The sequence below is a fragment of the Amborella trichopoda genome, chromosome 13 (assembly GCF_054954075.1).
Source record: "Amborella trichopoda isolate Santa Cruz 75 chromosome 13, AtrichopodaSantaCruz75HAP2 v2.0, whole genome shotgun sequence".
NCBI lineage: Eukaryota > Viridiplantae > Streptophyta > Magnoliopsida > Amborellales > Amborellaceae > Amborella > Amborella trichopoda.
Window position 1 is genome coordinate 44,647,333 of NC_142348.1, and position 72,089 is coordinate 44,719,421.

At 34.0% G+C, this 72,089-nt stretch overlaps 2 protein-coding genes across 14 annotated transcripts; one reads left to right on the forward strand and one right to left on the reverse strand.

Annotated features, from left to right (window-relative positions):
* The first annotated feature begins 26,218 nt into the window (after nucleotides 1-26,218).
* CRCK3 (calmodulin-binding receptor-like cytoplasmic kinase 3) lies at nucleotides 26,219-40,046 on the forward strand. 4 transcript variants are annotated; one of them, XR_016047551.1, is made up of 7 exons: nucleotides 26,219-26,823; nucleotides 31,587-31,835; nucleotides 35,229-35,488; nucleotides 36,433-36,598; nucleotides 36,682-36,771; nucleotides 38,252-38,593; nucleotides 39,477-40,046. XR_016047551.1 is itself a non-coding variant. In XM_006852809.4 (7 exons), exons 1-7 carry the CDS (start codon nucleotides 26,517-26,519, stop codon nucleotides 39,696-39,698), a joined length of 1,593 nt encoding a protein of 530 aa, XP_006852871.2. In that variant the 5' UTR covers nucleotides 26,219-26,516; the 3' UTR covers nucleotides 39,699-40,046. The 4 variants fall into 4 exon arrangements, 3 of the variants coding, with proteins under 3 accessions (XP_006852871.2, XP_088711947.1, XP_088711948.1); XM_006852809.4 differs by having other exon boundaries at nucleotides 38,295-38,593; XM_088855821.1 differs by lacking the exon at nucleotides 38,252-38,593.
* Nucleotides 40,047-42,722: 2,676 nt separating this feature from the next.
* LOC18442595 (putative chloride channel-like protein CLC-g) lies at nucleotides 42,723-52,412 on the reverse strand. 10 transcript variants are annotated; one of them, XM_088855825.1, is made up of 9 exons: nucleotides 52,115-52,398; nucleotides 51,684-52,035; nucleotides 50,122-50,336; nucleotides 49,770-49,970; nucleotides 49,283-49,460; nucleotides 47,281-47,543; nucleotides 45,883-46,152; nucleotides 44,110-45,238; nucleotides 42,723-43,146 (listed from the first exon to the last, which is right to left on the reverse strand). In XM_088855825.1, exons 3-9 carry the CDS (start codon nucleotides 50,181-50,183, stop codon nucleotides 42,997-42,999), a joined length of 2,253 nt encoding a protein of 750 aa, XP_088711951.1. In that variant the 5' UTR covers nucleotides 50,184-50,336; nucleotides 51,684-52,035; nucleotides 52,115-52,398; the 3' UTR covers nucleotides 42,723-42,996. The 10 variants fall into 10 exon arrangements, with proteins under 10 accessions (XP_088711951.1, XP_088711950.1, XP_088711949.1 ...); XM_088855824.1 differs by lacking the exon at nucleotides 50,122-50,336 and having other exon boundaries at nucleotides 52,364-52,412; XM_088855823.1 differs by lacking the exon at nucleotides 50,122-50,336 and having other exon boundaries at nucleotides 52,166-52,398.
* Nucleotides 52,413-72,089: the final 19,677 nt, after the last annotated feature.

Below are 72,089 nucleotides of genomic sequence, written 5' to 3' on the forward strand. Positions count from 1 at the left end.
GTGTTGCGGCCAACCTTCTGCTACTCCTTGGCAATGGGTTCACATTCGTAACGATATCGAACTGTCCCTCCAAGGTAGGGAGGTTCATTTTGTCCACATCTACTAGGAGCGGAATGGAGATGCTGATGCTCTAACCAAAGGTGTTGCTCTTTGACTTTTGGGTGGCTTTCCCCCTTCATTTTTACATTATCTCTTTCTTTTTCTGCTTTTTTTATTTTGTCTTTTGCTGTAACTCTTTTCTTTCATCAATGAAAATCACTGGTAATTGTTCAAAGGAATATTTTATTTATTTACTAAAATAGATTAAAATAACAGCTATCTTGTTGTATTAATTGATTAACTCATGGGATGTTTTAAATAGAAAAATAAGTGGGATGCTAAATTTTGTGCTTTTTGATATATTTTTTAATTTTTTTTATAACATTGAAGTTTTATTTTAGAAATAAAGTTATTATTTTATAAACTATCTATTTTATTTAGATAGTATAGATTATCTTGAAAAACATATTAGAAAATACAACAAGTTTGTGCTATCCAATTAAAATGAACAGTACAAGATGTTTTATAACTGAGATTACCACCTTCTTTAAATAATATCCTTTTTCAAAATAATTTTTTTTGTATAACATTGCAACCCTATATTGTAGAAGTGAGATGACTTAAAAAATCCTATAGAAAAGAGCGTAATGAAATTAGAAAACCTTCCAATGGATCATCTTGACGTCAAGATGTATTCATATAAACAAAAAAAAAATTGAAGTTCAACATTAGTGCATCTTGTAACAAGTTATTTAGACCGCGTATTTTTCATATTTTCAAGTGTTTATAGATTTGCTTGATTTGTACTAATTTTGAAATTTTCAATTTTATAATTAAAGTTGAGCATAGATTTTCAAGCCATCATAAGGTTTTTGACACTAGAACTACATATTTCGGTAGAATTTAAAGGTGCACTTTACTGGTATAATATAAGGTACGCACTTTATACAAACCTGATCCTCTCCCAAATAATATTAGAGCCAATGAAATTTCACGTGAAAAAATAAAAGGCCGTTAAAGGAAAATGGTTTGATAGGGTTGCATCCCTATCAAAATAAGTAACGCCTCACCTCATAACTCATCAAACGTTGCAATTCAAGTGTTGAAAAACCTTTAAATCGAATGTCTCGGCTTGAACATTATGATTGTGAAAAAAAAATAGGATTTCATGTTCTAAAAATAGTGATATTGCAACAAATCATCTAGATCATCCATTTCACCCTAAAAATAAGTGTTAACAGATCCGCAAGATCTGTACGATTTTTTTATTGTCGTGTTGAAAATTGAATTTGAAGCTATCGTGAATATTTTTGATGCCCAAAGCTATCGTGAATATTTTTGATGCCCAAAGTGGTTTCCAAGTGAGGCTTTAAGGTGAGGCTTTATTTTGTTTTCACAAAGCCTAGGCCCTATAGAAACTTCATCCTTTAACCTTTGGAGTCCACACATTGCTTAGACGAGTACAAAAGGTTGGAGTGCCATAATTTGTGTTGATTTGGAGTATAAATAATTCATTGTCCCTTGTGTAATACCTTGGGCAATGATTCGTGGCCCATCAACACAATCCTCAATGAGAGAAGGCCATGTGTAAAAGGATGGTTTGGTATTGTTTAAAGGACACGGTTCATTTTTTGAGATTTATTTTTTCTAAGTATATATAATCATCATTAATATGTAAAAAAATAAATTTGATAAATAAATAATAATATTTTTTTAAAAAAAATTAAACCATTATGTCTTTTGTCTTTTTTAAAGATACCACCACTCCTTAAAAAGCAGCACAATTTTGAAATTTTGAGATTGGCCATTAAATTTTGAGATTGGGTGTAGTTGAAATAGGGTACATCTTCAAATTGTGCCCGAAGATACAATTTTGATGTTGGAAACTTTTGTGATTACCTGAAAATCCGTTTTACCCTTAATTATGAAATTTATAATTTAAAAAATAATGTAAATTGCCTTTTTTACAAACACTTGAAAATCTTTAAAATAAACTGTTTTAAGAATTAAAATATATATTTTTTTATATATATTTTTTAAGGTCAAGTTGATCAATCAAAGAATTTTCTAACATCATAACAATCTTTTCCATTTGGTTTTTGAATTGCGCATTATTTTTACAATATAAGGTTGATATATTATATAGACTTTTTTTTCTTTTTTGGTAGTTCAATGGGAAAAAAGTCCCCTACTTATTTAGAAATGGAACATAAGATATCGTGCTGTAGCACCCACCACTTTAACCACCTATGCCTTGAATTAATATCTCATATAAACTTTTTTTGTTGATTCAAAGGGGAAAATTTATATGTTGCTCCCTCTTTGAGGATAGTTACTTCCTCATACTCTCTCCTTAACCAAGAGAAGTTGTTTTGTTGGGGTTGCTAGAATTGGCGATTTGGCTCTGGAATCGTTTGTTCAAATTTTGATGTGGAGTGTAGGCAATCTGGATCCCTCCTTTCCCCCTTAGTTTACTTTGGGAAAATATCATTCAAAATATTGAAAACCCATGTAAATTTATTAAAGGGGTCAAATGATTTCTATTAACATTTGAGGGGTTACCTTTATCTTTCATTTCACTGAGGTAATGCTCCAAAAATTCAGTTTGTGAACGGGAGTATTTTCAAAATTTTCTAAAAAATATGAAAAATTGTAAAGTATTCATGGCCAAAATTGATCGAAAACATAAAAATTGTTTCATGCTGGCTGGACTACATTTCTACAATATGCGGTCCAAAGGTATAGAGCATCCATTTTAAAGATGGATGCAAATAGGTGGTCCATCTAAAAACAAGTGTAACTAACGGTCCAAATGTTTTCTTAATGTAAATATTATTTCTAGTTTTCAATTTTTTTATTTTATTTTTCATATTCATGTTCTCCACGTTAAAGATTATATATTCTCTAAAAATTGAGATTAAATTATATTTAAAAAATATATTTTTTTGCTGTCAAGCCCGCATTTCTACAATATGTAGGCCGACCACATAAAAACAGTATCCAAAAGACATATTAACAAATATTTTTCTTTTTCTTTTTTGGGTTTTTTTATAAAATTGTGAATTTTTTAATATCCCCAATTTGGAACCCCAACTCGAGACAACTCAGACGAGTCCGAGCTAACTCAGCCGATTCAAACACTGCTTTTGTGAGATATTTTGGACTTTTGACGTGTTTTCCTTGGTCCAATCAGTTTGATGAGCAGTCAAATAATTAAAAGAGTTGGGTTTTAATAACACGGGAAAAAAGCTATTAAAACCAGGTGATAGGAGTAAACGGTAAAACTAGTGGAACAGTCCGAAAATAGTAAAAATAGAGAAAACAAAGGGCTTTATTAAGGGTCGTATCTCTTGTACGGCAATAAGTCATCATATCTTTTATCATTACATCCAACTATGTTTTTTTAGGCATACTCGTAGTATTTTTTTTAGCCTTTCACTTAAACTAGCTCACACTTTTTAGCATGTGTTGTATCACCTATTGGTAACACACCTAATTTTTTCCAAAATCTTATCTTGCGAGTCATCCATTACAACACCCAACATTCCGCCCCATAGAGCAAAGTTGGTCTTTCAAAATAACAACCAATATTTTCTTGTTAGTTTTTCATTCTATTATTGAACCAATATTTTTTTTGTTAGTTTTTCATTCTTTTATTGAACCAATATTTTTTTTTGTTAGTTTTTCATTCAATTATTGTTTTCTTTTTTTCACGCTTTCAAAATAACAACCAATATTTTTTGTTAGTTTTCATTCTATTATTGTTTTCTTTTTTTTTGGTAGTTCAACGGAAAGAATCAAACTCAAGATGCAGCATTATTTGACGTGCTAGCCACTCAAGCCCAAGCCCAATTCCTATCATATTGGTAATAGATATATATTCTACTATAGTCATAACTAGAATAGCAGTGACATTATTGGGGGGACGCGGTTTTCATGCGGCTAGCCAGCATGTTGTAGAAATGCGGGATTGACAATAAATATATATTTTAAATATAATTTGATTCAAATTTTTAGAGAAAATATAATCTTTAACATAGAGATCATGAAAATGAAAAACAAAAAAAAATAAATTGAAAACTAAAAGGAATAATTATATCAAGAAAGCACTTGGACCGTTAGTTACAATAGCTTTTAGATGGAGCACCTATTTGTGTCCATCTATAAACTGGATACCCGCATATTGTAGAAATGCGGTCCACCCCACTTGAAACAATTTTCCTTATAGGAGAGCAGGGCTTTTGAAAACAATTTTATCATAAATAAATTTTTTATATTTCTCAAGATTATGATATTAATCCACCATATACTTTCACAAAATGAAGGAATTGCATTTTTGTTGTATGTTTCTTCTTTTAGTTAGGGGAAACTTGCCTTTTCCTTGTACTGTTGAATAATATCACAAAAACTGAAGTAATGAAGCAAAAACAGTTGGGTCAAGAGAATGGTCATATTCATACTCTTTTTGAAAAGCCAAGTCACAAAGAAGAAAGGTAATCAATCACAGGAGAGCCTTTTAGAAAAGTAAGGGGTGGCTATGGACCCTGACCCGGGGTATGGGTCCAAAAATTGGACTCGGCTGGTAGGGTCTGGGTCCAAATATTGGATCCGAACACTATTCAGATCTGGGTCCATGTGGATCCAGACTCAACTATTTAAATAATATTTAATATATAATATTTGAATAATATTTAAATAAATATAAATATATATTTTTAGTTATAACATTTAAATAATACATGTATATATTTAACATAATATTTAATTTAATTATTTGTTTTATGCTTTTGGGTCTAGTCCAATTGCGTCCGGTCGGGTCTAGGTCTAAGTCCAGGTCCAGGTCCAGTCAGGTCTGGTCGGGTCTGGGTCTGTGTCTGATGACTTTAGGTCCAGTCAAATTTGGGTTCGGGTCCTATAATTTTTTTTGGGTCCGGGTCGGTTGCCACCCCTACCCAAAACTGGGTTTTGGGTCCTGCCTAGAGTTTGAGTGGGTCCTTGTGCTATCACAAAACTTTCCAGTATTGAAATCATATTTGGCGACAGTATTTGAAGGTGGGCTCTAATTTGATTGTTTAGAGCCTTGGCTCTACATAAACCGTGGCTCTACATAAACCGCACCCTTATTGGTAGACTGATGGATTTGATTCAGACCTTTCAACTCTAAAACATTGCGAACACTTGTGCAAAAAAAACCAAACAGCTTTGTCTTTTACCTCGAGTGTTTGTTGGGCAGACCATTCGCATGAAAACGACCTTTTCCTTATCCGGGGGAAAAGTTCATTCTGCGTCAGCCGGTTTCGGCAAATTCTGTTATTACTTTTTAGGTTTGAAAAATGATATGAGTATTTCAGATAAGGGAAAGGACTATATACTTTTTCTACAACATGGAAGATCTATGCTTCCCTTATCATCCAGCCGTCCAATTTTGATCAAGAGAGCCACTCACCGTTTGATCTTAGATCAGACGTCTCAAAGTATTTTATTTTTAGTTTTTTATACAAATTGTATGAATATAAAATTTAGTATGTGTCATCTTCTCATTGGGGCGTACCTATAAAAAATATTAAAAATAAGTTTTTTATAAAATATAATTACCAAAATACCCCTTGAAACTTTCAAAGGTATTTTGGTCATCTTGTTTTATTGGAAATATTTTTTTAATATTTTTCGCTAGTGCAAGTTTAATAGAGGTGTGGACATCCAAAATTTGGTGTTAAAATAGTTTATAGAACAAAAAATTAAAAATAAAATAGTGTAGAGATGTAACATTGTGATTAGGGCAATCTTAGCCCTCCGGACGGTTGGATAAGGGGAAATATATAAGTTTTACGCTGCAGCAGGGGAAGCATAAAAGGCTTGCCCTTCAGATAATATACTTTTAAGTATTTTTTTCTTAAGTTTCTAATAAATAGAGAGAGAGATTAGTCTCATGTATATGGGAGCAATCCTATGCTTTTTATTCATAAAACAAACGAGATAGTGTGGAGGTATAGCACATTAAAACTTGTGCTTACTGAGTTGTATCGGTAAAAGGGCAAAATACAGTAAAAAAAATCTGTCACCAATATTTATATTTTGATAGAAACCCATCCATGGCCCCCCATTCCACCCATCCTATTTTCAACAGATTCATGATATGAACACATCCTAAATTACTGTAAATATATTTTTATTTTATTTTGATTTTTCAGCTCAAAAAATACTTCAATTCTAATGACTTGTGAATAATTAAAACACATGATTAAAGAAAATAAAATCGAAGTTTACTATTTTGGGGATTTTAAATTCATTTCTTTTGAATCTATGAATTATTAGTGATCCAGATTGTGGACTCGCGAGAATTTGATCCAAAATCAATCTCGAAATTGGACAACAGAAGGCAGACGCACCAAAACCCCACTCCTTATCTCAAACGACTGGAAGGGCTTCTTCCTGTTGAGTATTGAGTACATGTAGGCTTGGCATTATCTCATCTCTTGGACAGTGACTAATAATCTTGTCTGGAATTAACCCTTGATCTTTTGTACTTCCACATGTTACTAGCCATGTCCTAATCCATGTAGGGTACTGTCAGGATCCTAGCTGCTTGTGTGTGCGCTGGTCGAGGGACGGATCAGAAAATCTCTCTTGATGCATTGCCCAACCAGCCTGCTAGTCTCTCGTCCTATCCTGGTGCGCCTGCTAGCCTCACGCACCATCCTGAGGCACCTATGCTACTTTGCCACGAACAACTTGCATCATTGGTGCTTGGGTGCATGAGCCTGAGCACCACATAGGGGCACAACTCAATGGTGGGCTAAGCAAGTGACCAAGGCACCTAGGCTGGGCAGGCGCCAAGTTCAAATTCAAATTTGAATTGAACAAGGGATGTGATGTGGGTGCAATAGCCATAACGTCGGCCTTTAGAATGGGGAGACGGTTAAGGTACTTGATCATGCTGACCGGCCAAGTGGCTTCACCTCAGGTCGTGGCTTGAAGGTGGCCACCTCGTGGGTAATCGCTTAGGGGTGTGGACAGCTGGCTAGTTGCAGGTGCCCTTGACCAGGCCATGCGCACTGGTTGGTCACCACATGTAGTATAATTGAACTTGAGTTGGTTGTAACTCAGGGTCTATATAAACCCTTGGCCTAGACCCTATTTTTGGTAGGCAACTGTGGCAGTACATAGCGTAACTGTACAACATGGATAAAAGTGGGTTACGACCCTTTGACCCATTGTCTTGCTTTGTGTGTGAGTGTGGTGCGTGTGTCCTTACCTGGTGCACATAGAGACAAGCTGAACTTGACCCCTAGCAGCTGAGTTAAGTCAAGCCCACACAGTGCTAAGTGAAACAATTGGCCCCATGACAGGTACCATATTCAGGTTTTATTTTTCTTCTTATTTCATTAAGATACGACCAAAACATCTATTGACTAGGCCAATTTTGGTTATAAAAAAAAAAAGAAAAAAAGAAGGGAGATCCTTTGAGGCCCCTAACTTTGGGTTGAAAAAAGTTGGAAAGCAAACAAAGTGTAAGACCACAAGAGAAAATTAGTGCAAGAAATTACAAGCCAGAAGTAGAGGATCATCATATTTTTCCAGAAAACAGTCAAGTTACTAATGGATCCAACTCGAATACACGTTTACACTTCAAACATCATTTTATCAGTCATACACTATACCTATGTTTAAAGACCAGATTGTACATCAAATTCTAGTAAGTTTGGCTGAATGAATAGACCTAGCATTTGAATCAATGTTATCAAAACCGGACTAGACAGTGAATCAGAAGATGTATGGTCCTATTCAATCAGTGGTTCAACAGGTCATTAAACTAGTTGGACCTGCAATATATTTAAAACTTCACAAACTTACATGTGCTTTCAAGATCTGGTTTTCTATGGGATCAATTCATTTTGGGATCCTTTCAACAGCTCCACCAGCTGAACCGAAGTATCCAGTCTGGTTTGCATAAATCTGATTAGAACCATTAAAAAACGAGTTACAACAGCATACTAATTGTGAGCTAACACAGTCTACAATAGCTCCTAGTTTTTGCCCCTTTTGACCTGTATAGAGTGGACGTTTCTACCACTTATTAGCCATTCTCGAGTTTTTTCATTTCATACAATGTGTAAAAAACTGGCGATTTGGATTAGAATTGGCCGATCTGGATCGGGAACTAGTGGAGCCAATCTAGCCCCACCTTTTATTTTTAAAATTTTTGTTTCAATTTCTATTTGTCCTTGGACGATTTTTTTTTTTATTGGCCACTCCCCTTGGCCGGATCGCCCATGTGGATCATTGATTTGCCGATCCATACGGTTCTCCGGATAGGTGATCCATGACCCAATCTACTTTTTTCAAACCTTGGTTTAATACCAATATGTCAATTCCAAATGATTGTCTTGCATTATTTAATTAGAATAAGTTTGTTGCTCTATATCTATTATCAAGGGATTGTCAAGCATTATTCGATTAGATTAGGAGTCAATTGTGCGAGGGGACTTATGGCAGATGCACCAGAGAGAGACTTTAGGGTAGGGCACTTGGAAAGTTTTGGATATGTCATATAGGAAACCTCATGGCAGGGACGCGGCCTTAATTCTCAATTTAAATGTGAATCCAAAATTCACAATTAAATCAGTTTATAGACTACTCTATGCTAATCGTTGCGGATTTTTTAACCTAAATCTCTCTAAATTATGAAGGTTGCATGTCCCATCAAAGATATTCTCTGGGTTGCTTGCCAAAATAAACTGGCTACAGTAGATAATATCAGGAAAAGGGGACCATTATAACAAGGAAAAATGTTTCATGCAAGCTGGACCGCATTTCTACATATGCAGTCTTGAAAGTGTAAAGCATCCAATGGATGCAAGTAAGTGTTCGATCTAAAAACAATAGAAACTAACGGTCCAAATATTTGTTTACTAAAATTATTATTTCTAATTTTAAACTTTATTTATTTTTCATATTCGTGATCTCCATGTTAGAGGTTACATGTCCTCAAAATTTAGATCTTAAAATCCATCTCAAAAATAGATTTATTAAGTGGTTTGCATTTCTACATATGTGGGCTTGGCCGCATAGAAACCGGGTCATTAAAACAAATGTTTTGTGGATTGTGCATGGGAGATAATGGAACTATGGACCATATACTTTTACGTTGTCCCTTCGTGAAGAAGCTTTGGAAATGATCAAGCTGCAAATCTTTATACCCCAAAGTATGTTAGTGGTCTTACAGCAGTGCATGTACCCAAGTGCCTCAAAGGTAGGGACAATATTATGGAGATCAATTTGGGTTAGTATCATGTTGAATAAATGGAGAGAACCCAACATGAGGACTTTTGAAGGAATAAGTGTTGAAATGAATATTCTTATGTCTAACATCCTTGCTATTGCTGCTGCATGGTTGTCGATGAATTAAGATTGCAAATTTATGCCAAAAAACTAGGTTATTGAGAATCCATATGAAGTAGCCAACCTCTCGATACATACCCACAGTAGGCAAGCAACTTGGTCCCCTCCATCACTGGATTGTTTTAAGTTAAATTTTGATGGTAGTTCTTTTAAGAACTCTGTCTGCGATGGTTATAGTTAACTCATTAGATATTACAATGGCAATTTAAGCATCTGTTATTAAGGTCCATGTGGTAAAACTGCAATTAATGAGGCAGAGACCAGGGGATTGTTAGAAGGACTGAAGTTGCTATCAAGGTTGATTGGGAATAACATAGGGGAAGGAGACTCCAGCAGTGTCATAGCATGGTCTAAAGGGAAAGCCAAGCCTCAGTGGAAATTGCTAAATTTGTTTGATGAAATTTTTTTTGTTTTTTCCAATAGGTCTTTTTGAGTTCACCATTGTTTTGGATAGTCTCCAAAGTAGATTCTCTTGGGAATGGTGGTGTACATCAATCATCATTGATGGTTACATCTTTCACTTAATCTTGCTTCCATTTTTATCCTTTGATGTAATTTTCTTTAGTTAATGAAATTCATAATTAATATTAAAAAAAGAAGAAGTAATTATCTCATTATCGAAACATATGGGAAGATAGAGATAATAAGTTTATAATTTTTTATTGAGTAATGATCCTTTGAGACCTTCTCACACCCACGTGTAAGATCCCAAAGGATCACAATTAAATTTGGCACAGATCTCTAAAAAAATTATCATATAGGTGTGGGACTTGACTTTTTTAGAGATCTATGCCAAATTTAATAGTGATCTTTTGGGATCCTACACACATAGGTGTGGGAGGGTCTCGTAGGATCATTACTCTTTTTTATTTTATGCCCTTATGGGATGTAAATTTTTCGAATATTTAACAAATATTATAACATGCTCATTTTTTGATCTTTTTTTTTTTATCTTGCATGTTGCATGTATATGCATTAATAACATCTGGTATTAAATTGATAGATCAAGCTATTTGTCCAATGGTAAGTGCAGTTTTTTATTGATGTTGATAGTATGTGTAGTTATCCACTCTGTTATTTAATGTGTTGATTGAAGTCTCTTAGATAAGATGTTAGGGTGAGCCCATAGGCTCATGGAACAGTGTAAGCCCAACTATCCAGATTGAATCTCGGCCGATCTGACGGCCAGGATTATATATTGGTAATATAATTTTAATATTTTTATGTAAATTCAAATAGCATGAACTTTGGAGCAAAAATTCTTCTCATCAAGGCGCACTTATTAAAAATATTAAAAACTTAATTCACATAAAATAAATTGATCAAAATACCCCCATAACTTTTCAAGGGTATTTGGGTCACGTTAATTTATGCGAATTATTTTTTTGATATTTTTATTAGATTTGTGGATTCTTGAAAAATAGACATTTCAAATTTCAAGTAATTTGGAATTGTAAAAAAAAAAAAAATTAAAATTCAATTGCGAAATACAATTGTGACCATTGGATCGGTCCAGATTCTTTCAGGGCCATTGAGCTTACACTGTTCCATGAGCTCATGGGCTCACAACAGCTTTTTCCTTAACTTAGTACATCAAGTAATTACTAGTATGTTCTATCAACTAGCCAACTATCGGTAAAGAAAATTGACTTATTGAATGTACAAAGAGAATAAATAGTAATGCCTTTTGTATAATTTCAAATTATTAATAAATATTTATTTGTACATTCCCTAATTTTCACTTTATGGATTATTCTTATATTTTGTAGGATACCTGGGTGTTAATGAAAGTAGCAAATTTTTTACTTTTATAATAAATTTCTAAATTTTACATATTAAAATTTAAAATGCTCAATAGAAATCATGCTCACTTTTTTTTAAAACAAAAAATAAGGAATATGAAAGAACAAATCTTCTCTTTTTATTACTTAAATAATTTTGTATTTTAAAATAAATTTGTCGCTTTTTAAAAATTATTGGTCATAAATTTTAAAGGCAAAAATGTTATTTATTAATCTTTAGAATAAAATATTGTAATATTTCTACTAAGAAGGAGCCAATTTTCAAATTTTTTATATTTTAAAATTTTGAAACTTTCAAGGTCTTTAATTACATTATGACTAACGTTTCTATTTTTAAAGAAGTGATAAAGTCTTGCACAAAAAAATATTGTTATCGTTTCATTCAAATTACATCCTTCAATTTTGGTTTGTGAGAAATATTTGGACTTTTATAAATTATTGAGTTCCTAAAATATTATGCTTACTTTTTAAAAAAAAACTTATAGTGCAACTAATATAGTGAACAATTGTAAAGTACTTAATAACTATTTTTATTTTAAAATATAATTTTTCCTTATTTTAAAGTTTGCGTCTAACTCTATTAATTTTTCCTTATTTTAAAAGTTTGTCTAACTCAATTAATTTTTCCTTATTTTAAAAGTTTATGTCTAACTCATTTGTGATGATTGGGGTGTATTTTGTACCCTTTTATGCCTGGTTGGTTCACAAATTTTTCCATTTAAAGATGCGAACTTTCACTTCCAAATATGTTACAAGATACAAACAATATATTTATTGAGAGATGGGGACTATAATTTATGGAGAAGGTGGAGCACGTAGTATGTCTTTTTGCCATACATTACTAGTATGGATTTAACTATATTTAGGCCCAGTTTGGATGTAAAAGAAAAAAAAATTTACATTGAAAAAAAATACAATTTTTTTTCTAATCAATTGAGAAACATTATCGTTTTATTTTATTAAGTTGGTAGACTGTTTGGATGTCTATTAAAATATGAGAAAAAAAATTTATTGGCCAGGTATCTCTGTTTGCATGCGTTGCAAGAAATCGATAAGAAATTCCAAACCCAATTTACACAATTTCAGAATTTAATTATACTGATTCTTCTCTCTAGATCTTCTATAAATTTAAGAGACAGAAAGAATGAGAAGACCCCAAAAAGCAAGAGCAAGGAGAAGTTCAATAATATTATTAGAGGGAGAGTAAAACATCTATCTTTGCATAAAACCACTTCATTAAATTTAGATAGAGAAACTCTATGTTACAGAAAAAAAAACTCTATAGAACTGAAGAATCAAGGGTTCAAAGAGATATTGAGCAAAATATAAATTTCTAGAAACTCTATGTTACAGAAAACAACTCTACAGAACTAAAGAATCACGGGTTCATAGAGATATCGAGCAAAACATAAATTTCTAGAGAGAGTAAGTGAAGGAAGCAACCCCGTGTTTTGACATCTCCCCTTGCATAAAACTACTCCATTAAATTTTGATAGAGAAACTCTACGTTATAGAGAAAAGCTTCATTATCAAGAACCGAAGAATCACGGTTCCTAAAGATATCGAACAAAACCCTGAATTTCTAAAGAGAGTTAGAGAATGAAATCTCCAGCAAACCAATCGAAATGCCAATCTAAAGAGAGTAAGAGAATTAAATCTCCAACAACCCCATCGAAATGCTAAGGAGAGCTCTTTGGGCACAGTTTTCGAGAGAAAAAAAGATGGAAAGGTTCATTTTTTAGAGAGAGAAAATTCAATAGAGAGATAAAAAGGTTTATTTTTAGAGAGAGAAAAAAGCGAACGATAGTGAAAGATGCGATCTGCATAGTTGAAGATGAGAGAAGGAAAGAGCTGTGAGACCTATTTGAGAGCAAACCGTTGAAATGATAAGGAAAGCTCTATGAAATTAGGAGCACAATTTTCGGAGAGAAAGATGGAAATGTTCATTTTTTTTAGAGAGAGATAAAATCAAACTAGTAGTGAGAGATGAGATCTGCATTGTTGAAGATGAGATCTGCATAGTTGAAGATGAGAGAAGAAAAGAGCTACTATTTGAGAGTGGGAGAGAGGCTTTTATAAGTGCGACTCAAAGCGAGAAGGTTGAGAATGGGAGAGGGGCTTTTGTAAGTGCGACTCAAAGCAGGAAGGTTTGGGTGAAAGAGGCGAAGGGAGAAGCTACAAATAAATTTGCATAGTTGAAGATGAGAGTGCATAGTTGAAGATGAGAGAAGGAAAGGTCTTTGACACCTGCTTGAGAGTGGGAGAGAGGTAAGTGTGACTCAGAGCCGGAAGGTTTGAGGGACAGGCCTCAAGAGGGAAATGAAAAAAAATTTGAGACAAAAACATTTGAGTTTAATTTTGGGCAAATTTGGTTAGTGTCATAATATGTTTGGTTGGGGAATAAAATCTAATAGGGTTATCCAAACCGTTCCGAGTTGCTATTTCAATTTTTTTTTTTTTTGTTGTGATTTTAAAATATTACAATTTTGGATATGTCCAAACTAGCCCTTACCTTTGTAAAATATGTGGTGGCCAAAAGATGAATCAGTACCAAAATAATTAGCTAATGAAGGGAAAATGAAAGAATACTGGATTGATTTGGCATGGGCTGCAATGCTTATGGTGTTGACTATTGCAATATACCTTGAGTTCAAATCCTACTTGCCAACTACGCAAGGAAGAAAAGGGGGAGTTTTGTAATGGAGAGAAGATTACTCACAATTTAAAAAAAGGGCTTGCTCTCCAAGAAAGCTCCAAATCTATTGTTATACCTAAAGATGTGGGCCATCCATTTCGAATGGATGGTGAATATAAGAGATTAGAGATGGTTTTGGAGTTCCAAATGAAACCCCATTTTGAGGATTTGATTTGGAAAATATTTAGGTTAGTTTTTTTTTTTTTTTTTTTTCACATCGCCCCCCTATTTTGGTCTCTTACCCAATTTAAAAGTTTGTTTTTAGGTGGGGGAGCATCAAGTCCGGTAGTATTTGAAATCCAGATCTGAGGTAGATTATCCAACCCACAGATTTGTGTAAGATCACCAGATAATCAATCTAAACTACTCCGAATAGGTGATCCAGAAAAATATAAAACACTAAAAGAACGAAATAGTAAAATAGGGGAAAATATATAAGGAAAATAGTAAAATAGGGGAAAATATATAAGGAAAATAGTAAAATAGGGGAAAATATATAAGGATTGTATACAATGAGATTATTTATCATTAGAACAAGGAAGTCACAATGCTTATAACCATCCAATGTAAAATATGATAGCTTGGGTGTGTCACAAAGTTCGAAAAAATTTCTTTTGAACTTTGACTTTAATCAATGAAATAAATGCAGCCACAAATTTCGTATCCAATGGTCAAGATTAATTGTGACTACCTTGTACCTGTTAGCGAATATATATATGTATCTATACAGATAGATATATGTATGGGTGTTATAGATACATATATGTATGGATGTATGGGGATACATCTCTTGGGTACATTACATATGTATTGTGTATATCAATATACAACATTACGAATACCTATAGGTATAAGTGTCTAGTAAGTAATTATCTGTATAGGTTAGTTAGTAATTATTTGATATCTATCCAAAACTGATATTAATCGTATATTTATACAAGTGTTATACATTCTTAATTATTATTTATCAAAATTATAAACTCCTCAGCTCAATGAGCTAGCCAACCTCAGATTTGAGATTGAGAAAGCTCATATTCATTTTGAAAATTTCATATGCATCCTCCTCTCTCTTTCAAAGCCCGAAGTATCTTTCTCTGCTAACAAATCTGGTTTTGTCTCTCTTACTGATCGCTCTCTCTGCTGACAAATCTGATTTTCTCACTCTTACGTATCGCCATCTGGTTTTCTCTTACTTACTGATTGCCCCTTTCCATGTCCAAAGTTTCTCCCTTTTTCTCCCTACAGCGCTCTCAATTTATGGGCAGGCTTTCCCTTCTCTCTGTCTCCAAATTCCATACCTTTGCCAAAAGTGAAGTCCCCAAAAAGCAGCAGCTCAGCAAAACCCAATTCTCAGAGAGACCATTTATGATGATCTTCTCACTCTCCCAGATCCATCTTTTTCAAAGCCACAGGGCTAACATTCAGTATTTCCTCACTCGTATTGGAGCTTGGTATGTGTTTGTGTCGCAACTAGATGTGAAATTCTTGTTCTACCTATGTGCAATTCACCCCTCGGATGCTCACGCAACCATTGAAATCTGTCCCGCCTGCCTTTGAAATCAACCCTCTAAAACCTGTATTTGAAACCTTCAAATCTGAGATCACCGCTTTGCCTCTAAAAACTGTCTTTAGAAACCATCAGATCTGAGACACCCGGAACCACTAGATCTGAAATCAACCGGCCTCTGAAAAATCCTCCTGAAACCTGATTTGAATCTCTGATTTTCTTCATCTGATTCTAAAACCACATCCGGATCTGAAACCACCTCTGCTTTGAAATCCCTAAAATTACCACCTCTACTTTGAAATCCTTAAAATTGCCACCCTACAAAACTCTGCCATCAGTTGGATCTACTGTGTCATATGCGCCTGAAAGAACATCTGCATCTCTTCTATTTTTCTTCTCTATTACTTTTGTTGTGGGTCGTATCTTCCCAAATCTGACCTGTTTTCTCCTCTACCTATTTTCTTTTCCTTGTTTTTCTTTCTACTATTGGTTTTGCCTATCTTTTGGCTCTCTCAACTCCGTCGGGGTTTGGAAGAATTTTAAAAAAGAGTGAGAGAAATTTGGAGGGAAGAATTTTAAAAAAGAGGGAGAGAAATTTAGAGGTAATATATCTAGTAAAGAGATGAAAAAGTTTAGAATGAGTATCTTTTTTTTATATTTGTTAGAGTTATAAAATAATTAAAAAAAATTATATTTATTAGGACTAAAAAATAATTAAAAATTAATAAAATTAGTCCCAGGTTAAAAGATATAATATTTTAAATTTTTAGATCGATTTCGATATAAAAACCAAAAATAAAAAATACAAAGTTATTTCTCAAAAAAGAAAAAAAAAAGTGAAAAAGGTTGTTTTAGGGGATTACCGCCAACTTCGTGGAACTATCCGAGCCGTAGCTTACAAAAATTCACAAAAACCCACTCGAAATTTTTCTCTCTTTTTTTAAACAACTTAGTAACGAATGAGAATTTAACAGTTCCACCACCATTTTCACTCTTTTTTGAAACAACTTAGTAACGAATGAGAATTTATCAGTTCCACCACCATTTTCACTCTTTTTTTAAAGAACTTAGTAACGAATGAGAATTTAACAGTTCCACCACCATCTTCAGAATCCACTGATGGTAATGTCGTAAGGATAATCTTGGGACAACGCTTAAATTCTCAAAATTGTGAGCACAATAAATAAAAGTACAAGCGTGAATATTATGGTCATGTGGGATCATAATATTGTAACAATTCTAAAATTTCAAAAAAAAAAAAAAAAGGGGAGAAAATATGCTTTTAAATAAGTGATGTTCTGTTTGAATATGATGGTCCTTGAGGACCATCACTATTTTCAAAAGATTTTGCCTTTGCCTTTACTTTTCTTTTGCCTGCTTTTGCCTCCTGCTGCTTGCAGCTGGCAACATCCTTTAGCGGACGTGGTTTTCGTACGATAAAAGCAGACTTTTAATGTGACACCTCAGGTATGAGGTAGAGGGTAATAAAACAATATAATAATACGTTATAAGAATTTAAATGGGGATGTGAGCACTCCCACCCTAAAACAAAATTTTGAGATCTCTCTCTCTCTGGTCGAAACACAGTGAACTCCTCTCTCGAACCGAATTTTTTTATCGGAAGCTTCCTCTCAAACATTTGTGGGTAAGTGACATCGTCCTTCTGAAAAATAGTCTATTTTTAATAAATAGTGATATTTCCGTCTAGGATCTTTATTTTATCAGTTTTGTGTGTAAGTGACCTCATTGTCTTGAAAAATAATCCATTTTTTTAAAAAATAAAATGAAATAATTATTTCTGCTTATTATCATGAATTTTAGGCGCGAAAAATTTTATGCGCACGTGACCTCATTATCTAAAAAAATATTCTTTTTAATAAAAATTGTGATATTTTATCTATGTTAGAAATTTTGAATGCTGTAAATTAGAAAAATAAATTTATTTATTTTTCTTGTCTATTGTTAGAAATAAATGTGATATTTCTGCTTTTAATAAAATTGTGATATTTCTTTCTACTGTTTTGAATATTTAGACATTTTTTTTTCATGTGCAAATGACTGCCTTATTATAAAAAAACAAAAAAAAAAAAATTGACATTTTTGCAATTGATTATAGTATTGTTGTGAAATGTTTATTTGTGGATTGATATCCCATAAATTGTGATAATTCCGTATTCTTGAATTTTTATAAGAGTTTTTCTATACATATTAAATTGGCAATTATGCTAGAATGCCTTTACAAACTGCTACCTTTCTAAATTTGAGCCCAAAATATTTGATTGGTTATTTTTGAAATGTTATAGAGAGTGACTGTTATTATTGGTTTAAGTGAAATTCATATTAATGATTTTAGTGATATGTTGAGTACATGATATTACTGCTTTCGAATGTTTAAAGAGATTTAGAAATAATTTAAGTATGCAAGTGGACTCATCCGGTTCGCCGGTGAGGTATAAGTGGACCTATCTGGGACGCCGGTAGGGATTAAGTGGACTCATCCGGTACGCCGGTGAGGTATAAGTGGACCTGCAGGGATTAAGTGGACCTATCTGGGACGCCGATAGGGATTAAGTGGACCCATCAGGACGCTGATGGGGTATATAGGTGACCTACTTGGGACGCCAGTAGGGTATTTTGTGAAATCCTTTGAATTATGTACTGCCGTTAAAAGTGTTATAAGCATTTCAATTACTCGGATTATACTTAATTATGCATTTATTGAAAGTGAAACTGTTGATGCATTTCTGTTAATAGATCTCATTTTGGAAAATATTGATATCTTTCGATCATGATTATTTTAGGATTATGATGATCACTTACTGAGTAGCCAAACTCATCAAACTATGGTAAACATTTTTTCAGGATAACTACGGATTCATTTTGAGTGCTAGTCAAGATCAACCTTGGAAGATACTGTTGTTGTGCTAGCTTTCTTTATTTACTATGTAAGACCTCGCCACTGTAAATTTGTCCTATCAATAGATGTATATATGTTTTGTCCGTCACATCTCAGGAATAATAGTGTTATAAATTCTTGGGGTGTGACAAATATACATTTGCTCCCTCGGTCAGAAGACCTAATTGAGAGTTTTTTTCTATCCAAAAACCACCAAACAATTACTAGATGATTATTATAAAAAAGAGAACAGTTGGATTTTGAGTTTTTTAATGCTTATATTTCATTGTTTGGATATTGGACAACTTCTATTCAATCTTGAGATATTATTTATTTCAAAGTATATAGAGGGTGAAATTAGGAAGTATTATTACTTTTATTTAAGTTAGTCTGCGGGTTGACGATGTTACCGCCTCAAAATTTGGGTTAGCATGCAGCCAAGCCCGCACATGTAGAAATGCAGGGCCCTTAAAAATTTTATTTTTGAAAAAGAATTCGATCTAATTTTTAGAAAATATATAATATTTAACATGGAGATCATGAATCTGAAAAATAAATAAATTTAAAAAATTAAAAATAATAATTATGTTAAGAAAACATTCAGACCGATAGTTTCAATTGGTTTTAGACATCCATCTTTACAATGGATGTTTTATACATCCGGACCATATTTTGTACAAATGAAGTCCAACCCATATGAAACAATTGTTCTAAAATTAATCCTATATGAGGTCTTACTTGAGGGGAGTAAATGCAAATATACTTCTGCAGGAGCATAATATCTTTTGGCTTTAAAGCATTCCTATTAATAAAGACTGGGCACCTACCAAAATAGAAATCAGATGAACTGATGGACCCAACAAAAATTAACTCATGGGTTTTATTTATTTATTTATTTGTCGACGAGTAAGGAGTTTTTATGTACCAAAGTACATGAGACCTCCAAAACTAGCACTTTCAAGGCTAGTATATCTTGGATTTAGGCTTTGTTTTATTATAGTCATGGATTATGGTAGTATGTGAAATGTCAAAAGGAACTTAAATGAAGCCTTCAAAAATATAATTAACAACCCATGCATTATACTCCTGACCGAATATTCTTAAAATGCAGATAGAATTGGTATTGGTTTCTTTTATTTTTTCACAAAATTACCAGTCAATCAAACTTTTCAACTATTAAATTTTAGGATTCATAGGACACCTATTCATGGCCTCGTACCTGCAAAGTCAGCTCTGAAACGACCCCTTTTGATTTGTCAATTAGAAGTTGTAAGTAAATATATAAAAATATTTTAATACGGATGATCTAGCAGAACAGGCGACTTTGGCCTAGTGCCTCCCTCTTTTTCTATCTCTTTCCCCTTCTTTGTTATCTGATTTTTTTTTTTTTTTTTTTTTCTACAAATGTAATCTTTTTATTATCTCAATGAAGCTTTTGTCACGTTTCAAAATAAAACAAACATAAAAGCATTTCAATATGATAATTTTTTTATAAGTTGAGAATAATAATTGTATGAGAAGAGTCTTCTCTCTCTCTCTCAATTGGTTATATTAATCAAATATATGCAATAAGCAAGAAACTCTTGTTTTGTGTTTGATTTATGAATAGGAACCACCGAAAAAGAAAAAAGAAAAAAGAAAAAAAAGACATTAACGTGGTGGAAAATTTCTTTTAATTATTATGTTACTTTCAGTTGGGGTGGTTAAAGATCATTTTTGTCTTTATCTAATCCGAATTATTGTAGACTAATCAACCATTTTATCATTAAAAATAGACATTTCCTAATGCTTAGCTAATTAACCAATGGCATACATTCTAGAGACTCTGACCAAACAAAACAACTCATTAATTTATTGGAAAGCAAAGGGAGAAAATTTCATAACCGACCTCATGTAGAAGGCTTGACCATAATAAGGTGTTTTGAGAGAAAGGTGGTGACCGTTGAAACTTGAGATGTTAGAAGATTATAATACTTAAGAAAGACTTGGGTTGTTTAATATTACGAGTCAATCCTCTCTATAATATATAAAGGGTGATAGTATAGTCATCATCGTTTTAGTTATGGAAAGTGGTTTTATAGGGCAGCAGTGCTGTCAAAATAAATAAAATCTCACCTCAAAACCCATAAAATTGTTATGGAAAATGGTTTTATAGGGCAGCAGTGCTGTCAAAATAAATAAAATATCATCTCAAAACCTACAAAATTGTTATGGAAAATGGTGCTGTCAAAATAAATAAAATCTCACCTCAAAACCCACAAAATTCGGTAATTTTTGTGTTAGAAAACCTTCAAATGGATCATCTCAACCTTCTTCATTCATCATCATATCCTTTTCCCAACTATTTGATGTCAGCTGCACAAATTTTGATCCGCCATGCTGCTCTATTAAAGACTATGCACCCAATGAGGCCATAAGTCCCGTATATTTTTTTATAACCTCCAACTATGTTTTTTTGGGCCTACTCCTTGTTATTTTTAGTCTTTTATTAGAACCAACTCACATCTTCTAATAAGTAATGGGTTTGTGTTGCATATGGCCAACCTATCTAAATCTACTTTCTCACATTTTATCGCATATTGAAGCCGCATGTAAGTTTTCCATAATGTATTTTATTTCGAATTGTATATCTTCTTGTCTCGGCCTTTCCCATTACGGTTGTGAAAAAAAAATTAGGATTTCAAGACTTTAAAAAGTATATATTGTAACAAATTATCTAGAGCATCTATTTCACCCTAAAAATAAGTGTTACGGATCTGTAAGATTCTATACCATTTTGTGGGTTTCAAATTTCGTAATGATTGTTGGAAATTGATTTTAGTGACATCATAGAGATTTCTAATGCCCAAAGTACTTTTAACAAAAATTCGACTATGTTTTCATAAAGCGCATGCTATAGAAAGAAACCTGCATCCTTTAGTTATTGCATTCATAATAGGAGCAATTGAGCTTGATTGAAAAAAAACCTCTACCATATCCAATATAACGGCCGTTATGTTCCAAATCTGTATTGACCATTTCATCCGCTAAGAATCGTTTACCTTTTAAGAAATAACCAATATCCAGGAAATGAAAAAATAGCGCGCCCGTTGTATGCCTTATAATTCCTGTTATGTGTGTTATTTTTAAAAAAATTTCAATGCACTGTTATTTTTAAAAAAGATTTAAATTTATTTTATTTTCAATGCACCGTTATTTTAAAAAAAGATTTAAATTTATTTTATTTTGCTGATTTCAGCAATGTTCAAGATACTGGCATTAAGGTTTGGATTGGCTAAGCCCAAACAGATATTGTAATGATTTCAGCCAGTTAACAGAGCTTAAAGTGGGAAAATAATTTCATGACATCATTTTTCAAATCATGATGGTTAGCTGGAGATATCCTCAGAGATGATATAACGGTGGTGCCATCTTGTCCGTCAAATTTAAATCAGATGGTTGTAAATATATTATATTTAATTTGACAACTAATGGTTATGAGTGATTGTGACTTCCTATAATAGCAAATGGTCTCATAATATGCAATCATTTTAAAAGACTATTATTTGATTTAAAAAAAATTTAAAATCAGGTGTAACGCATTTATATCAACTCCTTGTTTAGTATTCTTAAAAAGCAATGTATCGGCCTTTATCGTATCTATAAAAGCTGCTATAAGCATTGATGTCACCAATATTTGGCGTCAAAACATAGACTTCATGATGTATTATTATTATCATTATTTATAATATTATTACGAAATATTATCAATATTAATATCATTTTATTACATTATTATTATTATCGTATAAATATCATCAATATTAGTATTATTATATTTTAATTTAATAATATTATACTTCCAAAATCTGGTTTTACATTTAGATAAATCAAACAGGGTGTTTGTTAGTTAATCTTGACGTTACCAAACAATATTATTCCTAAAACCATATTTTACAAATATTAGAATTTGTACGTTTAGGATTTGATGCATAACCAAATTTTGCAAATACCACCTTCAAATGACTCATTTGGATGCCTCTTGCGTAAATATATCTCTCTCTTTCATGTGCACATTTGGGTCTACACTGTAGTACTTTGCGTGTTGCCATAGTTATAGTTTAGAGAGAGATTTAGACTCTAAAGAAAGAATAGTAAGCAAGGTTGGTGGGCATCTTCTCTCTCTAGAGTCAGAAGTCATGACAACTAAGTTGGAGAGAGAGAGAGAGAGAGAGAGCAGCTTCCCAACATTTTCACATGCAGTTCCCAAAAAGGAGTTTAGATTCCTCATTTTGGGGCCATATGGACATAGAAACAATTTTCTTATTTTTTCAAAAAAAAAGAAAAGAAAATGGTTTGATATGATCAAAACCCTGTCAAAATAAATAAAACTTCACTTCATAATTCATCGAAAATTATAATTCAAGCATTGAAAAACCTTTACATCAATAATCTTGGCTTAAACATTATGGCGGTAAAAAAAAAAAAGGATTTCAAGCTTTAAATATAATTATTGTAATCCATTTTGCCCTAAAAATCAATGTTTATAGATCTGCAAGATCTATACTACTTTTTGAGTTTCGAATTTCATTGAAAATCGATTTAGAGTCATGGAGATTTCCATTGCGAAAGTGCTTTTTTGGACAAGGATTTGATGTGAGGCTTTATTTTGTTTCATAAAGCCCATCATTGTAGAAACTTCATCATTTAAATTAAACCCAAACTAATGCAACATTCCTAAGGGGAGCTTTATTATGTGACCTAATTAATCTCCACAGCCTCAAATGACAAATCTACCCATACTGTTATAGGAATTAACCAACCAACATCTCATATTTTATACAATTATAGATAAAAACAATGGGCCAGCAATGCCACTCATTTTTCTCAAGAATAATACTCTCCCCCTCTCTCTAAGGTGCAAAGGGACAAATTATAAAAGCAAAATTTGGAAGGGAGGAGGAGGAGGAGACAAAAGGGAGGGATCGTCCGCTTCTCATTTGGACAGTTAAAGCCGTGGGGCGAGGGCCAAATCAATATGTGGGCCAGGGAAAACCGACACCAGTCCAAATCTGGGTCGGTCCGGGTCTTGCTTCTACACCCTGATGGATTGGGTCTGGTCCAGAAGCATGCCCTTATTGTGAATTAGGTTGGGTCCCAATCTAGGTCGACCAACCCGAACCCTTTTACGTATAAATTTATACAAATTAATAAAATCACATTTAACTTAAGAGTAATGATCCTATAGAACCCTTCCCCCCCATATGTGTAGTACTTCAAAAGATCACCATTAAATTTGGTACGAATTTCTAAAAAAGTTATCACATGGGTGTGAGATTTGAATTTTTTCGAGATCTGTGCTAAATTTAATGGTGATCTTTTAGGGTCCTACCCATATGGGTGGGAGAGGGTCTTGTAGGATCATTTCTCTTAACTTAATCGCCCAAGAAACTTAAACAAAAACATCCACTTAAAATTAACTATTTAATGTCAATTATTTCTATTCATTTCTAAGTAAAAAAATAAATCAATGTAACTAACAAATTTAAATTTTCAAAATCCAAGCTCTTACCATTGTGGATGACAATTGGGTCAAACTCAGGTTGGGTTGACATGTCCTGACCTAAGTTCTGGAGTCGTGTTCTCGCCCCTAGAACCCCATCTAGTCCAAGTTTGTGCAGAGTGGTCTGGTCACAGTCGCCCCTGGGTTCGAATATAGGTTCACTCTATATATTGTCAAGTTTGGCACAACCCAGACCTTACTAGACCCATTCCCAGCCCTACAAGTGACCTAGATAAGTGCCGATGGCTCTAATTGTGAAAGGAAAGTATATATTGTGTATATATTGTCTACTAGGTTAATATGAAAGGTATATATTGTAATCAGTATATATAGAAATGGTAGATATATCTTATATTTTTATGTTAAATCTGGGCATAATATAGTATTTGTGATTTATTTATATTATTGTCATATGTATTTGTCTATATAAGACAGCCTCGTATATTCATATTGATTAATAGACACTGAGTTTTTTCAAAGGAACTCGAGACTCTTCACACTAATAAGAACAACTATGCCTTTGGTGGACAACATCTCACTACAAATCTCTCTGTCTCATAATAAATATCTCTCTCTTTTGTCTCTTTTATCTATCTATTTATTTCTTTCTTTGTTTATTTTTGTTGGTTAGTACAAATTTAGTAAATCACACATGAGTTTTGAACTATTTAAAATCTTGCTCTTTCCACTAGTCTTTTGATCAAATTTCAAATAGGCTGTTAAATGCATATTAAAATGAGTTTTGAAATTCATCAAAAGCACCTAGAGAAGTGTTAAATAGTTCAAATATTAAATGTATTTTGATAATTTTTTATAAATATTAATTTGAGAGCTACTGAAATGGAACTCCTGACGTCTCATCGTGGCACTAGCCACTATAACTACCCCTGACTAGAGCCCATTCTCCTTGGACCCAATGGCTCTCTCAATCTAAGATCTTAAAATTTCTAATATCAACTATATTATAACAAAGACACGGTTTTTATGCGGCCGGCTCGCATATTGTAGAAATGCGGGTTTGGCAATAAATATATTTTTAAATTATAATTTGATCATTAAGTTTTAGAGAATGTATAATCTTTAACATAGAGATCATAAATATGAAAAAAAAAAAAAAAATGAAAACTACTCCATGTACAAAACAAAACAAGGGTATGTAAAGTTCGAATAGCATCGACCAAACATTGTTAAGATAATTCTACAATAAAGTTTTATTGAAAACGTTAAGAAACATAAGGAAAATAATAAATATTTATTGGTTTTAACATTGCGACATAGAAGGAATAGGAAATGGACATATAGAAAGATTTTAAAACGTATAAGCAGGTTTGGTCTACAAATCTATTCCAACTATCAACGAATTCCTAGGATTTTAAGTGGAATGAGGATCGTAACTCTTTCTACTTTTCGAGGTATAACGACAGATGGAGAGGCTCAACAAGAAGGAATTTGAAAAAAAATCAAAATTATTGAATATAATGAAAAATTACCCTAAAATATGATCACCCATACATAACCCTTTAATTTAATATACGAAAGATATTTATGATAATTTTATGGTAGTAAAACCCAAAGGGCATCGAACAAAGCATGAAATTTCTTCAAACTTGCATGCTCAAAAGAGCACTCAAAACTTTTGGAAAATCCAAACCGCAAATCGCGCACTCAAAATCTCAGCTGTTCATCACTATCAAGGGGGCCCACAATCAACGGGTCAAACACGTGTGTACAAGTGTGAAAGCATGCAGACTCGTTTTTCCTTGGTCGGTAATCGCACGAGAAGGAAACCGGCAATAGCCGGTGGCTTCCCGGGCCCGGCTTTGACCGTACACAAAGGCCGCCGGTCACCAGTCAGTTTCTCCCCCTTAGTATTTCACTGTCTCTGCTTTTAAACCCTAAATTTGCAGAAGCCATTTGTTTCCGCTGATTGATTTCAGAGAGTTTATCAATTTTTTTATGTTTACTTGTCACTTTTTCTTTGTTGGGTCTTAGAATTTGCGTTCAAATTCGGCTGGTAAAAAGTATAGCAAGTTCCAAAGATTGCATTTTTTGAATATTTTCAGAGAATTTTGCATCAATTTACTTCTCTATCTTGTATTTTGGGGTTTCTTCTCTCTCATTGTTGGAGTTGTGGATTGGTTTCATGGTGAAGTGGGTTCTGGGTTCTTGTTGGTGGATAATTTTCAGCCATTTGGGCTTTCCTATCACAGTTTATGTGGATATAATGAGGAAGAAAAGAGCATTTTCCAGGAATGATCAGAATTAATGGGTGATTAATCTGGTTCTTTTGTTACTTACAGAGTCGGGTTTGCTTTGTTTTGTTGGTATTCAAATGCTTAGTTGTTTTGTGGAGCTCTTAGGTGTCATTATCTGAGTTTTTTCCTCCATTTTTCTTTTTAGTTCTTCCAATTCTCGCTGGTTTAAGCTTTCGGGTATCGGGTAATGGTTCTCTGTAACTTGGGGTTTTTGGGTATCAGATGGAAAAGTGGGTTTTCTTCTTCCATTTTGAGCCCGTTTGGGACTTTGGTTTTCCATGTAAGTACTTGACTTGTATTATCCTGGAGAGCTCAATGCATAGGGAAATGAAAAATTGAAGAAGCAGGATTGAATCCAGAAATTTAAGACTCGTATCAATGGCTACCTTACTTCTGCATCTACTTGTCCTATTGCAATTTCCTGGCATTTTGATTCCAGTGGGTGCTATCAAGTCCAGGGATTGTGAAAGTGGCCAATTTTCAAATATAGGTTCTTTGGGTTGTGGATCATTTCAATATGATCGAGAATTTTTAGAGCATGGACATCTTTGTGAGGCACTGGAGTTTGCAATCCTTCATGGGTGTTTCTGCAAATATGGGCTTGAACAATGGAGCAGAATTGGAAAAGAGTGTTGCAATATGGAGCTTGAAAAATTGAACGATCTTGTGTGTATTCCTTACGCAAGTATGTGACCTTTTCTGAGCAATCATTTATGATCTAGTCTATAAATCAAGAAAATTGTTGAGGGTAGAATACAGTAAATATGAATCAGAGTGTTGCCTGGGTGCTGCAGTGGTGTTATTAGATTAATTATATCTTAGGTTATCCTCATCTCCGTTTTTTGGTAGATGTAGAATTAGTTGCTCATGTGCAAAATCAAGCTTCTTTCTTTAAAAATAGGACTGTTTAACTGCTTCGTAAGATTTGGTTCTCCATAGAGTATTACGTTTTGGAGTTATAATGGCTATTTTGATATGGGAGGACTTCCCTATCACTTTTTTATGTTTTTGATCAATCAAGTATAGAATTTGAAAATTTAACCATCAGTTTATCTTGCATAATGAGACACCATAGACTAGTTGTTGATATCAAACATATGAAGCATCTTGAAATGCTATATTATCATTTTACTGACAGAAGTATAACTAAATTTTTCTTTGATGACTTGGTGAGTAACTAAAACTTCATTCAATTGCATTTATACTAATTAGAGATGTTGAGAGTGCAAACTAAGAGGTGTAGGACTTGTATTAGGGAGGTCAAACCTTGAGTTCTTGAGTGTCAACTCCATTCTAGCCATACTAGCCATACGAGCCAAGAGTCAGCTGACTCCTTGGTCTTCTGAAAGACATGTTGAAAGATCACAAACACCGAATTGTTGTCTCAACGTATTTCTCTAAATGTCAGCAGTACTTCACAGTATTGATCCTTACAGTGCGCCATTCTAGTCACATTTGACTAGGTAGCTTCTGCTAAATAATGAGCCAGTTATTGGTGGGAGAACCCCCTTTGCTATTAAAAATGCTTTTGTCTTTGGCTTAGTGGAACCATGAGCGTCCAGAGGTCGTGCAAATCCTCAAACCATACTCCTTTACCATCTCTGAAGAGGAACACACCATCTTATATGTCCCCAATTTACCTTAATAAATGCTGTAGCTTCATGTAATGCAACAATTTCCTACCTAGCTGCTTAAGATAAGGTTGCTAAGGCCCCTCTTTTTTCATGGGATATCCTCGTTTCTCATTCCCCGAAACTTGTTTACAAATGCCCTTGGGATATCTAATCCCTTGTTCATAATTTTCACATTGCCATCACAACCTCTGTGAAAGTCTTATTGTTGGTCTCTTTGGCCAAGTTTCTTAGAGGATTAAAAGTGAGCAAGCTAATCCTCTAGCTGAAAAGATGCCCAAGGACCAAATCATCTAGGAGTAGTTGTCTGTATTATCATTCCTGATTAGGCTCTATAACAAATTCTCTTTCATCATGTGTTCTTGCAGTCGATGATGTTCGATTGTATTCTCATTTGGAAGGTCGACTGTATTCTCATTTTGCGAATATTGAAATGTTTGCCAACCCATTGAGGCTAGGAGCCTTGGAAAAGCTGAAACATCCCAAACCGAATGGTTGGACCAGGGACCATTCAAATCTTTGTATTAATGAGGTAACAAAACCACATATGCACGCGTGCATGCACGTACGCACGCATGCACATATAAAGATTGTTTATCTTTGGTACAAAATAGTCATAATCACCCCTAACAGTTCTGAAATTAGGTCAATGGGGGTGGTGATCCATGCTTGAAGTTCGGAAAATTTCCTCTGTCGTTGTGGGGAGAAATGACATATTAGACATCTGATTTTACATCCTACAACTTGGGGTTTTTGTGACCTTTGTATACAAAAGGTAATGGTCATGTTGCTACTACTCGAGGTGTTTCTAACCTTTGTGTACGAAAGGTAATGGTTGAATAAAATAACACACATCAAAACTATGCCAACAGATGCAGTTTTGGTGTCGAAAGCCTTGCGATGGCATGAAAATCTATTGTTACCCCTAATTATGAAATCTAAAGCTCCAAAAATGATGCAGATCAAGCAAATATATAAACAATTAAATTTTTTGAAAGTGGATGGTCCAATAATGCATTACAAGACGCACTATTTTCATGACTTGAAATTTTAGTTTTTCATACCCATACCTCTCGAGGTTGAGATGATCAATTTTGATGGTTGTTTAGAATCTGAATAAATTTATTCCAATGGGTTTAGATGTGCCTTCACTAGTATAAGCTTGACACCCTATACATACATACATACATACATAGATATATATGGAAGATACTACAAAACACTTATAGGTAAAAATGAACAGTGATTTCGCCTACCCTCATCACCATCCAAACTTCATCGCATGGTCACAGTTGTCCAGTAGTGTTTTAATTTTCAATTTTTTTTTACTAGTCAAAATGATCTGAAATTTAGAGCGTGTAAAACTTAGTGAGGCGCACCTAATAAAAATATTAAAAAAATAATTTGTAAAATATAAATTGACCAAAATACCCCGGTAATTTTAGGGGGTATTTTTATCAATTTATATTTTTCGAATTATTTTTTTCATATTTTTATTAGGTGCACCTCACTAAGATGTACACACGCTCAAAATTTCAAGTAATTTGGATTTGTAGAAAAAAAATGAAAAATTGAAACACTATTGGGCAACTGTGACCGTGCGATAAAGTTTGGATGGTGATAAGGTTAGGAGAAATCATTGTTCATTTTCGCCTATAGGCGTTGGGAAGAGTTTTCCATATATATATATATATATATAGATATATATATATATATATATGGATGGGGAGTGATTTCGTGAAATGGTTTTATACTAATATACTGAAATGGCTTCTTTTAACGCATGTGGGGCATTTTGTTTGACCTCAAATTTTGTACACACACTCTTTTCATCCAAAGGATCAATCATATAAAAAAGAAAAACTAAACAAGGTCCATATGAAGCCCATTACAACAAGTAATGCATGCCATTCATTTGATGGATAGTTTGATATAGGCCTTTAGGAACTCAAGAAGTCAGACTGAATTGTTTCTGTTTTTTATAAATTGTTCATCTAGTTATGACATGGCCATCTGCAAATTCACTGTCACAAAAGCCCTTGCAATGCCTAGATCTAAATGTCCCATCAAATGGATGGCTAACATTCATTATGTCAAGAAAAACACTTTTTAGGGTGCATTTCTGAAGTGAGAAGGGAGAAAGAAAAATAAATTGCAAACTAGGAAAAATAAATTTTAAAAAAATTGGATAAAAGAGTATACCAGTGCTCCACTATAATTGAGTCTCCGCTTGCAAAGCAACTTGAGAACTCTTGCGTAAAAGTTTATAGCCAATGTGTAAAAACGACATATCTAATTGCTGGTTGGAGCAAATTAACATAACGAACAACCTTTTGTCCTTCAGCTTCTTAGAGGTTGTTTCAAGCCACAAGTCTATAAAATTCCCCAGTATAGTCCTCTACTATCTGATCGTTTTGTGGAGATTTTGGAGGTCTTGAAAGAAATTTGTTCATGATCCACATAAAGGAAATTTTCTTTCAACTTCTTTTTCCATCTTTTGCCAATTAGAATTTTTGCATTTCCTTTGCAAAATTGAGATTATTGAACTTATTCCCACCAGGCCACAACTTACCCGGGGAGTTTGGTTGCGATAAGTTTAACTTTTTGCTCCTTTGGCAATTCACTCCGCTCAAAAAAAATTTCATCTGCACTCTACCAATCAATGAAACCATGCAAGTGGAGCTTACGATGAACTCAAAGAGATCAACCTTAATATCATGATCTCAAGGACACTCCACTAATCGCAAGTCTTCCCTCCAAATTTACTCATTGGGTATCGCCCTTGTAGGGGGTTGTGGAGTTTGATTAATTACTAGGGCAAGGCGCAAGATCTACTGGATGTCTGCAACCTCTTCTCAGCAATTGATATTTTTCTAATCGTTGCAACCTCGGATTCATTTCACCAATCTCTCCTCAAATTTCGCTGATCTGGGCATGAAAATCTTCTATGTCTTGATTTGTGCCATCTTTGATTTGCTGATTCACATTCTCTTGGATTTGTTGATTCACAATCTCCATGATTTATGGAAGTATATACTTGATTGCAGAGACTGGCTTTGGCGGCATTATGATTGATGCATCTTCTTATCTCCGGTACCAATTATAGCATGGTAAAGGGACAAAGAAAAATAAAGTACAAAAAAAAAAATACAAAATTTTAAAAAAGGATTGAGAAAATAAACCCTCTCTGGGTCTGCATGGTAGTCTATCCCAAAATATCGTTTCACAAGGCCCACAATTAATTATTTTTTTCTATATTTTTCTTGTCCAACTCCTAGTTCTAGAATATAAAAAACTAAAACCTAGCTCTCTCCTTAAGAAACCCCAACCCCAACTGTAATATATCATAGCCCTTCTTTTCTCTAAAATTACATTCCAACTCTACCCTTCAATGCTCTACAACTAAAATAAGACACAAATGCCCTTAAGTAAATAGAAGAGCGTATGATCTATATCTAATTTCAGTCTCTTAAAAACAGTGAACAAAAAATGAAAAATAAAAACCCTATATTTTTTCTCTTTTAGATTGTTTGCTAGGATGAAGAGAGTGTACGTGCAAAGTTTGGGGGGTCAAACAAATGCCCCCAGCATGGTTTTCAAAGGAGTGTCTCATTATATCGCTATGAATTTGTTTCATAGAACGTGACTAAACCTAAAATTTTTCTTCACTTTCTAAAACCCAAATCCTTTTCTAACAATCTATGTGGGTGTGGATGTATGTGTGTGTATCTTTCTCGCAATTATGAATTGTAATATGATGTGCTGAATAGGATTCATTGTAATGCTAGCTCACTATCTTCTGCATTGCCTTGCACAGTGCATCAGCCTCGTAGGGCAGCAAGAAAGACTCTATTGCAGCCAAGAACAAAAGAAACAATGTGTCATAATATTGAGAGGATAAGTAAGTTCAAAGGAAAAGATCAACATGATTCAACTTCAACTCATGGCAACCTAGTCATTGCAGCATCGGGAATGCTTCTTTTATCCTGCAGCATGTTATGTCCATGTTTTCGTGCCAAAAAGAAAGGCGTGAACCGTGATGTTCTTGTCAGAGGCCCCAATTCAAGTGAGTTGTTGGAAAAATGATTGTCAACTTTTTTCATATAAAATAGTCAATTGTAAATCGGATTTGTTTGCCTTTGTCTTTCATTTATTGAATGGCATGTAGTAGTGTAATATTTCATTTGCTTCAAGTTTATTATTGGTTTTTGACTTAGTCCTTTGCATGAAGCACTTTGCCTAATCTTTTATGGCTATTGCCATTTACCAAATATTCTAGTCACTCATTTATTTTCAGCCTAATAGAACTGCCTAAATGGCATGAACTTTTGATGCAATCAGCTTGCTTTAATGATAGGTTAGCATCCGTTATTCATAAAGTTATGTTATAACTAGCACAATTTCTTATGTATAAATTTGTGTGACGGCTCAAGGATCTGAGTTCTTGGAGCTTCAATGAGATATCATTCACAACGACTTCTCTCAATCGGGCTGTGACGAATGGTAGATTGTCCAATCATCAAGCAAGCTAGCAAAATCAGTATTGCAATAGGAAGAAATGTGAACACCACTGGATGTCAAAAATCCATAGGGCCCCATTGAGAACCTTTCATGTATCTAGGAATTGTTTCATCTCCTCAGTTGATTACTTTTGGGGATCCTAAATGAGCTATGAAGGTCTAATTACCAATTAATTGGACTGGAAACTCACTAGCATTGAGGACTAGCCACATATTGAAACCTCTAGTATACAGATTTGTCCCACTATTCTGCATTTTATTTCGATAAGATCATGCACCTACCAGAAATAACTTGCAAGACCTCATTTGTTGTATTTCATGATTATCTTGGAGTAGACATTGAATGTATAACTATCGTGTTCATATCATAGTTTCTAATATTCTTATCTTTGATATAGGCAACAAACAGGATCCCTAAATAATTGTCATTTAGTGAGAAGTGATTCTTTGCACAAGCATCCTTTGAACATAGTGGTGAGGTTGTTTTGTCCAGTGTTTGAAAACCCAGACTTGCTTAGGGAATAAGCCAATGCCACGGGCAAGTCGACTCATGGAGTCTCATGTTGACTTGGTGAATCTTGTCCAAGTCTCAAACTATTCAAAAACAAAGAAAAATATTAGAAATAGGAAAATATGAAAAAATTGTAAAACAATAATTGTAAATTCACATACTTAAAAGCATTTATCATGAAACATTGCTATGTAAAAACATAGTTGCTTAGAGCGGGAGTGGGGGCTGGAGCGGGAGCAACATATCAATGCATGCAGTGAGCTCCCTAGGTTGGGAGCGAATTTTGTATGATTTATGAATTTTTAATAAACATTTTTTAAGCATCCAATCATTCTATTATATAGATATTAGTAAATTAAAACTTATTAAACATCATTATAAAAAAAGTAGAATTCGTCATCATCTTTGGGGCCTTTCCCTTACCCTTTTAGAGCCTTCCATTTGACTATTTCAGGATTTATGAAATATTTACGTTGGCTGCCAAGCTAATATTTCCCTTCTCCCTTCTCCCTTCTCTAGGCTTGGGACTGGTTGTGGCGGAGTTAAAAAAATGCAATCATTAATTCATTATCATTCAATACTATAATAATAAGGCATAGATTGATCCAATTATAGAAATATGATGTAGTTTATGGCTTTATGCAATCATTATGATGTAGTAAGTCTAGCGCAAGATTCCCAATATTAGGGATTAAGATCCCTAATATTAAGAATTGATATCCTATGGAGAACCTGACAAAGGAACTTCGGATCATGAGCAGAGTGGGATCACCGCTTTAGTTTGGAGATCCAAGTAACTATGTATAAAGATATACATTTTCTGATTTTGCGAGAACCTGTTCCTTTGGAGACATAGTAAGCACATTAAAGACACACTATTCCAACAAAAAACAGCTCTGCCCAACGTCATCATTTTAGAATAAGTACTTAATAACTATTTCTACGTATTACATGATTTTTTTTTCATTTTCCCATGCATTTTATTGAAAATAAATGATGATGAATTACCCAATCTATGGAAATATCACTATATCTTTGTAGTTCTAATGATATTTATCCAAAAAATATAGTTTAAAGTATTATAAACTGAAGAAAAGAATGATCAATATTACTAACCTGATGTTTCGTAGTTGATGTGGTGGCTGATCGACCCAAAGTCCTTATTCAATGAGATCAAGGCTTCTACAGTTTTGATTTTGATCATCTAATGACCGACTGAGAAAGCCCCAACTTTCTATGAGTTTGATTTCAGATCTGTGTGGTCTGAGGCGCGCAAGTACTTTGGTTTGGCAAAACAATGAAAATCCATATCTAAAAAATTCATGATTTTTGGGGTTTTTTGGCCAAACTTTGTTTTGGATTCATTAGAGAGGGAAATAGGACCGAAACCCTTTTGAGCTTCCAAAAAGAAAAATCTGAACCTGCTTCCAAAAAGAAAAATCTGAACCTGTTAGAATATGGAACTTTACTTTTGTTTTCTGGTGTTGGGAAACTCATTAATATAAGTATCAGACTTGGGAACTTCTGACCGTCTTGGTTAAAATTCGGGAGTTGGGCCTGGTCTCAGCAAGGACTTGCCTTGTTCTGTCCAATATGGAGTCCTCGGTGAGTTCCCTATGGAACGAGCTTTTAGCCCCAACATTGCACTTGATTCTTTTTAATGTACCATTTAATTTCTAGATGAAGCATAACCAAGAAGATTATCTGCTTAGTGGCTTTTTTTGAGAGGTGCTTCATTTTTGGATCATATTCCCATGCCTAACTTTTCTTGTATGGATTATACTTTGGTAATATTCATAATAAGTCTGACAAAAGTTTCACCATAACTTTAGTGATTCTCTCTGTTTTGTTGCTCACTGAGGACTTGTGTCATCCCTTACATATAACTAGATGCTTCTTTTGCTTTTTTTTTTTCTTTTGTAATTGGGATGTTTAATTCATCTCCTTGTGCGAGTAAGTTATCACTGTGATGCAGTAAAGAAAAGTTAGGGCCTGAATATTGGGCTACTTTAAGATGACTACAAGGTTCACTATAGGATCCATATCTCATACTTAGCTACTGAGTGAACTCATTATATTGCCATGGTGGTGACATTCCCTATAGCTCATTCCTAAAGGACACGAATAGTTGAATGTTGTGCTGCTTCCGTTTGCATCATTGTAGACCTATGTGATTGATATTTTATCTCCTGTGACTAAATGGTTTCCCCTTGTAAGGTGTATTCCATAACAAGCTTAAAAAAAAAGACATTTTCTAAATTGCCAGTAGTGCATTTACACCAGCTAGCCGTATTAAATTGTTATACTATCACTGTGGTGCCATCTCCTTAACATTGCATTCTTTTGAATGTGCCTCAGAAACAATTTTGCCTTTATTTTGCACCAGTATTTGGCATTGGTTATACTTATATGATGTCTGTTGTTGTAGTGGACATGATGTCATCTTTTGAAGTAAGTGCTTCTCCACATGTGCCACCCAGCCCGAGTCAAATGCCACCAAGCCCGTATCGATTTTCTCTATCCCCTCAAACAAGTCAAAATGGACCTATACACCTTAGTCCCAAACAAATTATTAAATCTACACGCAACTTTTCACTGGAATTTAAGATAGGGGAAGGAGGTTTTGGGACTGTTTACAAGGCTCAGTTGCAAGATGGACAGTTTGTCGCCGTTAAACGTGCAAGAAAGGTAATGTCCAGTTTTTTACTGTTATGTATTCAATGGGTTCTCAGATTCTTAGATGTTCTTTGATGTCACATGGTTATTTGGATAACTTGTTAATATTTTTTATTAATGTAAGCGTTCTGATTTCTGAATGAAATGTCGTCTCTTCTACTCTTTACATTTGCAGGAAGTAATCTACTCTAGTTGTCAAACCTGATGTCATTTTGGAAACAATTATCTCTTGTGTTCTACCTTGAATGCATGATCTTCCTGCAAATGTTCACTTCAACCACAGTAATAAATTGATTGATGCACCTTTTTAATTTGACATGGAATGCAGTGGAATATTCTAGGTCTTTATCAACGATCTCACTCTTTGCATATGCATGGGGTTTTCTCAATTTCATATTTTAAAGTTTAAATCAAAACAGAAAACAAGCAATCAATATGATCTAAAAATTTCTTCCACTAGATATAAGAACAACTATAACTCACCTTAGAAGACCCGATAAAAAACTCAAGAGTTGACTTAGCTCTACAAAATGTTCTGCAATCTAGTTTTTTGTCAAAACTTATTACATAGCTCATTGCGAAACTACAGCATCTATGTTAGAATTTTTTATTTTTTATTTTGTTTTTCTCAATCCAACCCCTTGGAGTCTCTCTAGAACATCCTTAGGTGCCTTTCCAGCAAAAAAATTAGGTTTTCTTGGCCAATCTTCAAGCTCAATCCCTTTTGGGTCCTCAAAAGAAAGGATGGAAAGATAAACGACTCTCAAAAGGTGACTTCTTGAATTTATGCATGGTTTTCAAAATAATGGTACTTCCCAACAGGAAATCTAGATTATCTACTGTACTTTTTTGGTCTTCATGGCTCTTTATAACAAAATTCTAATGATTTCTTCTTTCTTAACCTTTCCGTGAAAATATTATTGGTTGGTGCTGTGTTGATTTGAGATATTTAGCAGGAACTATTTGAGTCCCTACGGACAGAATTTAGAAGTGAAGTTGAGATGCTAGCAAAAATTGAGCATCAAAATCTTGTGAAGCTACTTGGTTATATTGAACAAGGACATGAGCGCCTGATTATTGTTGAGTATGTCTCGAATGGTACTCTCCGGGAGCATTTGGATGGTAAGATGATTTTATTTTAATGGTTGGAGATGGTATCCATGTCCTTTACTGCTTTGTGTTGCTCATGATTATACACCTTACAGGACATCATGGGAGAATTTTGGATTTTATGCAACGACTGGAGATAGCAATTGGTGTTGCTCATGGCCTAACTTACCTACATGTATATGCAGGTTAGTAAACTGTATATTGTTTACCATTTGTGTTGTAATAGTATGCCTTTTGGCATTTGAATCAACCATATTATTAATCCTTACACATCTTGTGCATTAACACTTCTTGGCGGTAACCATCGTTCACACCATGTAGTTGCACCTTAAATGATGCTGAAAGTGCAAAACTAATTTCTATTTTTGAACGTGCATCACCTAATTGACATCTAATGTGCTGTTATTATTCTGAATCAGCAATAGTCCCAAAAGTTCTTAAGAGATCACAGTATAACCAACCTAAGCTTCACAATTTGTGAAAAGAATGAAGTGAACATGGGTTAAAACCTGTTTTTATCTCTAGAAAGCTCCTCTACCTGCCAACCCTAGGGTCTCTCTGCTATAACCATCAATTTTTAGCTTTAACTGGAGTTTGTTCCTGGAACTGACTAGATATCCTAGACTCTTGCTTCTTGGGGTCTTTTATTCCACTTTTTTACTTTCCAAATTCACTCCCTTGTTATTTCATATAATGCTATATCTTGTTTACAGGGAAACTTAATCTTGTTTTGTCATTTTTTAAATATATATTGGTAATATATGAAATGTTGATTCTTTTATAGGCTTATGTATGTAAAGAGTGATGAAAAAAGCATCCATTATTCCAATCATACTTTTAAGATAGTATCAAAGGGAGACCAACTTCAAAGTTCAAACCCTGATTTGTCAATTCTGGTTGATCTGTTCTAGGCTAGTGCAAGGAGAACCCCAGCTACCTGAGATTCGCTCTATCTGTACTCCAAACTAAGGCGACACTCACCACAGCATGAAATGTGTGTAACCCCTATATATATTCCCCTAGCCATCAAGATAATTCGGGGTGGAAGCTACATTCAGCCCTAGAAGTTGCTTTATTATGCTATTTATGATTTGGGTTAGAAGACAAATGACCAATAGTATCCCACATCATAGATTCCATTATTGCTATCCCATAATCAACTTTCTCCACTTTCTCATGATGTGTTTCAGGGTTTCCTCTGTTTTAACCTCACTTTCTCTGCAGTTTTAGTACTACAAGAAGTGGTTTTGCTTGCTACAATTAGTTTTTTCCTTTTTTAATTGATGATCTCCGTGCTATTTATTTGCATGCTTGGAATTCATCCTTATCATCTGAACACCAGAAATATGGGGTCTAGTCATGATTTATTGTGCAAGGTCCAGTCATGATTTATTGTGCAAGTTATCACCATCAACCAACAAATTCAGATTTTTGGCGAACGAGCTTTAATGCATGCTGAAAGACATTGTAGCTTCTGTTGGTTAGAGTAGTTTCTTATCGTGAATAATTGTTTTAACTTTGTGGTAGTTGAGGTATCGATACATTCTTTTTCCCTATTCTATGGTATGGGTGGTGCATGAGGGTATGCATGCATGTGTTTCTACAGGCGTGGGGTATGTTTGCATGTATTATCTCCTGTTGTGGATAATTCTTTTCGCTTCTCAGTAATTCAGGAATAAAAGCATATTCTCTTGTGATGTCCTAATAGAGCAACCAATAATCCACCGAGATGTGAAGTCCTCAAACATCCTTTTGACGGACCAATTTAGAGCCAAGGTGGCGGATTTTGGGTTCGCACGAGTGGGCCCCACACAAGCTGATCAGACCCATATAATGACACAAGTAAGGGGCACTGCAGGCTATCTGGATCCTGAATATTCTAGAACCAGCCAGCTCACAACAAAGAGTGATGTGTTTTCCTTTGGCATTTTGCTCATCGAGATCTTATCAGGGCGGCGCCCCATAGAGTCAAGAAGAGCTGTTGATGAAAGAGTCACTTTGCGATGGGTAAATTCAAACCATTGTTTTTGCTCTCTAAGAAGGGGAAGCATATTATAATGCAATGGACTATCAAAAACCATAATCCGCAGGGGTCATCACCATCAATAAAGTGAAGGATAGGCATTCATGATTGGGGATCACTCTTGCTCTTTTAGTTGCCACTGTCTATTATCTTCGATCATTTCATTGGATAGCGATGACCCCAATGGACTATATAGACAAAAGTTATTCTTGTTCTATTGGTTTGTACCAGTGTTTGCAAATCGGCGATCTGGATCGGAATCGTCCGATCCGGATTGGGAATCGTCGAAGCCAGTCCAGTTCCCTGTCATATATGGGGAACCGGCCGAGTCCCCCTTGAACCAGCCGGCTCACTGGCCGGATTTGTCCGAAACCGGCCAGATCTGTTAGATCAGAACCGGCCGATTTTCACCTGAACCGGTTTTAGTGGGTTTTAATTTTTTTTGAGATCTAGTGGGCCACCCCATTATTTTAAAGGTTTTTGGTAGAGAGGCAAAAAAAGAACTCTAAACTATTCAATGGTCAACAGACATCCAGATAGGAAAACGACATCTCAATATTGATGTATTTTTGTGAAATAATGGAAGTACATAATACATCACCCACAAATTTTTTTTTTAAATTGGAAAAACAATATTTTAAGGGATTTTAGTAACTTTTTGAAATATTTTTAGCTGAAACCAGCCGATTCTCTAATCCGGATTACCGATCCACCGATTTGACTTGGTTTTTGGAGTGGCTGATTCGGTTCAATGATCATTTTTCTTAAACCTTGTTTTGTACTTTGTAGTATACTTCCCCCAAGAATGTTGGGACTTACTATTCATGCTCCTGGTTTATTCCTATATTGCTGGGAACTATTGTACAGACCTTCAAAATGCATAGCGATGGAAGAATGAGGGATATATTGGATCCTTTGTTAGAAGAAACACCTGAAGATCATATATTGGAGAGGATCTTTGATTTGGCTTTCCAATGTGCGGCGCCTAGCAGGTCTGAGAGGCCTACCATGAGAGAAGCAGTTCAGCAGCTATGGGGGATTAGACGAGACTACTACTCGATCTTGAGAACTGGGAGTCGATCGCAATGATCAGTGTTTTCATTTTTTTATCGTTCAAGGGAAATATATCATAGTCAAATCTAGTATGGTGTATGGTGATCTATAGGGACGTCCACGATTTGGTCTTTTATGATGGAGTGCAGAGATTCATTGTAGTATGGCCTACTCCGGCAGGTCATCTAGATAAGTTAACCGTGGATGCATCTTTCAAGTGCTGTTTACCATACGCCATTGATAGCGGTATGTACTTTCTTTAAGGGAGGTGTCATGTTTTTGTAAGGTAGAGTTTTGAGTTTGTAAATGAGGTCCACATGTGGTTGTATTATTAACTGGAAACAGTGGCTATTTTCTAGCATGATATATTTATGTTTTGCCAAATAGTTGGGGTAAAGTTCGGATGATGATGATGATGATGGTATATTTTGGTTTTTTACATAATCTCCTCTGCCATATTTACTTTAGTATTATACAATTCACTTAGATCATTTCTTCATGTCTAATACATGGTTTGGAAGGGCCTTTACTGGTCTTTTCTATCAGTACTTGTTCTTGGCCACGGTCATTGTTATCGCAACAATGGGGCAAGAAATCTTTTGTGACAGCTGTTTGCAAGATGCTCTGGTGCAGCGTATCAAGCCATAGAAAAGAATACTCTAATTTAAACGGACTATGCAAAACCGTGGTCCATAGCGGTCATTGCCACTCGATGAAATAAGAGATGCTGCGAACTGATAGGGAAAATGGGCTAACCCCAATTGTAGGTCCGGACCTGTCCATAGCATCTTCATTGCATTAGAATCAATGTGAGGCCAACAGACACTGGTTTCGTTTAGGGCACATTTGGGTAGATTGCTAATCGCATTTAAATCCAAATTTTAAACACACCAGGCTAAGAACCGTTCTCCAGCATGTTGGACTTTATACCAGTGATATCGAGATTGGACAGGCAACTGAACTAGTGAGGGGTCTGGTTGGTTTTTGGTCTTATAAAAACTAGTTTGATTTTTTATTGAACGGATTGGATTGGATTTACAAAAAAAAAATAAATAACAATAAATAAAGTATATTACAAAATGTTCAATTTTGTTTAATGGGTCTGACAAGTCCAGACTAGCCAGTCTGACATGTTAAATTGGTTGCTCTGACCAATCAAAAATTAATTTTGATTGGCTTTTAACTTAAGCTAGTTTTTGCTTTGATCAAGGGTTGACCAGCCAAGACATCAGTTGGTGGTCCAACCGTTCAGCCCACTGTTAACTGTCTTATACATCTTTAATTCTAGCCTATTTGGAAAATCAGTTGTCCATCCGTTCAGCCCACTCTAGTCCTGATAACTATGTTTTATACATATTTAATTCTAGCTTATTTGGAAAATGCTGCATGTAAATTCCTAATCTCTTTAACTTCAATGAAAAATACATATTTTGTTTCTAGTCACATTTAACGCTAGCTAATAATTCAGGTTCACGTGTTAATAGACATGTTTACCAAAGTATTACCCTCACATAAAGGCTGCGGTTTGTGTAAGGCTGAGGATCTAAACAATAAAAGTAAAGCACATCCTTATATAGTGTTGAAAAACTTTTGGATCCAACCCAAAAGTTAAAATATTTATGTATTTAATTATATTTAAATATATTTCATATATTGGGACCCCAAAAATATTACCCGATCCAGACCCAAATAGTGTTTGGGTCCAAGATTTGGACTTGGACCCGACCCGCTGGATCCAGTTTTCGAACCCATACCCGGAACTAAATCGGGTCTACCCTTTGGGTCCCTGGTCAAGTCCAGGACCATTGCCATCCCTAGCCCGAACCCAGTTGGTTAACAACCTTAGATATGAGAAACGTTGAAAGAGTCTATGCTCCCACAAGAGCATTCCCTTCATTGACTATTGAGGGTAAAACCCAACAAAAGAGTAATTTTTCAGCCAGGGAAATAACCTCTTAATAAATCAAACTCTATATGCGCTTCCAAAAGATTTTCCTGAAATTGAACAGAGACAGTGATAGTCAGAGCTAAATGTTTAAGAACTAAAAATCCAAATTTCGCTTTTCAAAAACATCATCCGGTGAATTTTAGGGAAAAAAAAAAAAGGAAAAAAAAATCTCTTAAAAGGGAGCAACCATACAGTATGCTCCCCCACGATGTCGTTGTATAGATTGTTTTGTAAAGGCATGTCCATGAACATTGATGTGGGAAGAATTTCGTAGTCGGCTAGATTGTTTTGTAAAGGCATGTCCATGAACATTGATATGGGAAGAATTTCGTAGTCGGCTTTAGACAGCTACAGCCTACGGTTGCAGCTGATTTCATGCAACGACTGCTTTCTTAACAACCCCACGAAAATGTTGCTATGACTTTTTATAAGGGATTGTATCGTACAAAGGGGGTTACAATTACTTACAACCATTTAATGTAAAATCCGATAGCTTGTGTATCATAAAGTTCGAAAAACTTTCTTTTAAACTGTGTGGTAATGAAATCAATGCAGCCATCAAATTTCACATCCAATGATAAAAGTTAATTGTTACTTACCTTGTACCAAAGGTAAATGATCTCATTATATATTTTTCTTTTTTATAATAAGCAAAAAGCTCTTAAAACCATTTTGAGATGGAAACTTTGATAAGTTGAGCATACAAAAATTAGAACATAACTTGATATTTACCTTTGAGATGAAACATTGCTAGTAGGACTAACCAGAACCGATTAAACATTGACCTCAACTAGGTCTTGACCAAACTTGATTTTAACTTTGAACCAGTTAAAATTAGTCAAACACTAAACTTGACTGTCAAAACCTAGTTTTTACTTTAAACCAAACCGGCCAAAACATTGGCCGGTGGTCTAACATTGGTACAGTATGATCTTGATAAGTATGTTCCACAATACTCATAATCAAAAACCAAAAACCCAGTGTCGAATTTTCCACTTCCATTTTCTATGCCTTGGAGATGCCCCATATAGCATGCTCAGCTTTTATATTTTATTATATATTAGCTTCTGAAGCATTTACAACTATCCAAGGAGGCCAATTGAATTAAGCAGTTAGGAGGAACAATTCCCTCATTTTATATTTTATTATATATTAGCTTCTGAAGCATTTACATCTATCCAAGAAGGCCAATTGAATTATCAGAATTCCCTGATTGTAGCAATGCAACATCATTGCTCTCATCTCTATCTTTGACATTGAGATAAGAAACCCCACATTGTTTCTTGTATAAGAGGAAGAAACCCATAAAACTCAGGTCATGGAAGCTCAAAAACTAACATGCCCAGTTCTTATTGAGCTCTTCTCTCAACGCTTTTTTTCTCTTTCTTAACCACACCACCCCAAAAATAATTGAGCCAAACTGAATAGCTGAAAACGCATTCTCTTCCATTGGCTTCCCTTCAGGTAGGGGTGCAAGCCTAGGACATGCTCCGGCATGAAATCGTGCCTCGTCAGTATCCCCACAACAGGTGCTCTCTGCAAACCATATATAACAGACTAAGCTGCAATATGTGAACAGCAATAACACCCCTACAATATTTAAAAGCTCCCACATCTACAATATTTAGCAATAGTATCTAAGACTTTCATCCTCTTTTTTCTTTATATTTTTTTCTTTCTTGATAAAATATAATTTGTCTTGTTTCTAGGAAGAAGGTGAAAAGCAATGAAGCCTCTGCAAGAAAAAGAAGAGGAAAAGGAGAGATTCACATGAATTTTCATGGTGATAAGATTATAGAAAGCATTGTAGTTTTGCAGGATTATTTTATAGTTTGGATTTTTTTCTATTTTTTGGCATTCTCCTTTTCCATTTGAAGATGTTCAAACAAACACACATTACCCATATAAACCTGGCAAGTTTCCCAGAAAAACTTACTGAAATCTTCGGAATCAATAAAATTTCCAAAAATGAGCTCCCAAATCATGAAAGGAATCAAGAGTACTTTTTGAAACAAAGACCACAACACCTACAGGTAACTGCTAATGATGAAATTGGGAACTATGCTGATTAAGTAGACGATAGCTCAATAGATTGTGATATATTGTAATCCAAAGCCACATCCACGAGTCATTCCTCCCAAGAGATGGTTTGAGGTTAACTGAAGTGGGTCCCAAACGAATATTCTCCTCAGTATAGTTAATCTTAAGCCACCCGTCAGTAGCAACAGACAGTGGATACAGTTGGCGCAGGAATATCTACCACTGATAAAAAAGGAAACTATACTGATTGAGAAAGTATACTATAGACAAGGACTATGGCATATGGTAATTCAAGGCCACTTCCACGATCCATTCCTCATATGAGCTGGTTCACCTTGAAATGTCCATAAGTGGGAACAGACAGTGGATATCGCTTTGAAGTACCACATACCATAGTCCATTGGGCAATACTACACTCTCTTGCTATGAGGAGAAAGGATATAAAAGAGAGCCCCTTACACCATGTGTCTTTGGCACAACCAAGAGATGCCTCAACCCAACTTGTCGGAAGAGAATGAGAGCCTTGGCAAGCGACATTGTCTCCACTACTGTATATGGGGAAGTGTTGGCAAATGGATGAAGATCAACAAACATCTCCATCTCTTCATCACTCAACTCGATGTCTTCAATCTGATCGCCTTTGCCTGATCCCCTCTTTGCAAAGTCATCAAACGAAAAGTGCTTAAACGCGTCCACTCCAACAAGAGCTGGGGTGTGAGAGAACTCCCGTTTCTTGAGAAGCATAAGAAGGTGAGCCCTAAGGACCAAACCAAACAAAACTGGAGATTCTGAATTAGGGGGCTCATCCACAACAGGAAAACCGTTGTGCTTTGTTGCCCTCAACAAATGCACTATGTTACACACCCTCTCTACACCATTGAAAATATGAAGTGGGCCCACCACCACATCACCAGCGGTCAAATTCTTCATGTAAGGTTCAGCATGGGCCTCTAGATATGGTAAACCCTTAATCTGCATAATAAGGTCATATATGTTCCCATTGAAAGCATCAGCTACAGTTTTCGATATCAAAAGGACAAGCATGACAAGAGGAAGCATCAACAAGTCATTCGTCAATTCCAAGAGTATTACACACAAAGAAACAGTCATCCTCATTGAGCCTCCAAGAAGAGAAGCAGCTCCGAGAATTGCATAAAGGCCATGGTTAAGGGTCGACCGTGAACCCATCAAAATACCCACAAGCCTCCCATACGTTGCACCAGTCAATATAACTGGCACAAATAAACCGGATGGGACAACTATGCCATAACTTAGAATTCCAAGTATATATGTTGCAAAAAAGAAGATGAGAATAGATAGAGGGTGAAACTCATTGTCGGTGCCCAAGCTAAAGAGGTTACGAATGGCATCATCGTTAGTATTGAAGAAGAGGCTTGCGAGGTCATTGTAATGGCCAGGGGGGCACTGGAACTTCTTGAAATTGCCGGACCTGCCTATTGTCGGGCACTCCTCGATGGTATCGGTTGGGCATTTTCGGCAGGGAGCGAGCCATGGAAGGCCAAATAGGCAGCACGAGGTGCAAATGGAGACAGTGCAGGCCAGCAGCAAACGGTAAGGGGGTTTCTTTCTGTAAAAAATTGTAAAGGAGAAAAAGCATTTAGGACTTTGAGAGGCAGTGTTTAAGCCACTATAGATGGTTTAAACTTTCCAATTTGGGGCCATGCCAACAGGAGCAAATTTGACTCGATTTCACATGCAACTAAACCAAAAGAAGGGATAACAAGAGGAAGTTTTAAATAAGTTCATGGAGAAAACCTCAATAATCAGCAATTCAGAAACTTGAAATTACAACTAAGATCTTGGAAGAAACTTTCTGAAAAAATGACAATTTAACATTCTGTCCAATATTCTTAAAAAAATAATAATAATAAATAAATAAATAAAATCAAGGATACTCCATTTAATATCGGACCAATGGTAATATATGACTTAAAAAATTCACATAAAGACAGCATTTTGTTCTGGAGCACCTCCATGAGTCGTGCACTTACCCCAGGCACTCTTTCAGTGTTTTTTTCTCCAAAAGGGAAAATGAAAGATTGAATTTAATGATATTTCATTCTCAAACTGAAATGTCATAGTTCAATAACAAAACAACAATATATCTAGTGGTGCTTTGTCCCAACCATAAGCCAAAGCTGATGCATAGCTCTGATCAATGCCTTTGTGTATTATGCATGAGAACATGCTGAGAAAGAAAGAAATACACACTCATTAATGAGGCTGTAAACTCGGAGAACTTTATCAAGCAGGTAGTTGTAGAAGCTGCCCAGTATTCCACCAATGACTCCGAGAACAATCGCTGGTGGTAGATCGACAAGCTGGTATGTGATGTTTACTGAATTCACATCAAACATAATCAGACCACCTTTTCCAAATAACCCGCACTTGTCGGATTTGCAAAAATCTATTAGAGCCCGAAGCACAACGGCTGTGGTTGCTGTTGTGAAGAAAGTTCTCCATAGAAGGGCACTTCTCCACCTGCACAACAGATTCTGCAGATTAAACCTAAGTGACTCACTTAATAAATGTTGTTTGACAAATACTATTCATTAAAATGTGAAAAAAATTCATTTCCTAGGTCTTAAGTAGCCCTCAAATTAAAACTCTTATCAAGAAAATTTTATGGGGAATATGAAAGAGAACATTAATGAAAACTCTTTTCAGAATAGGGCTAATCCAATATATTAATTCAAGGAAAATTTCAGTCTATATATGAGAAGCATCTCAGCTAGACATGGGAGTGAAACCCAAGTCACGACCAAAATCAATTCAACTGCCACCGTCCATGGTTGACTGCAGAAACAGAAGACGTGTTCAACTCAAGAAATTTGTGCATAAGAAAAACCTGAATCCAACATTAAAAGGACTGAATATCCTTTCTTTGGGGGTGCATGCCCTAGAATGGGTAAGGGCCCCACTAGTACATCAACTTGTTTCAAGGAGTAAACTTTAATGTAAAACATAAAAAAAAATATAGAAACAGAGTTATGGTATAGTTAAAATCAACCACATATATCCGTAAATCCAAACTTATGCAAGAATAAAATCGAAAGTCCTAGCAAGGAAGGAATAACCCAAAGTCCGCAAGGTTAATGAATTAAGTGCAAAATATATAAAGATATAATACACAGAAGCAAATGAAGCACTTAATCAAGTGCTTTTGCCATCTTTAATCCTGTTTTCTCATTCTTTACTTCTTAATAGTTTGGTAACTTGTATTGTTTGGATCCGACACACCAGCTAGACTTATCCATCAAAATTTAGAAACCATACAAAAAATTAAGAAAAAGAGCTGAGGTAGTAACAAGTTAACTGTAAAAAATACAAAAGCATAAAACACATAGGGAACATCTATCACACTCTAATGGACCATGGAAAACACTTTTCCATCGGGGTCATGGCCGTCTGATTAAATGAATATCGATAGAGAGAGTAGAACACACTCTTATCGAGTTGGTGTGTGTCCTGCAGTGTGGATCCCAGTAACTATCCGTCATTGTCCATCATTTTACCATACATTCATAACCCAATGGAGGGTAATGGTTTTCCATCGTCCATTCAACTGTAGGATATTTTTCCTCTAGCATGATCCAATTTCACAAGTACCATGATGATGCTTCTTCGAGAGCAAACAGAACACCACCAACTGGAGCACGAAAGGCAGCAGCAATACCAGCAGCTGAGCCACATGTTACAAGATCCCTCCTATCTCTGTCATTTTTAAAGTATCGCAACCATTTGCAAGTTAAATGGTATTTCTTTGACCCTCCCTGGCTTAGTAATGATGCAATACAAGCACCAGTATGTACCATAGGGCCTGCCTTTCCCACATTGAGCGATGCTGAGACGGCTCCAATGCTACCTATAATCTGCAATTGAGCAAAAATATACCAGGGACTCATTCATCAAATAAAAGAAAAAGATATACCATAGGCCTGTATTGATTCATCAGTAGTGTAACAAGGGAAAGCACATTCTATCATATTCATTTCCAGAAGATTGCAAGAGTCATAGAAAGAAAAAGGAAATTGGACAAGGGTCCAGACCCAAGGGAGCAAGACTAACCATCGGTTTGGGTATTTCTGAATTTTTTACAAGGTTATTTAATAATTTAGTATATGTCCAATGGGCGTCTCCACCCTTTCATCATATTCTATTTCAAGTCATAAATTCGAAGTTTCATGGTTTTGTCAGTTCCATTCCTTATTAGTGCAGGAACTTTAAATCTTGAAATTGATTGAAGGTAGATGATATCATGTAAGGTTTATTACCAGGACTATTTAGCTCTGCCATTATGTTGCTTTGTGTTAATCAAAGGAGAATAAAGGGACATGTGAATACATTTGCACACCACAAATTAAAGAGGTATGCAAGCAGAACAATAGAGGAACTAAAATTTTAGTTCAACATATTCATGTACACTCCCAATTTTGAGAAATTTATTAGGCACAGGTGCATACAACTTCTCACAACATATCATACTCCTGGTATATATCAATTTCAGTGTTTTTGTTGGAGATGGTACATTTTCATAATTTTTCTTTGGATATCATTAGGCCAGCTAGCAAGATATTCCAGTCCCTTTAGGTATTGATGGCAACAAGGAGGAGATCTAGGTTACCTCCAAGGCTATGACATTACCTTTCATAAACAAGGGCTACATCCTTTATTACAAGCACATGGATGAGAGGATCTGTGTCGGTTTCAGATTTGAAGAACATGCTCACCTCCCTATATTTTGCCGAGTCCAGTATGACATGTCCGTACAGTGCATGCGTGTATATTAAAACATCAAATTAATCTATAACTTTTTAACAATAAAATCACCTTAAAAAATAAAACATGTAGCTCCAAATCAAAGACACATGTCCAAATCAGAAGACATGCATGTCATACAAAACGGACACGCATATCTTACAATGCGGAAATGCATATCTTACAAACAGGACACAGGTGTCTTGTTTGTCCAATCTGTGGAGACACATGTCCACACAGCGGACATGGCGTGTTTGTGAATCCACAAAATTAAATATTTACAGAGACGCATGTCAACATGGATTTCCCATGTCTATATGCAGATCGACACACTTTTAAGTGCATTGGCGTGTTGGATTCTCCTAAACACATGCAACACGCATATCATTGCTACATAAGTTACACCATTGGGATTTTATTCCTATCTTTGTAAAATCTTGAGCATAAAGCATTTGCATCTTCATTCCTATGATTGAAACTTTTGTAAACATGCTTATCACAAAGAAAATACTGAAATATTGAAGGTCAAAAGCTCAATTTGAACAAGATACAGATGTATATAGTTTCCATGACATCATAGAAGCAACAAGCTCATTTTCCAGTTCTCCACATTACAATCACTAAAGCATAAAGGGAGAAACCAACTAACAAACTATCCTTTCATCGCTTTGATAAGTAACAAGATTGTGCCTTATCAAAAGTAGGAACAAGATTATTTACCCAGAAAAAAGGAACAAGATTACCAGACAATTGACAACGATGTGAAGTCTTCTGATAAGATTAATTCGAAGAGATGATGAGAAAAGAAGGAATTAGAGCAATATCTGAAGTTTTGAAGCATAAAAAAGCTCACTTTAATGATTAGAGTACGTAAAGAAAGGATTTCTGGGGCATCGACACCATTCAAATAGGCCTTGACTTCTGGTATGCCAGATCCTGCAGCCGCAGGACCAATACATGCAGTGATGATTGATGAGAATAGAGTGAGAAAGAAGTTAAAGCTTGCAAAAACTGCAAATGCTTGAAAATATCTGCAAAAAAAATTTATTTACAACTCTAAGTTTACTTGATTAGAACAACAATTCATTCAGGGAAAACTATACTATAATCCAATGGACGATGGAAAACCATAATCCATTGTTCATCACCACCTGATGAAATGATAGACGATGACGGAAAAACAGAGTGCACCATTTACTATTCTGGAGGTTCCCATGCAATCATCAAAGTCCATCCTTTCACTGGACGGTGATGAGCCCAGCGTTGCCATAGTGTATTACATTATATTATACTCTCCCCTTATTTCAATCAAGAAGATATATGCAAGAAAGAGATCTTACTTATTGGTACGCATCAGATTGGAAGTTATGACGAACTTGATCCCAGCTACATTCTCAACAGCTAAATTATTGAAAAAGCCAACCAAGGCAGTTAAAATGCCTAATAGAAAGCACAATGTCCACTTCAAGAATATATACTGAAGTATATGCCCACAGCCACAATTTCGCCAGTCCTGCTTGAAGAAGTCATTCTCAAATATCCTGCGAATATTAAGTATGAATTTTTTAGGACAATGCAAAACCAACCATAACTGTTATTGGGTAACTATACTATAATTTGGTGCAGTATAGAAACAATAGTTCACTGAGATCCCCAGTGTTAATTGAAATAATGGAGAGATAATAAAAACACCAGAACAGGATATGACCCCAGTTGAAGATCCCGCTCTCCCTTAGCACAGTACAACATTCCATTAGACAGCAATGACTCCATGGAGTACAACTTCGTATAAAGGGTCATTTGCTAATAGTGTACTTGGGAAAGCGAAGAGATGTGGTAAATCCGCATAATCCCTACTTCTCCGATGGTGCTCCATGCACGGATAGCAGCTTTTGTTATGGCAAGCCCTTATAGCATTGTAAAAATCAGCAAAATGCCACTTTTCAACCCTCATCTACAATAGGAAAGATGGGAAAAAAAGGAACCCCATTCCAAATAAACTAGATTTGAGCAGTGAATCTATTGAGAACCATATTATCGCGTTGTTTTTTTCATTCCAATGAAAACACAGTATAATAAATATAATGAATGCATGGTGGCATCTGAGCTATACCAGAGACAAGTAGAAACAATCTGAATATCCCTAGAAGACTTTTCAGGATCCATGCATTTCACTATATTTCTAGACACCAAAAATTAAGCATATTGAATTCTTTATGACATTGAAATTTCACGGAAATTAGTTCAACTCGATGTTAATCTCAAAAGGATACAGTAATTCTTTACCAATATCTATATATAATCAGAATTTCATGTTCTAGTGCATATAGATCACACTTAATTTTCAATCAATAAAAGCTTGAGCAAATACAGAAATGAATGGCTCAGCAGAACTTTAGATGGATCCATTCAATAACAAGGGGTAGAAAAAAAAGAATCTCATATATACTGCAAATCAGTTCTTAAGAAACTAAATCCAGAATGTTTAATCAAAATGCAAAAGATGAAACTCAGATAGCCATCAGGAAATCTCAGAGGCTAATTAAGGTGAAAACCAAAAAATGAAAAGAGCCAATGACCATGAGGAAAATTGAGATAGAATTAGTAATCCCCTATGAGAAAAACTGAAACTAGTAAATGGAAAGTCCTATCCACTAAAACAAACAAGTAACATCCGGCATAAATCACTGTGCTGGGAAATAATCAAGGCAGCAGAAGACAAAATTAAAAATAAAAAGAAAAACAAATTAGGAATCTGTAAATCCCAATGATCCATTGAAATAAGCAAAATAGTCCATGAATCAAAATACAGGTAATCATGAGAGAAGTTTGAAGTGAAAACTACTGAGGAAAAAGAAAACCAAATAGAATTCAAGAAAAACCTCCCCAAGTGTTGAGAAAAGCCCATCTTCCATAAACCATGGTACATGTCGATTGTTCTAGATAACCAAAAGCCAGACGATTTGGGTAAGATTAAAACCATTTTTGCACTGTAAAAATCATACACCCTTTTTGAAAACTCCCATCATTCACAATCCACAGTACGGATGATTCATGACAGAGACAACCCCAAGATTCATGAGCAAATAACATTAGAGAGAGAGACAGTTATGAGGAAATAAAATAAGAGAGAGAGAGAGAGAGAGCAAAACCTCAAGATATCAACCATAGCTAAAAATCCATTCTTTACAAAACCCATATCACAAAACAACTAAAATAACAGAAAACCAGTAGAATTCAAACACGAAACTCACTCATAATCGAGACTCTCAATGGGGCAAACATTAACCCCGACAATGGCGACCTGCGAAGTCCTGTTCGATTGGATACTCCTCAAAACCTGTTGCTCCTCTGATGATTGTTGCTCTAGAGGGACACACACCTCTGCAAGTAGTGGGGTCTCTATCGTTTCTCTCTCCATGCCTTTCTATCTCTTCTTCTTCTTTCTCAACTATTGATTCTTCAACTGAAACCATCATTAGAATGGTCCAAGGAGTTACTGGGTTTCGTTGAATTGCAGTTGCAGAGAGAAAGAGAACTGTTGGGGAGAAAACTGACAGGTGGGGCGGGGTCATTCATTTTCTCTGAGATTTTATAACCTGTGATCTGCAAAAACGGAGAAAAAAAAACTAAGCTTTTAACAATTTACAGTTGGGATAGGTCCCATGAATCAAACTCGGTCTACCATTCAGAGAAAGAGATGGAGAAGGTACGGATTGCGTTTGTGGACCATGACCTCCTTTGACTATTTATAGCGATGTGGATTTCGAGTTACAGATGATTTTAACTTGAAATTAATAGCAAAACTCACACTCTCTCTCTCTCTCTCTCTCTCTCTCTGTGACTATGCATGTCGTTGAATTGGAGTTACAGGAAATTCGTAATTCTCTCTCCCTTTCTTTCTCTAAAAATCTCTCTCTCTAGCCCAGTGTACCTCTCTCCATATCTCGTGCACCCTTTTGGAGCATCAATTTTGGATAACGTTTTAGGGGGAATTATCAGGGCGTTTGGGATTATCAATAATAACAAAATCTCTTATTATTTATTTAAACAGACCATTAACTTTACTGTGTGGTTTGCATAGAGCTAGGCAATAAACAATTAAAATAACGAGCACCTTCAAACAGGGTGTGGTTTTGATGCTGAAAATCTTTGTAATAGTTTTACAATATATTTTTATTTTTAATTATAAATTTAAAGCATGTAAAATGAGGGAATCTATGAAAATGGAAGGCATTTTCAAATAAGAAATGTGATTTCAATATTGAAAATATTTTGATAGCTTTAAAATATATTTTTATATTTAATTATAAAATTTAAAACTTCAAAAAGAATATAGAATGAATAAATTTATAAAAATATTAAAAATCGACTGTCCAAAATTACAGATGCACTATTTTAAAAACTTAAATCTACAAAAAAGGTTACAACTATTCTTACTAGTTATATAATAAATTTGATGGCTTGAGAGACTCATGAAATTTTTATGTCAAATCAATGATACCATCACAAGTACCTCTCTTTTGGAATTTATCAAAGCAAAAGGAACTGTGACCTCTTTATTTTTGGCTCCGTTGCGGGGCGTTATACATGCTTTTTTTTTTTTCCTTTCTTTTTTTTTCTCATTAATAATGACATTTCTTCTCTTCATAAAGGTGGCAATAGGTGGAGGGGCCTCCGCCCTAAAAAAACAGAGGTAGGGCCGGGCCAGACTTTGGGCCTCCTTGGCTCCCAGGTGGCAATAGGCTAGGCAGCCTTGCCCATACTAGCCCTTAAAAATTGGGGCACAGGTCAGTATGTAACTCAAATGGCAGGCCACCATGGCCCAATGGCCAATATGGGCCGGACTTAGGGCCACAACAGGTCGTACCTGTTTTTTCGAATTGGGCTCCTTGGCAGCTAAGCCAAGGTGCCCAATTACAGTTCAATTTCTCTCTCGTTAAACGCCATCTTTTCCTTCTCTTTCTATTTCTTTCATTGAACTTAAGATATGAGAGAGAGACGCATGACTTGGAAGTAGTTGACGTGTGTTTTTCAAATTGGATTTATTGGCGGAGTTTTAATTTGAAAGGGTACTGTTGGAAAAGATAAATAAGTTTAAGTAAGGAAAAAGGCACCCTAAAACTCATGAAAAAATGTTGTTTTGTCATTAGAAAACCTTCCAATTGATCATCTTCTATGAATATGAAAGAAATTTTAAATTTTAAATATTAATAATAGTACATCTTATTATGTAGACTATCCATTACTCAAGATATTTAAGTGTTAAGGTTAGATTTGAGCTTTTAATTTCTTAATAGAGGTGAAAATTACATTTTTAAACCGATCATAAGAGTTTGGGCACCTAAAATACATCTTATAACTAGATTTTGGGGTGCACCAATTGTTTAAAGGTTCACACCTTATACAAACCTCACTGGCCTTGTTGTTTGTTTAAGGATGAGGTTTCTATAAGGCCTAGGCTTTATGAAAGTAAAATAAACCCTTATTTCAAATCCTCATATGGAAAGCACTTTTGGAAATGAAAATCTCCGTGATGGCTGTAAAATCAATTTCCAACATTGATCATGAAATTCAAAACTAAAAAAATGATACATATCTTGCTTATATATGAACACTTATTTTTAGGGTGAAACAGACGATCTAGATAATTTGTTACAATATAAACTATTTTTAAAGCTTGAAATTCTATATTTTTTTCACAGCCATAATGTTTCAAGCCAAGATGATTGATGTAAAGGTTTTTTTGATGCTTGAATAACAATTTTTAATGAGTTATGAGGTGATAGAATAACAACTTTGGTTGATAAAGTATATTATGCGTTAAATAGATATTGTTAAAAATATATTGAAGTTAAATATAGTATGTACTAGTGTATATGACCCTATTTACTAAATATGTAGTCTTCAACTAAAAATACTAAATTTTAAATATACTCATGATATTACTAATTGTAAATAATTCATAATTAAATTTTATGTAACTAAATATTTCAATGATCGCCATTCAATAATAAATATTTCAAAACAAAATGTTTATGGCGAATTTCTAGATTTCTACAATGAGTTATGAAATACTTAAAAAGATTCTTCATATTTTTTTACAAAATCAATAATATATGTTATATATACTAATAAAAAATTGTTTTAAATAAAAAGTCAATATGAGCTAGAATGTCTTGCTAATAATCGTATAATTAGTGTATATACTATTATTTATGTTCTGTGAGTCCTATTCCTTATTGTATTGAAGTTGGCAAATAACTATTCTTTATATTTATTTACGATAATTATCGTATAATTTTAAAATTGATTATTTCAATTATTCACATTTATTATTTGATGTTAAGATTAATATTGTTTAGTTATGGCTACATTTTTACATGCATTGCACGTAAATCCACTAGTAATAATAATATAATAGCAACAACAATTATAACAAGGTTACACATAAATATTATAATTATACAATAATATTAATATTATAAAATAGATAATATTGTATCGCAATATTAAAATTAATATAATACGATATTGATATTTTAGACTAATGATGTAGTATTATAATAATAAATAATGATATTATATGTCATTATTGTAATATAATATTATGACAGTATATTATATTATAATAATGCTAATCTTAAAGATATTTTGTAATAATTTTCAATTTAAGTAAAATATTAAAATGATTATTGTTTCAATAATAAATATTTCAAATATAAATAAAAATAATGAATTTTAATAACAACAACAACACCAACAATAATTCATCACACTACCAATAACATGTAAACTATTTAACGTTTTATCTTTTTGCATCTATTCCATGTCATAATCATGCGCCTTTGATGGATATTTTGAAATTAAATCAAAAGGCATATGTAAACTATTAAATAGTTGATATTTTATGGTTATTGTGATAAAATTCCTTAATAATAATAGCTAGAAAATTTATAAAAAACTATGAATAATTTAACATTTTACTTATATCTTTTGATTTAATTCCAAAATACCCATAAAAAACACATGGCTTTGAATTGAAATGGTTGCAAATGAGCGAGATGTTAAATAGTTAATCTCTTATGGGTATTTTGAAAAAATTTCCTAACAACAACAATTAGTTTATTACTAATTACATTGATGACTAATTACCATATTGTAAATAAATTTGAAAAATTGAAAATCACATTATCATATCATCAAATTACATTTTCAAAATTAGCTTATGAGATATTATAAATTTTTATAATAAATTATTAAATGATTATTATTATTTTTACACATCAAAAGTAGTTTATGACTGATTGTTTAGTCTTTCAGTAATACTTTTATTAGATTTTAAAATTATGCTAAATTTGTAATAGTTATTCATGTTTTTTCCCTCATAAATTACGTTGACTTTTCTAAAAAAAACTGGAATATGAAATTATTGTTAGAGGGTACTAATTTTCACCAACTCTAGGGTACAAATCAAAATCTATTTTTTTTAGATTGATTATGGTGATGAAAAAAATATGAGTAAATTTTAAAATCATATAAATATTTTAAATATAATTTTCTAAAATTGTGGTTTCATTATATTACAAAAACACCGTGTGACATGAGATTACTCTCCGCAAAGGACAAATTTGAGAGACGTCGATGTATCTTTTGAAGATATGATTGCCCATTAAGGACACTTGCTCTATCCCTCTCGACCATGTGCATGTGGGCACTTGTACTTTCTGTTTTTTTGGCCTTTCTCGCTCTCTTACTAAAACATAATAATTTGTGGAAAGGTGCAAGTGTGGTCCTATCAAATGCAGGCCCTTCCAAAAGTTCATTTCAAGCTTAGGATTTGAAACACATCCCAAGACACTCTAATACATGCGCAAGTGGATAGTTGATTTTTGGGAAAATTTTATATAGAATTTTAATTTTTTATATTATTTTATAGTAAATATTTTTTTCATTTTTCTTTTAAACAGCATAAAGAAACACATAAAACACCATCTCATCTCTTATCTTCCTCTTAATTGACTGTTAACTATAGAAATTAGCCTCAACAAATCTTTTTATACTATTTCAACTCAAAAGATTTTTTAACCCTCTTTTTTCCTTTCCACCCATTGGGTTAGAATAGTATAAAAAGATTTTTTAAAATAAATTTTTATGATCAAAAGTCAATAAAAAAAAAGATAAAAGATGAGGTGTTATGGTAAAATTTCCTTAAGAAAGAAAAAGGGAAGGAGGCTCTATCTTGAAAGAATATGAGGACTTAGGGTTCTATATAAAATTTTTCCTTGATTTTTTGTTTGAATAATTGTTTTATGCGGACTGGAATGCATTTCTACAATATACGTTTCAGAGGTATAAACCATCTCTTTTAAAGATAGATGCAAATAGGTGATCCATCTAGAAATAATTGTAACTACCGGTCTAAATTTTCTTTTAACTCACTAAATATTGGAGATATTGTCTAAAATAGACCTAATAGAACATGTTAGAGAGATAAATAATTGCGAGGGAGATTTTTTTTAAGAAAATAATTTTTTCAAAATATAGGAAAATAGTTGCTCTCTCTCTCTCTCCATGTATATCTACATGCCTTTTGTCTTCTTTCCATTAAAACTAATTGTCAACCATTCTTTTGGGTAGCTCTTGCTCACCAAGTCCAAGTAGACTCGGCGAGCGTTTTAACACTGAATTATAGCATGATTGAAGTGAAACCTATAGATTTGGTTGTATGATAAAAGTTATAATTACTTATTCTTTTTTTTTTTTTTTAGCATAATTCAATGGGGAGCTTATGCCTCTCTCACTCCTACATATGTACTGCCTCTTGTTTCTATCTCGCTTTCTAGCTTCTATAAAAATATCTTTATCTCTCCTAAAATCTCTTTTTTTCTATCTCTTATGGCTTCGTATCTATGATTTAGTAAGTTCTTTTCTTACGCATTCATGTCTCTTTAAAACATATTGCCTACATTATTTTTAGGAAGTGCATGGTCACGGCTTTGTGTCTACAATTTAGAAGTTTTTTCTCTGTTTTTATCTCTCATGGCTTTTGTTTTTCTCTTCATCTCTCTCGACCATTCAAATGTTTCTATAGAAAATTTGTATCTCTTCTAAAATCTCTAAATTTAAAAAATTATATCAAATATTTATTCTTTCTTTCCTACCTAAAATATGGTATGCATATCTCTCTCTAAGTTTTTTTGGTAATTCAGTGGGAAGACGTGCCCCTACCCATTTTTCAAGTAGATAAGGAGTTAGGCCACATTTCCACACCTTAACTCTGGCTTAATAATATAGTATAGATAGATAAGGGCCCAAAGTATAAATTTGTGAGGAGTAAGAGTCCAAAACCTACTTTCAAGTTATTTATAAAATGAGATTATATATTATGAGATATTTTTCCTTAACTCTGGCTTAATAATGTAGTATAGATAGATAAGGGCCTAAAGTATCAATTTGTGAGGGTTAAGAGTCCAAAACCTCCCTTCAAGGTATTTATAAAATGGGATTACATATTATGAGACATTTTTTTTTGTACCAGGAGGTTACAATGACTTTAACCATTGGATGTGAAATTCAATAGATAAAAGTGTGTCACAACAATCGAGAATTGTTTTTTTAGACTATGTGTCCAAAGAATGACATATGCTCAACCACCCGATTTCAACTGTAACAGTCAACGATGATTGTGACCTTCTTGTATCAAAAGTAAACGGTCAAATATATACATTTTTCTTATAAAATTATAGATTTATAATCTTTTAAGTCTGGGACGGCTTTCTATGTGACCCCTCCCACATATATGGTACATTTGACCCCTAGTCTCAGGGGTAGTAGATGGTTGAGATGGCTTGTGTAACAATGCCAAACGCTAGCTCTTAACCAACAGATCTTGACCAGATGGCTCATAGTTTTTTAGTTTTTATTTTTATTCTACAAATAATTTTGAAGCAAAGTTTATGGCATGCATAGATTTGATAGGGGCGCACATGATTAAAATAACAAAAAAATTCCTTTGGTGATGAAAATTACAATAATACCTCTGAAAATTTCAAGGGCATTTTGGTTATTTATTTTTATAGCAAATATTTTTTTTTATTTTTTCTAAGTTTGTTTTATTTTTATGATGGGACACCCAATATTTTATCCAAAAATATTTTGTAGAAAAAAATAAAACAATATTTCACTTGACATTGTATTGTGAACAATCATAACCGTTCGATTCAAATCAAACGACTAAAAAGTGGGGGGCCACACATAATTTATATATAGTTGGGATTACATTTTCCTTTTAAGTCCATCGCCTATTTACATTAGGAGTATTAATATCAAATCAAACAACAAAGAAACGTTGTAGAATTGCATCAAGTTAGGCATGCCTTTTCACGTCCCTTTGTACGCTTTGATACATTAATCTTACAGACTGAAGATGGGTCATAAGGTTAAAAATTTTCGATCATAAAAATTAGTTGGATTACATATGTTGCATGTACGAATAAAATAAATGATAGTATAAATAATTATGTAGTAAATATTACATAGAAACACAGTAAACATTTATATACATATTCAAATAAAAGGCACACATCTCTCTCTATGTGTATATATAGACACACGTTAAACATAAGCACCACAATGAAATCCAACAAATATAAACTCATCTCTCTTTCTCTCTCTCTCAATATCAGTACCGTGAACCATCTCACTATACAATGCCATATCTTTTTGTATTTCACAAACCCAACAAACAAACATTTTACTACCATTGAAACATTTTAATTTTTCTTAATTAAAATGTAAAAAAAATAAATGTGAGAGAGCATCCATGCATAAAAAAAGTTATTTAAAAATCAAAAGTTTGTTATAAAAAAAAAAAACCTGTAAAAATTAACTTAAGTAACCAAATCGAAGCTATTATTAACAAAAAAATAATAATAATATAAAATAACATAATTATGTAACACAAAAATCAGCACTCGTTGCTCATCCTCATAAAGCGATGTTTCCCTAAGTAGTGTCTTTCTCTCTGATTACCATGTATCTCCAAGAATCCTCTCTCTAGCGATGTTTCCTAAGTAATGTCTTTCTCTATGATCACCATGTATCCCCAATAATCCTCTCCATTTCTAAAGTGCAATTAATATTTGACAAAGTGTCCTAAATTCATCATGCTTAAGCAAAAAAGCAACACTAAAATACCTTAAAACAGGAGAACAATTGCTTATAGGTGTCATTTGAAGTAAAGATAGGACATTATCCTTTGGGAGGTTTGGAAGGAAAGAAACAGAATGACCTTTGAGGGGAACTCTGTGTCTTTTGAAAGATTAATCCATATCATCAAACTTTCCATTTGGTCATAGTTATCAGTGACTAAAGAGGGTTAGGGTATCTCCAAGGTAGATGTTATGGTTAATATTAGCAATTTTTTCCTTCTTGGTTGTGTTAGTAGTAGACCGATATGTATTTGGACCGTGCCTTCTGATGGAATTTTGAAGCTCAATTTCGATAGTAGCTCTTTTTTAAACCCTGGTTTAGCTGGGATTGGTGGTGTATTCGGGACAGTTTTGGTAATATTATTTTTTGCCTATGCCTGTCCGATAGGTATTAAAACGGCTAATTTTGCCAGGTTGAGTGCTTTACTTAGTGGGTTGAAGATTTTCATTGATAGGAGTCTTGGTAATGGCTGTTGGATTGAAGGGGACTCATTGAATGTAATTAGATGGTGCAATAAGGAACAAAAAGTTATCTGGGAACTTTGATATTTATGGTTGCAGGTTATAGATCTGGTCGACTCTCTGTCAGTTACCTTCTCTCATGTTTATTGAGAAGCAAACAACGCGGCAGATGCTTTGGCTAAGGGTGGTGCTACCTTACCCTCTCTTATTATCTCTAATGATGTAATTTCTTTTTCATAGTTATCAATAAAATACAAGAACATTTGTCAAAAAAATAAATAAAAAATGTAACTCATGTCTATTATTTCCAAAATTTCAATCATGTCCATGTAACATTTAAAAACACAATTAAGAAATCGATAAATAAGCAATTGAATAGAGCTCGAACTTGGGCTTTGCAAATAAATGAAACCCTAAAAAAGAAACCTCACCTCAAGCATCTAAAACCGTGGTCACATTATCAGCCAATCGTTATGCCTAAATAACTCATTTTTCCTAAGTGCTTAACCTATGAGCCTTCAATGGAGGCAGTTTCCAAAGGGCTCCATAGAATGCTTCATGAAAAAGTAGGTGACCAAGTCCTGTCTTATCTTGTTGTGTTTCAAGAGATTTGATTTGTTTTTTTGGGATGACAAAGTTGAATGGGTGAGTCTCTCTCTCTCTCTATTCTCAGCTCTTATCGACCTCTCTCAACATCCATTTGAATGGGACTTTTGTTTACTCTTTTTCTCTCTCATGGCCATTATTGCTATCAAAAAATAAAAAATAGAAGAAACCTCTATGATATCTTGGTAAGTTCCCTAAAACTCTTGAACTACTACATGAGTCCACATATCGTATACCTATACAATCCCTATGTAGATTTCCAATTAGTATAAACCATTAAACATAATACCTATCTAGATTCACACCAGTAAACAGAATAAACCATGTATTTTTTAGATGCAAGAGAAATACGGGTAACTGGAAATATATTTTATTGACAGATATAAGAAACTCAATATTTGGTTTCTATAATTTTCTATTGATCCAAGAAAAACAACATAAGACACTAAATTTCTTCTACCGAATCAAAATCAAATTTTAGAAGACCTAAAATTCTTCTATAGACCCAAGAATAATAAAAACCTTAACTTGGTGCACTCACACTAAGAAATCCATTAGAAAAAGGGAGCGGTTTGTATAGAGTTGAGGCTCTAAACAACCAAATTAGAGTACACCTTCAAATAATGTCGAGAAATATACTTTCAATATTGGAAATCTTTGACTAGCCTTAAAATATATGTCTATCTTTAATTATAAATTTTTAAGCTTCAAAATTAGTGTAGATTGAGTAGATCTATGAAAACTTGAATAACTTAAAAATTGACGATCCAAAAATGCATTACAATATGCACTATTTCCAAAACTTGAAATCCATTTTTTTCTCAAGTCCATGTATCTCGATGTCGAGATGATCAATTTGAGGATATTTGGGCATCAAAATAACCTCTTCTAGTAAAATTTGTTTATATAGGTTCTATATAAACTTTTCCCTTAGAAAAGACCTAAGATTCTAAAAAAACCGTTAAATCCATAAGAAAAAGAAAAAACTAAAAACTAAAACCAATCCAAAAGATCAAGGAACTAAATAAAAATCCTAATATTATTCTACCAAGCCAGCACACCGATGTCAAAACCCTAAAATTCACATATCCACCATTACTCCATAAATCCATAAAATTCACCTATCCATCATTACTCCATAAAGTTTACTATCAGATACTGTGGCCAATAGATGGTAAAAAAAAAAAGAAACCTCGAACATTGAGGTCCACATAATCAATGAATGTACACCAGTAAACAAAATATATATCTAGATTTCCATGCAAGAGAGAGAGCGAGAAAGGCAACTATATATCTCTGGAGAGAGAGAGAGAGGCAGCTATATATTTCTAGATTTTGTATGTGAAACCTTCTAGAATCAAATTACGCTTGACAAAGGCCTACATGATCAAAGAATTTACACTAGTAAACAGAATATTTCTCTAGATTTTCTTGCAAGAGAGAGAGAGGCAACCATATATCTCTAAAAAGAGAGAGGCAACTATATGATCAATGAAATCGCACTAGTAAGCCTAACTTAAAGTCCTGGTGCAACACACCTAGTTATCCAAATCATAGAAAAATCATCAAGCTAAGCCTATAGTAAAAAATTGCAGTTGGTGACCACAACAAACACAAAAACAAAAGTCATTTAAATAAGAACTTCTTTGATAATGAAATTATAAAGCATCACCAAGAACCATTACCTTAAAGAACTCAGCCTCCAAACTGATAGAAGCTCCGGTTAAATAAGAATGAGAATATTGTCCCTCGAAAGAATAAGAATAAGCTACGGTGGGCGCCAAGCTATTTACGATGCAAATCGGAGAGCTCTTCAAAGGAAGATCACTCAAATCCGTGCCACAAACTGATTTTTTGAAAAATGTGTTAGAGAGTGGGACAATTAAATTCTGATCAAAGGCCAGATATACTCATAAGTAAGCAGATTTGCTCTCAGATCAGTGGCAGAGCCAACATTGATCCGAAATATAAAATACTATGTAAAAAGCAATAAAACTAATTTAATTCTAACAAAATAAACAAAAATAAGAAGAAACACAAGAAAGAGTAAAATCGTACTGGACCAGGTTAGTTGGCCTGGGACTCCCGAGGCTTTGAAGCCTCGCCCATATCAGGACCAATTGAGTTTATGTCGTGCATACTCTTTGTCTCTCTTCAGGTTCTGACCAGGCCTTGGTTTGGTTAGATGGGTTTCTTGATCTAAGGGCTGCAAGTGTCCCAAAGTTAGGTTTTTCCTAGATCTAGGTCAAGTCTCACAATCTCAAAGTTTCTATGGGCTTACGAGCTAATAAGGTCTCTAGAGTCTCAGGAGTCTAAAATGATCTTGAAATTACATTTTACAAGCTAAAAATCGTTTGGAATTAATAACATACCATAACCATAATATTTCCAAGCCTGGACTGCCGTTTTAGTGGTAGAAGGCTTGGGTGACATTGGGATCGTCGCCTAGACCAAAATGATCAAGGTTCATTGAACCTAGCAAAAAATGATCCAAGTGGTGTTGGCATGCGAAAACTACCAATTTGGGGCACTCGGGTCTGGGCTAAATCTACTCAAAATGGGTGACACTACTGGTGTCGACCAAACCAAAACTGCCAAAAATGAAAAATTTTCAATTCTTGAGGGGTCTAAGGGATATTTGATACTGGCTGTCAAAATTTAGGTCAAAAAGATGTTGGTTTGCTATTTTTAATGATTTTTTTACTAAAACAAGGCATTTTGCAGGATTCTAGATCACATGAGAGGTATTATGAACTATGGTGGTCTATGGTGTGGGGATTTACTAGGATACTGTAGTCCTAAGGGTTTAGGAATATCACAATTTTTTCAGTTTAAAAACGGGGTGTCTACAAATATATATATCCCAAACCGAAACTGCCAAAATGGAAAATTTCCAGTTCTTGAGGGATCTAAGGGCTCTTGTGATACTGCCTATCACAATTTAGGTCAAAACGATGTTGTTTTGCTATTTTTAATGATTTTTTTACTAAAACAGGGCATTTTGCAGTATTCTGGATCACATGACAGGTATTATGGACAATGGTGGTCTATAGTCTGGGGATTTACTGGGATAGTGTAGTCCTAAAGGTTCAAGAATATCACAAAATTTGTCAATTTTAAAAAAGGGGTGTCTATATATATATATATATATATATATATATATATATATATGGAAGATACTACAAAACTCATATAGGCGAAAATGAATAGTTTCGCTTACCCTCGTCACCATCCAAACTTCATTACACGGTCACAATTGTATGGTAATATTTCAATTTTCATTTTTTTACTAATAAGAATGATCTAAAATTTAGAGTGTGTGTACATCTTAGTGAGACACACCTAATAAAAATATGAAAAAAATAATTTGTAAAATATAAATTAACCTAAATACCCCCATAAATTTTAGGGATATTTTGGTCAATTGATATTTTACGAATTGTTTTTTTTCATATTTTTATTAGGTGCACCTCACTAAGATGTACACATACTCTAAATTTCAAGTAATTTAGATTTGTAGAAAAAAAATAAAAAATGAAACACTACCAGACAATTGTGACCGTGTGATGAAGTTTGGATGGTGATGAAGGTAGGCAAAATCACTATTTACTTTCGGCTATGGGCGTTGGGAAGAGTTTTCGTTTATATATATATATATATATATATATATATATTGAACATGTTATGCCTCCCCCTTCTCTCTCTCTCTCTCTCTCAAATAGGCAATGCGTCTCTCTATATCTCAATGTTCTTTACTATTTCTAGTACTAAGCATGTCGCTCTCACATACATAAAGTCAAGTATATCTTGATAAAAATTTAGATAGAATCTCTCAATTTTCCATCTTTATCTCTATTCTCCACATAAGAATCTCTCTTCACTAGCAACTTCGGATAGAGTTGGCAATCACGAAAAGAGATAAATAAGGAATTCCAATGAAGAGTTTCCATAAATTAGAGAGTTATCAAGAAATTTGTACATTCAAATAAAATTTATTTATCTTCAACATTTGTTTACATTCATTGTATATTTCTTTATTTAATCATCTCTATTATCAAGAAATATTATCTCCCACGATCTATCTTCCCTTTACATCTATCTTGAGTATAATATTTATCAAAGCATCTCCTACAATCTAACCTTTCTCTATATCTATCTTCAATATAGCAAGAGAGCTCTCTTCCCTAAGCATGTGTACTCTGATTAAGATATAGAATATGGCATGTAGTAATTTTAGGAGATTGCTCTCCTTCTCTCTCTCTCCCTCTTCCTCTAAAATATAGTATATACGTATGCTCTCTTTTTCTCCTAAAATATATGCACGTCTTTCTCTCTCTTTTCTTAGTTTTATAAACATGTTTTTGGTTTTTTTCTCTCTTCCTTTAAAGGTGGGATATCTCTCTATTCAAAAGTATTCACTCTCTCTCTTTCACGCACTAATTTTAGGAGAAAAGATGTCTCTCTCTAGAAAAGATCTCTCTCTTCCATGCACTAATTTAGGAGTTCAAAAAGTCTCTCTCTCCCTCTTCCCTTAAGGACGCTTTTGATAACAGGAAGTTAATTCCTAAAAGATGGAACTTACCTGTTATGATTCAAATATTGTGTTTGATAAAGAAGATGTATGATTAAAAGAGGAAGTTCCCTTTAGTATTCATCTTCCTACTTTAGTTATAAAAAAAGTTTCATGGAAACCACGGAACCTCAAAAAGGAAGTTTTTTTGGGCCTTCCTCTCCCGATAACACTCTTCGCACTTGGCCCTAACTCCTCACCTGTCTCGCTTGCAACAGCCGCTCGCCTTCATCCTTCTTGCCTGCAATAACTACTCGCCTTCATCCGTCTCCTGCAACAGCAACAACAGCAGATCGCATGCCATTTTCACAAGTAACTCTCTCCTCCCTCTTTTTACTCTATTTTCACTCTCTTTCTATCTTCTTTCTCCTCTCTCTCTTGTCCATAAATCTTTGCTTTCCATCTCTTCTCTCCTTTAACCCTCCCTCTATTAACTCCTCTCTGTCCTTTAATATTTATCTCTCTTCCCTCAATGACCCATTAACTCAGATAAGCTCTAGCATATCTCTCTCTCTCTCTCTCTCTTACAAATATGCAATATATATTTTCAATTGTTTATTTCCTTAAATTATTCGCTCAAATATTTTACTTACACTTTGTTTATTTCAAAGATGCTTTTTTTTTTTTGGATTTTTTGTGAAGGTGACTGTATTATGCCATATTTTTGTGCTACATAACACTAATTTCAGGTAGATAGTAAATTGGATGTGATTGTAACATGATTAAATATGCTTGATCTGTTTAGGCAAATAGAAATAGGATTTCTATTTTTCAGCAAAGCCAAAGCCCCTTATGATATGTTATTAGAAGTTTCATGTTTTGTATGGCCAAACCCTTTTGAGATTGTTATAGAATGGGGTTTAGAGGATTTTTTATTCATTGGTTTTTATTTATCTTTTGGGTTGAGATGGTTAGGTCTAGAACTTGACTTTGTTTCTTAAGAACGTGATTTTTATTTTTTTGTGTTGACATTGTTATATATTCTTTATTCTTTGGATTGACATTTTTATTTTATTGGGTTGAGATTGTTATATTTTTTAGAAGTTTCTTGTTTTTTTATTTTTTGTTTTTTTATTTGGTTTGTTTTGTTTTACTTAGCTCCAAGTATAGATGTTGTAGCTATCATGCTCTTTTTGCTACCTTCCCTTTTTTTTATAAATAATGCTTATGGGTTCATGAAATCTGATATATTTTTTCTATGATATACAACTATGACGTGGGTTTGTTTATATCTTTTTTATGAATTTCATTTTCTTATTAGTTTTGGTTATTTTGTATTTAGGTTTTTTGAGTATTTTCTCTGTGATATAGTGCTAATCTTGCTTCTTCTTTTTTAAGCCTTTTGAAAATAAATATCTTCACCTAGCACAATTAAACAATTGAATGGCACTAATACTTGGGTTTCTTCTTTTATGTGGATATCTTCTTCCTTTACATTATGAGTTATGTATAAATCACGGTTGCTGCATTTCTTTGAAGAACGTAGATTATTGGGCTCCCTTCTTTTTTAGTTTTCTGAAAACCTGTGAAGTTTAGTTGCTATTGCTTACTAGTTTGCTTGTTTTTATTCCTAAATTTGCTCTTCACTCAATGGTTTCATTTGTTCTCATTATTTATTGAAATTGATGTGCTTTTTTTTTAAAAAAATTGCTTTACATTTGGTGTCCCCTTTTTATTTTTTTCTTTTTTGTGGCTGCGATCATCTAAAAATAATATAATCAATGAGATTGGTTAAATTTGATTCATGGTTAGCTTATTTTTTTCTTCATTGATAATTCTTTTGTTGGTTGTGAAGAAAATAAAGAAAAAAAATTTGCAGTATTGCTTTCCTTTTTGCCATGAGTTTAGATTAAGCTTACTTTTTAGTTTTCAATATCAAGCATAGGGTTTTATCTAACGATTGAGAATGTAGGTATAGAATCAGTGAACAAAAAAATAACTTGTTGCATATTGATTGGAATCTTTTGTGAATAACAACACTTCTCAAGGCAATCAGCAAGAAATTTGTTGCGTTTATTGTGGAAATTGAGTTCAAGATATGGTAGAAGAATCCAATATTCAGAGAGATATAACTGAGAAAGTGGTATCAAACTTGTTTAACTTCTTATGAGGTTATCAAACACAAAAACCATGAACTTCTTTAACTTTCCAGGAGGTTATCAAATACAAAAACTATGAATTTTTTACAGTAACTTCTATCTTCCCAGCAAGGAGGAACTTTCAATTTACAGTTCATGAACTTGCTTCCAGTTATCAAACAGGCCCTAAAGGTGGAACATCTCTCTCTTAAAAAAGTCTCTCTCTTCCACGTACTAATTTTAGGAAAAAAGAAGTCTTTCTCTCTCTTCAAAAAGTCTCTCTCTCCCTTAAATGTGGGAATGTCTCCTACAACCTCTATAAAGTTAAGGTCCTCCTTATTTTCATGACACACGTATCCACTCCGTAACTCTTGTTTAATAGTATAGATATATGCTATTGGATATATGCAAGATAAGTTTCTATTACTTGGATCATCTAAAGTTTGGATGAAGATAGCAATTTTTTTTTGAGATGGATTTAAGTTTTGTTTTAGTTACAACTTATGATTCTAAATCTTTCTTAATCTTTTTTTAGAGATCTTTTTGGAGTTGATTTTACAGCTACTTTTAAGATAAGTTTGGATGAAAATAGCAATTTTATAGAGGGCAAGCTTTCTATGCTTCCCCTACAGCATAGAAGTTCTGACCTTTCCCTTATCCAACTGTCCATTCTGAATGGAGGGCTAAGATTGTCTCAAGCACAATGTCATGCCTCTACACTATTTTATTTTAATTTTTTTCTATAAACTATTTTGACACCAAATTTTAGACGTCCATTCCTCTATTAAACTCGCACTAGTGAAAAATATAAAAAAATATTTTCAATAAAATAAAATAACCAAAATGCCCTTGAAAGTTTCAAGGGGTATTTTGGTCATTATATTTTATCAAAAAATTATTTTTAATATTTTTTATCGGTGTGCCCAAATGAGAAGATAGCATGTACCAAATTTTATATTCATACAATTTGTATAAAAAAAATTAAAAATAAAATATTTTGAGACGTCGGATCTAAGATCAAACAGTGAGTGGCTCCTTTGATCAAAATTGGACAGCTGGATGGTAAGGGGAGGATAGAACTTAGGGGAAACATATAAACCTTTCCCAGCCATGCTATTACTTAGTAAAAAAGAAAATGTATATTCGTAGGAGTGAATGGTGGTCTTGGGTCTAGCAAAACGAATGGTGGTCTTGAGTCTAGCAAGTTACTATTACATGGATTTTTTTGTTTTTTTTTAAGAAAAGTACCTAGTAGTTATTTCATTAAGGTAATGATCTAGTAACTATTACATGGATCATCTAAAGTTTGGATGAAGATAGCATCTCTCTATATCTCTTTCTAAAGTGGGAGAACATTGTTCTAAATATTATCTTTCAATGAGAGAATATTAGAAGAGATAGGAATTTAACTTTAAAAATTTTAAAATTTTGAAAGTGTCTATCATTGTATGTATCATGTATTTTCTTGTCTCTAACTATATTTGGCCTCTTGTAAATGTATCTAGGTTTATCATTCTCCAAAAATCTAAGAAACTTTTCCATCTCTCCATCTCCATGTACCACTGTATCTCCCTCCATCACCTTTTTAGCCCTTTTCTTTTAGGAAATGATATTTTGTAAATATATTTTTTTAACTTTATCACTCCAAAATACAGTATTTTCAGATAAGAATCTCTCTCACACACATTGTGCTTACTCTCTCTTTTTCTCTTTCTTAAATTTGGTTCTCTCTTCTCTTAAAGAAGGGAATGTGTCTCACAAAAATAGGAATGTGCCTCATAATCTATTTAAAATTAGGGATTTTTAATTTTCATGACACGTATCCACCCCTTAACTTTTGGTTGTAATATAGATATTATAACATCTAATACTAAACACTCAAGACATGCATACATTCTGACCATTTTCAACTATGCACTTAGACAGTCTAGACATTAACCAGTGTTTTTGGACTCGGTTGAGCCCACTTGAACTCCGTGGTGTGACTCAGTCTAGCCCTATGGGTGAGAATGAGTATTCCCGAGTTGTGTATAGCTCGTGGGTTTAAAAAAATCTAAATTTTTAAAAAAAATCCTCTCACTCTTTCAAACCCATTTTCATTCCCTCCCCTCCCGTCTCTCCTCCTCTCTCTAGCATCTTTCCTCAAACTAGATCTTTTACAGTTCACACAATGTTTTTGAGCCATGTCCGCCTATATTTCTCATCCTTTACTCATCCGAATATTAACAAAAAAATCAATAGATATAGCTGGAAAGTATCTGGTCCTTTGAAGAACATAGTGTTCTTAAACCATATCCGCCTTCTTTTAGATTTTTCATGGTTTACTCATCCAAATATATTGACCCCAGGTTCATTTTAGATTTCTCATGGTTTACTCATCCAAATATATTGACATCAGGTTCATTGTGAAGCTCTTTGGATCCTCTAAAGATTCTTTATATCAATTTGCTCGATTACGGCATAGAAATTCGTAGATCTGGCTCTAAAATCTCGAGAATGTGGAAGAATAGTGTTCTTGAGCCCATCCACATTTTACTCAATTTTTCATCTTTTTCTCACCTAAATTTCAGGAAACAAGACTCATATTCAAGCTTATTTCATCCTCTCTCCATAAACCCTCATTTTTCAGAAATTTTCCCTATTTTTCTTCATTTTATTTACCTTAGCAAATTTTTTTTTTGCGCCTGTGGAGGTGGTTGGGGGGAGACAACGAGAAAGAGTGAGGAATCCTATTCAGACATAATGCACTGAAAATTAACTGCTACAGAGGATTGACTCGTTATATTTGATTGACATCAATTTTATTTTATTGTTTGTAGACAAAGTTACATGGGGAATGGAACTTGAAACGTAATGCCATGAAAACCCAACTGCCACAGCATTGACTCAAGCCCGAGTCCTAACATCATTTGTTTTGGTTATTTTTTCAAAATATATATAGTTCAAGCGCATTACTCGGACTCGATCGAATTAATCGGACTCGACGTCGGTCACAGTACCTTTGACGAATTGTGTTTCATAACACGGTTTTCAACTTTGTTGAGGGAGGAAAAGAGATGCGCCACAAAGGCCACGCTCAACATTAAACCAACAACGACTTTTTCATAATGACCACTCAACAACCCCGGCACGTGTGGACCCACACATGTTTTGGACGCATGTGCAAAAATGGCACGTGTAGAGAGCGTGTCCCTCCACAACTGCAGCGTGCCGACAGCCAGTCGAACTCAACCACCACTAATTGCACAATACGTAGCCTTTGTTTATAAATTTAAAACATAAAAAGCAAAAGTCATGCATGCAACAATGCACAAGCAATCCTGTTAATTGTGCATTAGCAAACTGAGAATGCACAAGTAATCCTGTTAATTGCGCATTAGCAAACTGAGAATGATTAGTCAGCACTAAGATATGAGCAAGCACACTATGCTCCTGCAGGAGCATATATAGCAGTGTTAGACGAACCAACAGGGTCAAACCGGACCAGGCCTAGTAGTGTTAGACGAACCAGTTGGGTCAAACCGGACCAGGCCTAGTAGTGTTAGACGAACCAGTCGGGTCAAATCGGACCTGGCTGGGTTACACGTAACCGGCCCATGGGCGGGTTAAGCTTGGTTTTGGTGGTCAAGGTCCCAAGTTTGAAAAAAATATATAAAAAGTTATTTAAAAAAATCTCAAAAAAGAAAAAGAAAATTATTTGTAATATATTTCTATATGTTTTCTATCATTTGAGCAAATATTGAAAAGTATTTGGCCATGAATACTTATTTTTATATTTTTTTCTTAATTGTTGGATTATTTCGAAATTACCTTTGGTCACGAATTGATTTTTCAAAATTTATTCTTTTACCACTTTTTAAACCTCATTTAGAGGTTTTTTTTTTATTTAATTTTACTTTAGAAGTATTTTTCTTATTTTTTGAATTTTTTTATTTTTTAAACACTTTTTTGCTTAGCCTCTACTTGCCCGGCTCGGACAGGTTACTCAGACTGGGATCGGGTTACCTGGACCCAGCCCATGGCCAGGGTTCGTCCCTGTTCATGTTTTTCCAACACCGACATATGATATATATCTACTCCCTTGGTTAGGAGACATACCTGTTAGGGTTTACTAATCTTATATATTGAAAAACACCTTATTAGAATCACTAAGTGATTATTTAAAATAAAAAAAAAATGGAATTTTGAGTTTTTTAACACTTAGATCTCACCATCCAAAATTTGGATGAACTCCATTGAATCTTGAGACATTACTTTTTTTAAAAGTACATATTACAATTTGAATTTTTTTTTTTTTTTTTACTTGTGTTAATCTATAGTTCGAAGATATTATGTTTCCAAAACTTGAGATCCTATAATTACTCCTCGATTGAGTTTTGCTTGAGGGGAGTCATGAAAAATCTTTTGGCTTTAGAAATAATAAATATGACGGATTCAGCCATTTGAGCTAATTTATGGTGGAGCAACCTCATGCACTTGCCTCCCTAACCACCAGGGCTCCAACCTCATTCCCTTCTAAGCAAATTGGTCACACCAAACATACAAAAAACTAATATAAGAAAAAGTTTATATAAGTTTGCAACCTTAAATGGTAGAAAAAAGGTATGCCTCCAAATTTATTCAAAAAGTTATTCAGATGTTGAAAAACTCTCTAATTGATCATCTCAACCTCAATATGTACTGATGTGAAAGAAAAAAAAAAAAAGATTTTAAAGCCCTAAAAAATGTATA

Excerpts from the sequence above, each read along its gene's own strand:
- CRCK3 (XM_006852809.4), top strand. The coding sequence starts at position 26,517 with ATGGCTACCTTACTTCTGCATCTACTTGTCCTATTGCAATTTCCTGGC. Across the intron at positions 31,836-35,228 it reads TGTCAGAGGCCCCAATTCAA|TGGACATGATGTCATCTTTT; the intron begins GTGAGTTGTTGG and ends CTGTTGTTGTAG. Across the intron at positions 36,599-36,681 it reads TCTCCGGGAGCATTTGGATG|GACATCATGGGAGAATTTTG; the intron begins GTAAGATGATTT and ends TACACCTTACAG.
- LOC18442595 (XM_088855824.1), bottom strand. The coding sequence starts at position 51,850 with ATGGAGAGAGAAACGATAGAGACCCCACTACTTGCAGAGGTGTGTGTC. Across the intron at positions 49,461-49,769 it reads AATCTGATGCGTACCAATAA|ATATTTTCAAGCATTTGCAG; the intron begins GTAAGATCTCTT and ends TTTTTTTTGCAG. Across the intron at positions 47,544-49,282 it reads TACGTACTCTAATCATTAAA|ATTATAGGTAGCATTGGAGC; the intron begins GTGAGCTTTTTT and ends GCTCAATTGCAG.